Source organism: Haematobia irritans, chromosome 3, assembly GCF_050003625.1.
Source record: "Haematobia irritans isolate KBUSLIRL chromosome 3, ASM5000362v1, whole genome shotgun sequence".
NCBI lineage: Eukaryota > Metazoa > Arthropoda > Insecta > Diptera > Muscidae > Haematobia > Haematobia irritans.
The window spans coordinates 220,908,544-220,980,632 of NC_134399.1; the positions used below are offsets into that span (position 1 = coordinate 220,908,544).

Consider the following 72,089-nt stretch of genomic DNA (forward strand, 5'->3'; position numbering starts at 1 on the left):
CAGACAGACAGACAGACAGACAGACAGACAGACAGACAGACAGACAGACAGACAGACAGACAGACGGACAGACGGACATGCTTATATCGTCTTAGAATTTCTCCATGATCAAGAATATATATACTTTATATAGTCGGAAATCGATATTTCGATGCGTTACAAACGGAATGACAAACTTATTATACCCCGTCACCATTCTATGGTGGTGGGTATAAAAAAGTAATATCTTGGAATTATATGACAATGTCCAAAAATATTAACCCCCACACATAATTGTTATTGGGATTATATCCATTGGATTTATTGTCACTTTAACCCAATACAATCGCTATTGAATGACAGCCCACTACCATTTTTTATAGGATATACCACGTCTCATACATAAAACCCTTTCACAATATGACTTTACTTTGATATTGGAAAATTTATTTATGTAAACGTTTCGCAGAAAATGCCATGCCGATTAAATTTACTTCTCCATAGCGAAGAGTTTTTCCTGTTAGCAAAAATGTCAATTGGTCTACTGGTAGATGGTTTTCCGCCTTCTATTTTCTGAGAAAAAATTTTCATGTTGCATTATTTCAAAAGTGAATGGGAAAATATGTCCAGCATTCCATAGACCAACAGAAATCAGATTGAAGGGGCGTTCAAATGGAATGGAAATGACGCATTTACCAATGAAAAATATTTTGCATACTTTCATGTATTCATATAGGCTTGAAAAAAGTATATAAGACCGTAAGTTTGGCCAGGACGAATCATAAGCACCCACCACCATGCATCAAATGTAATATTTCCCTTAGAAAAACTTTCGTCGTAGGTTAGCTTAGGTTAAGTATAGTGATAGCATTCGTTCGAAATTGGGGTTGAACCCACGACTACTATGTATGCTAGGCGGGCATGCTAACCATTGCACCACGGTGGCTCCTAAGAAAAACTCAAGAATTTAATTGGGAGACCGGTGAATATGGGGCCAAGGCTAGGTTGGCAACAGTGGCAGACTCTTATTTTAGAGTAATTTTAGGCTATTCAGTCCATTTTGATACCATATCGTGAACTTCATGATCAAGGGATTTCTGAGGCCGAATTGCGTTCCACGTTACGGCGAAACCACTTAGTGAAGCTTTTATACCTTCAAATAATCCGTAATATACGTCTGATTTGCCTAGAATTGGAAATCTAAATTTTAGGCACGGTTACTACTCGAGCCAAAAATAATCTACCAAAATTTGGAGAAAAACGATTAAACACAAAATTTCGTCAACATTTTATTTTTAAAATTTTGTCAACATTTTATTTCTATAGAAAATGTTGTTCAAATTTTATTTCTATAGAAAATTTTGTAAAAATTTTACTTCTATAGAAAATTTTGTCAAAATTTTATTTCTATAGAGAATTTTGTCAAAATTTTATTTCTCTAGAAAATTTTGTCAAAATTTAATTTATTTAGAAAATTATGTCAAAGTTTTATTTTTCTAGAAAATTTTGCCAAAATTTTATTTTTCTCGAAAATTTTGTCACAATTTTATTCCTATAGAAAATTTTGTCAAAATTTTATTTCTATAGAAAATTTTGTCAAAATTTTATTTCTATAGATTTTTTTTTAAATTTTATTTCTATAGAAAATTTTGTCAAAATTTTATTTCTATAGAAAATTTTGTCAAAATTTTATTTCTATAGAAAATTTTGTCACAATTTTATTTCCATAGAAAATTTTGTCACAATTTTATTTCCATAGAAAATTTTGTCAAAATTTTATTTCTATAGAAAATTTTGTCAAAATCGTATTTCTATAGAAAATTTTGTCAAAATCGCATTTCTATAGAAAATTTTGTCAAAATTTTATTTATTTAGAAAATTATGTCAAAATTTTATTTCTTTAGAAAATTTTGTCAAAATTTTATTTCTCTAGAAAATTTTGTCAAAATTTTATTTCTATAGAAAATTTTGTTAAAATTTTATTTCTATAGAAAATTTTGTCAACATTTTATTTCTATAGAAAATATTGTCTAAATCTTATTTCTATAAAAAAATTTGTCAAAATTGTATTTCTATAGAAAATTTTGTCAAAATTTTATTTCTATAGAAAATTTTGTCAAAATTTTATTTCTATAGATTTTTTTTTTTAAATTTTATTTCTATAGAAAATTTTGTCAAAATTTTATTTGTATAGAAAATTTTGTCAAAATTTTATTTCTATAGAAAATTTTGTCACAATTTTATTTCCATAGAAAATTTTGTCACAATTTTATTTCCATAGAAATTTTTCTCGAACATATTATTTCTATAGAAAATTTTCTCGAAAATTTTATTTCTATAGAAAATTTTCTCGAAAATTTTATTTCTATAGAATATTTTGTCAAAATTTTATTTCTATAGAAAATTTTCTCGAAAATTTTATTTCTATAGAAAATTTTCTATTTTATTTCTATAGAAAATTTTGTCAAAATTTTATTTCTATAGAAAATTTTGTCAAAATTTTATTTCTATAGAATATTTTGTCAAAATTTTATTTCCATAGAAAATTTTGTCACAATTTTATTTCTATTGAAAATTTTATTTCTATAGACAATTTTGTCAAAATTTTATTTCTATAGAAAATTTTGTCAAAATTTTATTTCTATAGAAAATTTTGTCAAAATTTTATTTCTATAGAAAATTTTCTCGAAAATTTTATTTCTATAGAATATTTTGTCAAAATTTTATTCCTATAGAAAATTTGCTCGAAAATTGTATTTCTATAGAAAATGTTGTCACAATTTTATTTCCATAGAAAATTTTGTCACAATTTTATTTCCATAGAAAATTTTGTCAAAATTTTATTTCTATAGAAAATTTTATAAAAATCGTATTTCTATAGAACATTTTGGCAAAATCGTATTTCTATAGAAAATTTTGTCAAAATTTTATTTATTTAGAAAATTATGTCAAAATTTTATTTATTTAGAAAATTATGTCAAAATTTTATTTCTTTAGAAAATTTTGTCAAAATTTTATTTCTCTAGAAAATTTTGTCAAAATTTTATTTCTCTAGAAAATTTTGTCAAAATTTTATTTCTATAGAAAATTTTGTTAAAATTTTATTTCTATAGAAAATATTGTCCAAATCTTATTTCTATAGAAAAATTTGTCAAAATTGTATTTCTATAGAAAATTTTGTCAAAATTTTATTTCTATAGAAAATTTTGTCAAAATCGTATTTCTATAGAAAATGTTGCCAAAATATTATTTCTATAGAAAAATTTGTAAACATTTTATTTTTATGGTAAATTTTTTAAATTTTGTTTTTGTAGTAAATTTTGTCAACATTTTTATTCTATAGAAAATTTTGTCCAAATTTTATTGTGCCACAAGTTTTTGCCAAAATTTTATTTCTATAGAAAATTTTGTTAAAATTTCATTTCTATAGAAAATGTTGTCCAATATTTATTTCTATAGAAAATTTTGTCAAAATTAAATTTCTATAGGATATTTTGTCAAAATTTTATTTCTATAGAAAATTTTGTCAAAATTTAATTTCTATAGAAATTTTTGTCAAAATTTTTTTTTCTATAAAAAATTTTGTAAAAATTTTACTTCCTTAAAAAATTTTGTCAACATTTTATTTCTATAGAGAATTTTGTCAAAATTTTATTTCTCTAGAAATTTTTGTTTAAATTTTATTTCTCTAAAAAATTTTGTCAACATTTTATTTTTCTTAAAAATTTTTGTCAATTTTTTTTCCATAGAAAATTTTGTAAAAAATTTATTTCTATGGAAAAATTTGTCAAAATTTTATTTCTAAAGAAAATTTTGTCAAACTTTTATTTCTAAAGAAATTTTGTCAAAATTGTATTCCTATAGAAAATTGTATCTCTTAGTTGTAGAGGAACATTTAGCAAAATCTACCCAAACATTAAGAATTCTCCCAATCTACCAAACAGTGAAAAATCTACCATGTTTTGTAGAATTCTACCAACTATGCCAACCGTGATAGGTAACCACTATTCACAAATGTAAGGGTTGATATTCACCTTCTAAAGCTCGAGATCTGGTATTAAAAAAGAAGGCGATTATACCAGGTAGCATACAGGACAGATCTGAATAGGATTCATGAGGATACTGTAGCTGGAACGGTGAGAATATATAAGTTTAATTCATGGATGAAATCACAAAAAAATCTTACAACAACGACACCAAAAATTTGTACATTTATTAGACAAATTATTTTTTTTTAATTGTGAAACAAAATTTCAAACTACCAAGTGAAGGTTAGGTTAAGATAGGTTAACATATTCTGAATTATTTTGTGGGGAATAAGAATTTATTCTTTGGACCCTTTGGACCCTCTTTTTTAAGTGTAGAATTTCTCCCTGATCACGACTATATCAACTTCATATAGTCAGAATTCGATATTTCGATGTGTTACAAATGGAATGAAAAATTTATTATACCAATCCTATGGTGTTGGGTATGAAACATACTTTATGTTAAACAGTTTTAGAAATAGAATGTTGCCGTTTGTCTTAGCAAAACCAAATAGAAATACTGAAGTTCTAAGTAACTGAAACAAAGAACAAATTGTTGGGAATTTTTGTTGGAAATATTCTTGACACAAATTGACAACATTCCATGTGGTAGCAAACAATTGGCTAACAACAATTTAATAGATATACTTGTACAATGAATGTTTATAATTTTCACATATTGGTTTAAAATTAAAATAAAATTGTGTATAAAGTAACAAGTAACTTAACTAACATATAGAATTATTTTTGTAAAATATCTTTGAAAAATATTTCCTAAAAATCACCGGACATATTTGAACTAGTCAATAATTTGCGACAATTTTTTTCAATTTCGTTCAATAAAATATTCTAAGAATTGAATATCAAAATGGCTATTTTGTACTTTTATTTTGGTAACATTTCCTTATTGCGAATTGTCCATTTTGCTGAATAGTGGTTGAATGAAACTCATTGTGAATTGTTAATAAATCCTAACTGAGCAACGTAGGCTTAATGGATAAGTCTTTACATGAATTCTTTCACTCTTTCTCTACATCCATTACGGTGAACACGAAACATTTTGTTCTCTTCTCAATAAAACTGAATTTGAATATCATTTCCCACACTGATTTAATTTTTATTTTTTCTTTGTATTACTCTCTGCATTACTCATTCAGAGAGTACACCATTGCTGAGAGGAGTAATAATATGAATTAATTCGTCATACAGTCTACTAATACTCATAGGGAGTTCCAAATCTTCACGCCTAGCAAACTGTTTTTTTTTTCTCCATCTCCATTTCGATCACATCACACCCTGCTAACGTCGAATTGAAATAAACCACCCTTAGTCACAAAGTTAATAAAAATTTAGTGGGGAGAACTTTGCTATACTTTTTTCAGTACTTTAAAGTGCAACATTTCTTTATAACCCTAGATAATGGTATAGAAAACAAAAATCGTTATATACATCTAAACAAAAAATATAAAGAGATATGCCGTAATGCTAAAATCCAATACCAAATTAATCTAGAGAAAAAAATAGACTTCGTAAATGACTCAAAAGACTGGTGGAAGATTGTTAAAGAAATTCGAAATGAAGAAACGACGCAAAATATGCAGGTGTCAGCTTCCGCCTTTAAAGCTCACTTCCAACAACTTCTAAATCAGCCACAGCTATCTTCAGATTTTCTCTATGCACATATGAACATGTTTGATGAAGATTTAGATGCAGATATCACTCTATTTGAAGTAAGAGAGTTCCTATCAAAAGCAAAGTTAAATAAAGCACCCGGAGAAGACCGAATAACATATGAGTTTTTTAAATTTGCACCAGATAATCTACTACAGGTAATAACTAATTCCTGTAATGAGATTTTTGAGACCGGTGTTCTTGATCCAGAATTCCATAAAAGTATTATATACCCAATTTTTAAAAAAGGAGACAACTCACAGCCGGCTAACTACAGAGGTATATCTTTTATGAATTGCCTGCCAAAGATAATGATGGGAATAATCACCGAGCGACTAGCAAAATGGACAGAAAATCATGGGAAACTTAATGAATACCAAGCAGGTTTTCGTAAAAACTATTCTACATCGGATAATATATTTTCCCTCTGCTCAATTATTCACCTGAACTGGCACAAAAACTTAAAAACATATGCGTTCTTTGTCGATTTTAAATCTGCTTTTGATAGGGTATCACGTAATGCTATGATTTATAAGTTAAATAATCTTGGTGTTTCGACAAAGATGTTACGTTTTATTGAAAGGGTATACGAAAAAACTTCATTCGCAGTATGGACTGGAAAGGTACTCTCTGACGATTTCATTACTAAAACAGGGGTCAAACAAGGTTGTCTTCTCTCGCCCCTTTTATTTGCTCTATATTTGGATGATTTAAATGATTTTATTGGCGGTGGAACATACGTGGATAACATAAATATTCGATTATTACTTTACGCTGATGATATTGTACTCTTGGCAAATGAAATAAATGTCTTACAACAGATGATAAATAAACTTGAAAAATACTGCGAACTCTGGAATATGGAGGTCAACTTGGATAAGTCGAAAATAATGATTTTCAAGAGAGGTGGGCGAAATGCAAATGCCAAAAAATGGTTCTATAAAGGTGAACAAATTGATATTACATCCGAATATTGCTACCTAGGAATAATTCTCACACCGAAACTCTCTTTTAGTAAGCATATTCAGAAGAGAAATCAATCAGCAAAAAACAGCATTAATTCAACATGGAAAACTCTTCTTTCCAAGGCAAATGTGTCCCTTACGGTAAAATTGAAACTGTTTCTTGCTGTCTGTAGAGCAATCCAATCTTATGGGTCGCAAGTATGGGGGTTCTCACAGTTCGAAGAAGTGGACACCCTTACTTTATTCTTCTTAAAGAAAATATTAAAAATGCTATCCTTCACACCCTCTTATATACTCATGCTCGAAACTGGAGTTGAAAATGGACATATGTACACGTTGAAAACACACTTAAGATATCTGAACCGAGTACTTTTTGATTACAGCGAAGAAAGACTACCCCATATATTGGCAAAACAAGTTTTGAGCCAAAAGTTATTTTGGGCAAAAAACATAATGGACCTCATGACAGAGAATGATGTTGGCCCTCTTGAAATAGTCTCGAAAAATCATTGGATTGGGAAAACGGATTTGCTTTTGCAGAATTTACAATCGAAACATTTTAATTATCATATCGGAAATAACAATTTAACTCCAGACGAAATAATGTGGATATTAAAAGCAAGAAGCAGCATGATTAAATTAAATGAAAATCGCTTTCATCAAAATGGAAATCTCCTTTGTTCAATGTGCAACTTAAATGAAAATGAAAATTTGCAGCATTTCTTATGCAAATGCCCAGCATTAAATGAATTTCGATACCAATATTTCCAAAAGGTTTCGCTTAATGAGAATGAGCTAATACAAATTTTGAATGGTTTCGTGATAAATTGGAAAGTACTTGCAAGCTTTATAAAAACTTGTGTAAATTACAGAAAAGAATTGATGTACGAATTCAATTTTTAATCTTTAAAATTTTTCTAAGAAATAATGAAACATATAAAGGGACTGACGACCATAGGTCATAGTCTTCGGTTTATATCAATACAATTCTTATTTTCTATCTCACTAAACATATATTGCACTGTTTAAATTCAATCAAATAGTTTGTAAACAATTTTGGATAAAATAAAGAATTACTACTACTACTGTTACTAATGGTATAGACTAGAGGTCTGCACAATTCCATTTGTAAATGCAGAGTACACGTGTACTTGCTAAATGAGTACATCTATTTGAGAGAGTCGCAAAACAATTGGTACACATTTTAATGAACACCAAAAGCCACGAGTAACTTCTTGTTGCTACTCTGATCAGGGCTGCCAATAAAATTTCAAGAAAAATCGTCACTTTTTTCCGAAAAAATCGTCATAATCGTCACTTCCATTTTAAAAATCGTCAAAAATTCTGCAATGTAAATAATATTCAATCCAAACTAATTTTTTGGTTAAAAACATTGATTTCATATAAAGAAAGAACAGAAAATTAATATACCCCACTACGCATTTCAACAACAAAATCACAATGAATTCGACTTTGTATAAAAATAATTTAAAAAATGTATGCAATGCTATGCTATGCAATTAAAAAATTATATAAAAATTGTTTTTTATACCCTCCACCATAGGATGGGGGGTATATTAACTTTGTCATTCCGTTTGTAACACATCGAAATATTGATCTAAGACCCCATAAAGTATATATATTCTGGGTCGTGGTGAAATTCTGAGCCGTCCGTCCGTCTGTTGAAATCACGCTAACTTCCGAACGAAACAAGCTATCGACTTGAAACTTGGCACAAGTAGTTGTTATTGATTTGGTCGGATGGTATTGAAAATGGGCCATATCGGTCCACTTTTACGTATACAGTCGACTCCGCTTTAGCGCAATGCGCTTTACTGAAAAACCTCGGATAACTGAAATCGATCGCATTCCCCAGTTGTTTTTTCTGTCCATTTCATTTAAATTACTCCGCTTTAGTGAAACTCCGCTTAACTGAAAAAATCGGATTACTGAAAAGTTTTTTGTGTTCAAATGAGTTTCGTCACATAAGTATGACTTCGCTTTACTGAAAATGCCACATTCTCGCTATTGAGAGAGAGTACATTTTCTTCTCCGTATTGAGAACGCTTTATTTCAAGTGAAGATGGCACTTTCAAAACAGTTTAAATCACTCTGTAAATAAAATCAACTGAAAGGTAAAATTGTAGATGGCACACACACGGAATCAAACACCTTGTTTTTATTATTTTATGTACATAGCATTGGTCATAAGTTCGGTTAACAGAAATTGAGTGGATTTTTTTCCAGTTATACGGAGTCCGCTTTACTGAAACTTTTTCAGTTATCTAATTATACAATTATTTTTCGAGCTTTATGGACAGATATAGATTAAGGAACATGGTTAATAGAGCCATTGAAAAGAAAACGCCAGATACCAATCTATACACGCCTGGACTGTACATGTTTCGGTTCGGTTGTACAGTTTCGGTTGTACAGTCCAGGCGTGTATAGATTGGCATCTGGCGTTTTCTTTTCAATGGCTCTATTAACCATGTTCCTTAATCTATATCTGTCCATAAAGCTTGAAAAATAATTGTATAATTAGATATAATGCATTTGGACGTCAATTGCCTGTTTCGGTATCAGGCTAACATGTAATATAATTTTTCAGTTATCCGAAGTTCGCATTACTGGAAGTTTTTTTCAGTTATCCGTAGTCCGCTTTAGCAAAAACTTCGGATAACTGAAATTAAATGGCTGCATTTTTAACGTTTCAGTAAAGCGGAGTCGACTGTAGCCCCCATATAAACGGACCCCCAAATTTGACTTGCGATTGCTCTAAGAGAAGCAAATTTCATCCGATCCGGCTGAAATTTGGTACATGGTGTTAGTATATAGTCTCTAACAACCATACAAAAATTGGTCCATATCGGTCCACTTTTACGTATAGCCCCCATATAAACGGACCCCCAAATTTGGCTTGCGATTGCTCTAAAAGAAGCAAATTTCATCCGATCCGGCTGAAATTTGGTACATTGTGTTAGTATATGTTCTCTAACCACCATGCAAGAATTGGTCCACATCGGTCCATAATTATATATAGCCCCCATATAAACCGATCCCCCGATTTGTCTTGCAGAACCTCTAAGAAAAGCAAATTTCATCCGATCCGGCTAAAATTTGGTACATGGTGTTAGTATATGGTATCTTACAACCACGCAAAAATTGGTTCACATCGGTCCATAATTATATATAGTCCCCATATAAACCGATCCCCCGATTTGGCTAGCGGAGCCTCTAAGAGAAGCAAATTTCATCTGATCGGGCTGAAATTTGGTATATGGTGTTAGTATATGGTCTCTAACAACCATGCAAAAATTGGTCCTTATCGGTCCATAATTATATATAGCCCCCATATAAACCGATCACCAGATTTGACCTCCGGAGCCTCTTGGAAGACCAAAATTTATATGATTCAGTTGAAATTTGGTACGTTATGTTAATATATGGCCTCAAACACCCATGCAAAAATTGGTCGATATCGGTCCATAAATATATATAGGCCCCATATAAACCGATCCCCAGATTTGACCTCCGGAGCACCTTGGAAGAGCAAAATTCTTCCCATTCGGTTGAAATTTGGTACGTGATGTTAGTATAGGGTATCCAACAACCATGCAGGAATTGGTTCCTATCAGTCCATAATAATATATAACTCCCATATAAACCAATCCCCAGATTTGACCTCCGGTGCCTTTTGGAGAAGCAAAATTCATCCGATCTGGTTGAAATTTGGTACGTGGTGGTAGTATATGATATTTAACAACCATGTGAGTTGAAATTTGTGGATGACAGTCTTTCGTAGAAGTTGCTACGCATTCCATGGTGGAGGGTACATAAGATTCGGCCTGGCCGAACTTACGGCCGTATATACTTGTTTAATATATAGTTACTAATTCAGTAAGATTTTTATTTAAAAATTTTCAACAATTGGAACATAAATCGCCAATTAAGAGGCACAATATTCTATTGAAATAAAATGTTAACAAAATCTTCTATAGAAATAAAATGTGGACGAAATTTTCTTAGAAATAAAATTTTGCAGGAATTTACTATAGACAACAAATTGCCAAAAATGTTCTATAGAAATAACATTTTCAAGAACGTCCTATAAAAATATGCAAAAATTCTCTACAGATATAAAGTACAAAGAAATTTTTCTATAGAAATAAATTTTTTGACAAAATTTTATATATAAATATAATTTTGACGATATTTTCTATAAAACTAAAATTTTTACAAAATCTTCTATAGAACTAAAATTTTGACAAAATTTTATATAAAAATAAAATTTGACAAAATTTTCTATAGAAATATAATTTTGACATTTTCTATAAAACTAAAATTTTGACAAAATTTTATATAGAAATTTTCTATCAATTCAATATAAAACATTTCTTTCGAATAAAACATTTTTTTATATACTAACCACAAAAATTTGATCAACAACTTAAAAATATTTTTTCTTTTTGGTAGATTTTTGGTAAAAGTTTCTTCAAATTTTGGTGGAGTATTGTTGGCACAAGTGGCAACCGTGATACTAATACTGTAGGTGTAAAATGAGGTATAGCTCCAACATGTATGAAATCTCTAGCAAAAACTCCCAATTTCTCTATCTGGCAACTGTCAAATATATTCTCTCTTTTGCTGGCTCTAAGCGTGTAAACGAACAGCTTCTAGTCAAAAGTTTTGAACGCAGTTAATATCGTCATTGTTGGGGCAAAAATCGGAAAATCGGCATTTGCTTTGTTTTGAGTAAAAAATCGTCAAAATGCCGATAAATCGGCAAAATTGGCAGCCCTGACTCTGATGTCTTCACTATCAACAAACACATATTCCTCTTTCTCTCTTATTGAAGTGTACTCAGAGTGATCACGTCGAGTATGTTGCGAGAACAAAACTTCATAGAGTACTTCATGTACCACGTGCAGTTTCAGAAATACAAGAAAATAGTTACTCTCCATAATATATGTTTTGGTTTGTTATAAAGAACGGCAAACGTTAAGGTAAGTGTGTGACATACATAAATATATGAAATATGTGACATACATACATATCTATGATTAATAATAATGGAAAGTTTTGCTTCGCACATAACTGAGCAATACTTGTGTTACCACGTGAAGTGAAGAGAATCCATGTTGTACTTTTTTCAAGTACTTACATTTTTATTGTTCCTTTTTTTCGGAACATATATTGTTTCGGATAACTACTTGGTGGTATTTGACAAGCAAGCGTTCTCTTCACTTCACTACTTGCGCTCTGAGGGAAAAACAGTGTATGTACTATATTCGACAGCGAATTGCATACATGTAGTGAAAAGTTATTCGATTCAGACCTCTAGTATAGACAATGAATAACCGGCATACATGTTAGATGTACATCGATATTTCCAGTTACAAAATAAATACATTATCTTCGTTTAATTCAATGACTCAATATTTTTAAATATTAGGTTTATTAATTCCAAATACATTTTTTTTTAATCTAAAGGTAGATGGTTTACTTTATTTCTACCTTGATGTCAGTAAACAAATACGCATTCGATATCTCCCATCCTGTCAAGATATCATAAATTCCATTAACGCAAATCTTTATCCAAAATATCCACAGAAGAGCTAACAGTGAAGTTTTACAACAAACTTTCTTTACTCATGGTCACAATAGCAAATACAGAATACCATATGGGCCTATTGTATTTCCATTGAAGTTGATAATTGACTTTCTATTGCCTTTGAATAAATGCGCAAAATAAGGTCGCATCTGCACGCTATCCTTGTTTTCATTGTTTTTTAATTAAGTTCCAATCTAAGCAGAGAAGGCATATGTGTATTTTCATTATCTATGAGTTAATATTATAAGGAATTTTTATATTGTAAATAAGAGGGTATTAAGATAATTTAATATTTATTTGGAAATAAATAAATCGGCGCCTTCATGACTTCTTTGTTTTTAACTGAGAGACTTTTTGTTATAAAATATAACATTTATATTGCGAAGGTTATGAAATACAAGAAGAAATTTTACTTTTAGAATAAACGACTTTTTATCAGAAACAATCGTCTAAATGGATTTTTGGTTGTATTTAAATTCGACTGGTCGACTTTTAACATTTTTAAATTTCGAATTTTCATGTTGATCAAAGTCGAGCCACCGTGGTGCAATGGTTAGCATGCCCGCCTTGCATACACAAGGTCGTGGGTTCGATTCCTGCTTCGACCGAACACCAAAAAATTTTTCAGCGATGGATTATCCAACCTCAGTAATGCTGGTGACATTTCTGAGGGTTTCAAAGCTTCTATAAGTGGTTTCACTGCAATGTGGAACGCCGTTCGGACTCGGCTATAAAAAGGAGGTCCCTTGTCATTGAGCTTAACATGGAATCGGGCAGCACTCAGTGATAAGAGAGAAGTTCACCAATGTGGTATCACAATGCACTGAATAGTCTAAGTGAGCCTGTTACATCGGGCTGCCACCTAACCTAACCTAACCTAAGTCGACTATTCAAATTTTAACGACAACAAGTTCGGCCGAGCCGAATATTAAATACCCGCCACCATGAATGAAATAAATACCACCATGAATCAAATAAAAATGTTAAATTGCGCTAAAGCGTTTGTTTCGATAGTGCAATTGGTGGGGATTGAAGAGCCTCGAACACAGCAATGCTGACTCGTGCTTCTGGTTGAAGCTCTCGTGGGACTAAGAACTCCAAGTGTCTTTCAAAATGGAGCGCGAAGCCTAGTGCCTTACGAAATAAAAAAGCCACCACCTTATTATTGAGTTAAATTTATTGAAGAGTCAACTTGACCCGTTTACTTCAACTGCTCAAACTTAGCTAACCATTTCACTTACAAAATTCAATATTTAAATCCGTTAGAAATGAAACGGTTACTATATAATGGAAGAATGAAAATGAATGCAAAATAAAATACATACATAATTACAAAATCATACTGCATGTAAAATGTACAAATGAATAAGATGAAATTGGTGTAAAACAAAATAATAACATAACTTAAGAGAAGAAATTAAGAGATTTGGATCGAATCCGTGCTTGCTCTTCGTGAGCATCAATCATAAAAGTAAGTAGGGAAGTTCACCAATAGTAGCTTGTTGAACGCGCTTCAACAAATAGTTTCCTTTCAAAATTCTTCGTCGGTATACTTCCCGAAGATAAATTTAAAGATTCTACCTATGAAGACTAGATCAGATTCTGGATTTATAAGAACCAATTTCGTTTGAATTTTAGAGAAATATCGTGTAAATGATGAAAAAAGCCTTGATTTGAAATCTTAACTCTGTAGATTTTTACCGCCATTATTTAAATGATAACGAGGTGTAAAATATGGAAATTTTACTTTTGATTTCAAGCAATTTTTATGATAATTTTATGATATACCCCCAAGAAGTGAAATCGGTCTATCGATCAATGTCTTACATAATGGACGGGTAAAAATAAGACGGGTAGAAATAATAATGGACGGGTAGAAATACAAAATTTCGAGGGTCTAAAATACCAGTATATTTACATTTCCAGGCAAAATGGAGAGGTTAGGTTAGGTTATGTGGCAGCCCGATGTATCAGGCTCACGTAGACTATTCAGTCCATTGTGATACCACAGTGGTGAATTTCTCTCTTATCACTGAGTGCTGCCCGATTCCATGTTAAGCTCAATGACAAGGGACCTCCTTTTTATAGCCGAGGTCGAACGGCGCACAGAGGGTTGAAATCCATCAAAAGTGGCGATTAATTCAAAAGATGAACTTTAACTTTAATAACCGTATTTGGTACCGGGTGAAAGAAGATAAAATTCTACATCACTACTTGCCAAAATAAAAGTTCTTAATTGTTTACTTTATTTGCAGTGTGTCTTCAAAGTTCAATAATTATTATTATTTTTGCGCGCATTGCTTAAAAGTGAAAATTTGCATATTTCCAGTGATAATTTTTTTAATTAAGACTTCTAAAAGTGAAAATTTTATAATGGAGCCGTCTACTTCAGGTATTTGAGCATATGATAAATATTTGTTTGTTTAGATAAATGTTTTGGAAATATTGAAAAAATATATAAGAAAATTGCTCCAAAAATTAGGTATTTTTGATGTTTGTATTGGATTTCAACTGAATTATCGGTGAAACTTGGTAAAACTGCTTATATTTTCTTAAAATATGAAGTTTCAGCTTATAAATTCCAAAACATCTTTTTGCCTTTTTGTTGCATTTTTTGACTTATTAAAGAATTTGTAAAATAACTCCAGTCGCTAAAAATATATATGAAAAATAAAACAAACAAAAAATCACTTTGACCTTATTAGCTTTTGTCTTTATATTCCGTTTAGTATTTGTTATTGTAGCTACTGAGTGTGCAGTTTATTAGAGATGGGTGCGTGAGTAATTTTAAATCACGCGCACTCACGAAAAAATATTAATTAATTAATTCCAAATTACTTACAAAGCTTCGTAAGCTAACTGAAGAATCTCAGGAAGCCAGAAATAAGGACTTCAAACGCTATAGGGAGCACTTTTCCCGTAAATTCAGTCGGGAAAATACAAGATAGACGTCTTTAATAGATTTCTTCTAAGTTCAGATCCATTTATTTCGAGCAAGAGGAAGAGTTGCAAAATGAAAATGCAGCAAATGCCTCAGACTCCATTGGAGTTACTTATTCTTACCCAAAATGAAAATGATAATGGTGACGAAGATGATGAAGATAATGAAGATGAAGATTATGTTAACGAATTGTATGATGATTAAGAAGAAAATTATTATTATTAAGTAAATTAATTTTATAATGGTTGTGAAGTAAATGATGATTATGAATACTTTTAAAATTAATGAAATGAAGTAAATAAAAAAACCGTACAATTATATTTTTTTAATTATTTTTTTCCTTTAATGGTTGTTTGTTTTATTTTTATACTATGTTTTTTATGAATATTGATCAATAAGATATAATAATATTTTCTAATGTAATTTTTTGTAAATATGTGGAATTACGGAATTTGAAGAAAAAAATCGGATTTTAATTTAAAATTTTGGGTATATAAATACAGATTAAACATTTATTAATTTTTATTTTTTAAGAACATTTTTTTTTCTAAAAGCACATTAAGTATGCTCTAATTTTCAATTGTATTTCCTAATTTATCGTTTTTCTTTGAAAAGTTACAGCGAAAATTGTGATATAAGACCACTTTTTCCAAAATACAAAAAAGGCCATAAAAGATTAAAACAACAATTTTTATTTTTTTTTTGTTTCTAGTTATGCCTTTTTATGTATTTATGAATATCCTTCAATAAAAAATAACAATATTTTAAAATTACGGCTTTCCTGAATTAATCGCCACTTTGCCTACCGCTCAACCCACTGTGCGGCGTTCCACATTCCAGTGAAACCACTTAGAGAAGCTTATAAACCCTCAGAAATGTCACCAGCATTACTGTGGTGGGATAATCCACCGCTGAAAAACTTTTTGGTGTTCGGTCGTAGCAGGAATCGAACCCACGACCTTGTGTATGCAAGGCGGGCATGCTAACCATTGCACCACGGTGGCTCCCAGGCAAAATGGATAAAAACTATAGATTCTAGCAACCCAAGAAATAAATCGGGGAGGTAGGTCTATATGGGGGCTATACCAAAACATGGACCAATACTCAAAATTTTCGACACACCTCTTAATATTCCTCAAATACCATTAGAATTTCAATTTCAGACAAATTGGGAAGAAACTATGAATTCTAGAAGCCGAAGAAGTAAAATTGGGCGACCAGTCTATAAGGGGGTTATACCAAAACTTGGACTGATACGGACCATTTTCGACATACCTTTTTATGGTCCTAAAGTACCTCTAGATATCTAATTTCTGGCAAATCGGATAAAAACGACGGATTCTAGAAGCCCAAGAAGTAAATTTGCGAGATGGGGCTACACCGAAACATGGACCGATACACCCAATTTTCTGCACACCTATTTGTGGTCCTAAAGTACATCTAGATTTCCAATTTGAGGCAAATCGAATAAAAACTACGGTTTCTAGAAGCTCAAGACCCCAAATCGGGGGGATCGGTTTATATGGGAGCTATATCAAAACCTCGACCGATACTCCCCATTTTCGACTTCCCTATTTGTGGTCTTAAAATACCTCAAGATTTTCAATTTCAAGCAAATCGGATAGAAAATACAGCATCTAGACGCCTAAGAAGTAAAATCGGGAGATCGGTCTATATGGGGGCTATTCCAAAACATCGACTGATACATCCCATTTTGTGCACACTTATTTCTGCTCATAAAATACCTCTAGATTTCAAATTTCAGGCAAATCGGATAGTAAATACAGTTTTCAGAAGCCCAGGAAATAAAATCTGGGGGCTTTACCAAAACATGGACCGATACGGACCATTTTGTACATACCTCTTTATGGTCCCAAAATACCTCCAGATTTCCAATTTCTGGCAATTCGGGCTGTAAATACAGTTTCTACACGCCCAAGAAGTAAAATCAGGAAATCGGTCTATATGGGGGCTATACCAAAACAAGGACCGATAGGCACCATTTTCGGCACACTCTTCGATGGTCCTAAAACACCTCTAGATTTCCAATTTCTGGCAAATCGTAAATAAAGTTTCCAGAAGCCCAAGAATTAAAATCTGGAAATCGGTCTATATGAGGGCTGTACCAAAACATGGACCGATACGGACCATCTTGGACACACCTCTTTATGATCCCAAAATACCTCCAGATTTCCAATTTCTGACAATTCGGGTTGTAATACAGTTTCTAGACGCCCAAGAAGTAAAATCCGGAAATCGGTCTATATGGGGGCTATACAAAAACAAGGACCGATATGCACCATTTTCGGCACACGCTTCGATGGTCCTAAAACACCTCTAGATTTCCAATTTCGGGCAAATTGGATAAAAACTACGGTTTTTAAAAGCACAAAACCCCAAATCGGGAGGTCGGTTTGTATGGGGACTATATCAAAACTTGGACCGAACTTGACCTGCCTGCAAACAAAACACGAATCTGTGCCAAATTTCAGGACGATAGGACGATTATTGAAGGCTGTAGCGTGATTACAACAGACAGACAGACGGACATGCTTATATATTTATATACACGCTCACAAAAAATCGCTTCTGTAACATATACTCCCAAACATATTTTGCTTCAAGCATATATATTTTTGGGTATTGCCCAAACATTTATGTGTTTGATCTCTTCCAATATATAATATGTTTGAGCCACCGTGGTGCAATGGTTAGCATGCCCGCCTTGCATACACAAGGTCGTGGGTTCGATTCCTGCTACGACCGAACACCAAAAAGTTTTTCAGCGGTGGATTATCCCACCTCAGTAATGCTGGTGACATTTCTGAGGGTTTCAAAGCTTCTCTAAGTGGTTTCACTGCAATGTGGAACGCCGTTCGGACTCGGCTATAAAAAGGAGGTCCCTTGTCATTGAGCTTAACATGGAATCGGGCAGCACTCAGTGATAAGAGAGAAGTTCACCACTGTGGTATCACAATGGACTGAATAGTCTAAGTGAGCTTGATACATCGGGCTGCCACATAACCTAACCTAACCTAACCTTGAAAGCATATTGGTCTAAACAATATATGTTTGGGTAGTCTAAGTTCCAAACATTTTGTATTTTTGCATCCAAATTCAATAATGTTGTCTACCAAAAAACAATATGTTATAATGTGAACATATAATATGTTTGGAAGCATTTTGCACCCAAAAATATTATATGCTTAAAAAAAATTCTCCCAAACAATATTGTGCTCAAAATTTTATTTATTTATTTATATATTTACAATCATAATGAATTATGAAAATAAACAGGTAATATAGGTGCTAACAACATAGGTTTTCGACCTGAATGCTCAAAATTTTGTTTCTGCCCAATTGTATATTCCCCCACATCTTTCTCACTTCCACGAGATTTTTTAGTTCTTAGCACCTTTTTCTGTAATACAAACATTGTAGAAGAAATTATTCAATTGTATGATTTTTTTTATTTTAATTTTACCTTTTGCCGGACGGGGATTCGAACAGCGGACCACACAGTTTGTAAGGATCAAAGAAGTAGCTGATCAATTGCCCAAGGAAAAATAAAATGTTAATTTTGTAATAACAAGCAACAACCATCAACTTAATTCAATATCGCTCCCTGTTAAATAGCGCTCCAAGCTACTAAACACATATATGTTTATAGGCTATTTCTAAATTAATATATGTTTGCATTCAAGCATATTATATTTACAAACATTTTATGTCCCAAACATAATATGTTCTAACATATTAACATATATGTCCCAAACATGTTATGCTAGTTTATGAACATTATATGCTTGCACTCAAAAATATTGTGTTTAAAAATTTGTGTTCCAAACATATAATGTTTATAGTCAAACATATGAAAAACAGTCTTTTTCATCCGTGTACTTTATATAGTCGGAAATCGATATTTCGATGTGTTACAAACGGAATGACAAACTTATTATACCCCCATCACCATTCTATGGTGGTGGGTATAAAAATCGACTTTTGACTAAGAGGGGGATGTAAGGCATATTTCTCCGGTATATCTGACAGTATGAGTAGGTGATATGTGGTTGAACCATATTTTACGTTAGACCACATATCGACAAATCGGATACCCTGTATTTTCATAACCTTTACTCCCCGGATTCCCTGTAAATAAATCGCTATTTTCACTATTCTTTAAAAATAAAAGGCTGGTAAAAGGAGGGTCCTTGTTCCCGAAAAATCTGTTACCCTAATTTTTAATAGCTCTAATTTTTTTCAACTTCTCCGAATTTGCCTTTTTGCAATGAAATGTATTTTACTATGTCAACTTTCTAATATCATATGTGATACTTTTTCAACTACCCCATAATGAATGTGTGAATGTCTTTTGCAAGATAATGTTTAAGTCTCCAGAAATCTAATTTAATTCTTTTGTTTCTAAATATTAACCATAATCATATGTTTATTTATTTCCTTAGAGAATGTTTCCGAAGAGATTTTGTCTTAGAAAGTCATACACGTGTCTGCCACCTCCAAACCCTTTAGTAACTGTTTCTCCTCGTATATTATTAAGTCAGAGAAAATGTCACAAAAAATCCCTTTTCTTGTGTTGTTTTGTAATCAAATATGGCTTAGTGTAATTTAAATGTAATCATTTCAAAAAATTCTAAAGTTTATTCCCAAATTCCCTATTAGAATGTTTCGAAAGATGATAAAAATGTCCAAAATGATGGCGGTATGACATTTGCCATGGGATTTATTGGCCAACTGTAAGAAGCCTCTTCATTGCTAGTGTGTGTTGGTATTTTAAAGTTTTCGAAAATATTAGGATAGTAAAATGATTTATTGCCAATATTTGAAATGTATATAAAATTTTTATGGGAAATCTAAGCACTAAGCAGATAGAGGGAAGAAAAATCATTCGTTTAAAACATAGAATGTAGAAAGTATTAATATATATACTAGTTTAGTTTAAAACTAGTTATAAAAGCTTTCACTCTTCGTTGTAAAAGGTGATACGGTCAAAATTTGGTCAATATAAACTTGACGTATTTCTTTCAATTTTGCATTTAAAAAACCTGACCACCCCTCATTTTGAAGGTGTGTGTGTGTGTAGAATGTTGCTCCCATTTTGATTTTGGAATTCACTCTTCAGTTGTCAAAATGCCGTCCAAGCAAGAAGAGCAGCGTATCAAAATTTTGCTCGTGCATCGCGAAAAGCTACCGCGCAAAGCTGGCAAAATTGCTAAAAGTTGCCAAATCAACCGTTACAAATGTAACTAAAGTGTTTGGGGAACGTCTGTCGACAGCCAGGAAGTCAGGATCGGGGGGAAATCGAAAACCGGAAGCCGCTGAGACGACAAAGAGATTTGCCGGTAGTTTCAAGCGAAACCCTAACCTCTCTCTCCGAGATGCCGCAAATAAGCTGGGTGTATCGTCTACAACCGTGCATCGAGCCAAAAAACGAGCCGGACTATCGACTTACAAGAAGGAAGTGACTCCAAATCGCGATGATAAACAAAATACGACGGCCAAAGAGCGATCCCGGAGGCTGTACACGGCGATGCTGACCAAGTTTGACTGCGTGGTAATGGACGACGAAACCTACGTCAAAGCCGACTACAAGCAGATTCCGGGACAGGAGTTTTATACGGCAAAAGGAAGGGGAAAGGTAGCAGATATTTTTAAGCACATAAAACTGTCAAAGTTCGCAAAGAAATATCTGGTTTGAAAAGCCATCTGTACCTGTGGCTTGAAAAGCAGCATTTTCATAGCTTCTGGGACTGTCAACCAAGAAATTTACGTGAAAGCGTGTTTGAATAAACGACTGCTTTCTTTTCTGTCAAGCGTGAGTCCCGGCAATTCGAATTTGGAAAAGCGAAAGCCTAACTGAATATTTTTCCTGAATTTTATACTAATTGAACTTGAACAAGTATATACGGCCGTAAGTTCGGCCAGGCCGAATCTTATGTACCCTCCACCATGGATTGCGTAGGAACTTCTACTAAAGGCTGTCATCCACAATCGAATTACTTGGGTTGTGGTATCTTAAAACTTCTTATTCCTGCATGGTTGTTGGATACCATATACTAACATCACGTACCAAATTTCAAACGAATGGGAAGAATTTTGCTCTTCCAAGGGGCTCTGGAGGTCAATTCTGGGGATCGGTTTATATGGGGCCTATATATAATTATGGACCGATATCGACCAATTTTTGCATGGGAGTTTGAGGCCATATATTAACACCACGTACCAAATTTCAACTGAATCAGATGAATTTTGGTCTTCCAAGAGGTTCCGGAGGTCAAATCTGGTGATCGGTTTATATGGGGGCTATATATAATTATGAACCGATGTGGACTAATTTTTGCATGGTTGTTAGAGACCATATACTAACATTACGTACCAAATTTCAGCCGGATCGGATGAAATTTGCTTCTCCTAGAGGCCTCGCAAGCCAAGTCGCGGGATCGGTTTATATGGGGGCTATATATAATTATGGACCGATGTGGACCAATTTTTGCATGGTTGTTCGAGACCATATACTAACACCATGTACCAAATTTCAGCCGGATCGGATGAAATTTGCTTCTCTTAGAGGCCTCGCAAGCCAAATCGGGGGATATGTTTATATGGGGGCTATATATAATTATGGACCGATGTGGACCAATTTTTGCATGGTTGTTAGAGACCATATACTGACACCATGTACCAAATTTCAGCCGGATCGGATGAAATTTGCTTCTCTTAGGGGCCTCGCAAGCCAAATCGGGGGATCGGTTTATATGGGGGCTATATATAATTATGGACCGATGTGGACCAATTTTTGCATGGGTGTTAGAGACCATATACTAACACCATGTACCAAATTTCAGCCGGATCGGATGAAATTTGCTTCTCTTAGGGGCCTCGCAAGCCAAATCGGGGGATCGGTTTATATGGGGGCTATATATAATTATGGACCGATGTGGACCAATTTTTGCATGGTTGTTAGAGACCATATACTAACACCATATACCAAATTTCAGCCGGATCGGATGAAATTTGCTTCTCTTAGAGGCCTCGCAAGCCAAATTTTGGGGTCCGTTTATATGGGGGCTATACGTAAAAGTGGACCGATATGGCCCATTTGCAATACCATCCGACCTACATCAATAACAACTACTTGTGCCAAGTTTCAAGTCGATAGCTTGTTTCGTTCGGAAGTTAGCGTGATTTCAACAGACGGACGGACGGACGGACGGACGGACGGACGGACATGCTCAGATCGACTCAGAATTTCACCACGACCCAGAATATATATACTTTATGGGGTCTTAGAGCAATATTTCGATGTGTTACAAAGGGAATGACAAAGTTAATATACCCCCATCCTATGGTGGTGGGTATAAAAAAGGCCGATTAAATACGTATATAATTCAGTTTGATAAAATTTTCTATAGAAATAAAATTTTGACAAAATTTTCTATAGAAATAAAAACTTGACAAAATTTTCTATAGAAATAAAATGTTGACAAAATTTTCTATGGAAGTAAAATGTTGACAAAATTTTCTATAGCAATAAAATTTTGACAAAATTTTCTATAGAAATAAAATGTTGACAAAATTTTCTATAGAAATAAAATGTTGACAAAATTTTCTACAGAAATAAATTTTTTACAAAATTTTCTATAGAAATAAAATTTTGACAAAATTTTCTATGGAAATAAAATGTTGACAAACATTGCTATGGAAATAAACTTTTTACAAAACTTTCTATAGAAATGAAATTTTGACAAAACTTTCTATAGTAATAAAATTTGACAATTTTTACATGGCTGTTAGAGGCCATATACTAACGAAATGTACCAAATTTCAACCGCATCGGATGACTTTTGCTCCTCCAAGAGGCTCCGGAGGTCAAATCTGGGGATCGGTTTATATGGGAGCTATATATAATTATGGACCGATATGGACCAATTTTTGCATGGTTGTTAGAGACCATATACTAACACCACGTACTAAATTTCAATTGGATCGGATGAATTTGGTCATCCAAGAGGCTCCAGAGATCAAATCTGGGGATCGGTTTATATGGGAGCTATATATAATTATGGACCGATATGGACCAATTTTTGCATGCTTGTTAGAGACCGTATACTAACATCAGGTACCCAATTTCAAACGGATCGGATGAATTTTGCCCCTCCAAGAGGCTCCGGAGGTCAAATCTGGGGATCGGTTTATATGGGAGCTATATATAATTATGGACCGATATGGACCAGTTTTTCCATGGTTGTTAGAGACCATATACTAAAACAAAGTACCAAATTTCAATCGGGTAGGATGAAGTTTGCTCCTCCAAGAGGCTCCGGAGGTCAAATCTGGGGATCGGTTTATATGGGAGCTATATATATTTATGGACCGATATGGACCAATTTTTGCATGGTTGTTAGAGACCGTATACTAACATCAGGTACCAAATTTTAACCGGATCGGATGAATTTTGCCCCTCCAAGAGGCTCCGGAGGTCAAATCTGGGGATCGGTTTATATGGGGGCTATATATAATTATGGACCGATATGGACCAATTTTTGCATGTTTGTTAGAGGCCGTATACTTAGACCACGTACCAAATTTCAACCGGATCGGATGAATTTTGCTGCTCCGGAAGGCTCCGCAAGCCAAATTTGGGGATCGGTTTATATGGGGGCTATACGTAAACGTGGGCCGATATGGCCCATTTTCAATACCATCCGACCTACATCAATAACAACTACTTGTGCCAAGTTTCAAGTCGATAGCTAGTTTCGTTCGGAAGTTAGCGTGATTTCCACAGACGGACGGACAGCCGGACAGACGGACGGACGGACGGACATGCTTAGATCGACTCAGAATTTCACCACGACCAAGAATATATATACTTTATGGGGTCTTAGAGCAATATTTCGATGTGTTACAAACGGAATGACAAAGTTAATATACCCCCATCCTATGGTGGAGGGTATAAAAAGAAATTTAATATGATTTTTTAAATAAACGATTTCACCGATTTACACCCGTTTTCCCTTGACCAAATTTTGACCGTATCACCCTTTAGCGGTTTTTTGAAAATATATAGAATTTAAGGAGTTTTGATGGTAGTTGGCATAAAAAAATTGTAATAAAATTCCTTTCGATATAATTTTAGTAGTTCGTTTTTGAACGCCCGATATTCAATCTATTTGAAAAATTTTCAATCTAAGAAGATAATATTTTTGGTTCATATGGAAATCCACGCTCTGCTTTGCACACTGCCATCTGCTCTATTGGCCAGTTCATGAGGAATGGCACCACCATTCATTCATTGAGATTGTCCAAAAATATTCATTGTGGTTGTGCTCAGTGTTGTAAATAATTGTGGTCGTTTTGTGAAATGTTGCATATATCATTATAATCATTGAAATAAAACAAAAATATATATTTTACTACGATGTTTGTAAATTATGACAACATAACTTGAAATTTCGTGGTTAACACTATTTCGCATTCATATTCAAACGACGATGATACCTGGGAAATTTTAATTATCATTTGGTCAAATAATATGCCCCAATTAATTTTTTCAATAATTTACATAAATGCTCAGTTGAATTCGTAACCACACATATTGTACCTGACCTTTAATTATTATTTACATTTGACTAAATTTTACGGCTTCTATATATATTTCAAAAAGTTAATTCTTAGTTATTTCCCTGGAATATGGGTTGTAATCACGTTTGCCACCGTTTGGTAGATTGGCAGAATTCTTGATATTTTGGTAGATTTTACAAACTATTCCTCTTCAACTAAGAGGTACTTCAAAATTTTGTTAGAAATCAAATTTTGACAACATTTTCTATAGAAATTAAATTTTGACAAAATTTCTTTAAAGAAATAATATTTTGGTAAAATGCTCTATAGAAGTAAAATTTTGCAAAAAAAGATTTTTTTGTTTGGTAGTTTTTTGGTAAAATTTTCTCCAACTTTTGGTAGATTATTTTGGACTCGAGAGGCAATTGTGGTTGTAATTCAGCTCAGCTATATTGACCCAGCACTAAAAAGAACTTCCAAATAAGTAGTGCGGATTCCTGACTTGTGATACGGAAGTAGTGCAAATTTAGATCCAAATTTACATGGACTTGTTATAGAAATAACATTTTGACAAAATTTTGTCAAAATTTTATATCTATACGAAATTTTGTTAAAATGTCGTCGTTAGTATTAAATGCATATTATTTTTATATAGTAACAACCTTCAAATGATTCGTGTCAAAATTTGACGTCTGTAAGTCAATTAGTTTGTGAGATAGAGCGTCTTTTGTGAAGCAACTTTTGTTATTGTGAAAAAAATGGAAAAAAGGAATTTCGTCTTTTGATAAAATACTGTTTTCTGAAGGGAAAAAATACGGTGGAACCAAAAACTTGGCTTGATAATGAGTTTCCGGATTCTAAGAGCTCTCATATCTCCTATTAATTGTTGGTTCGCAAGAAGATTGCTGTTAAAGTCACCTGCTATCACAATTTCATCGAATTGTGTTGAAAAGATTTCCACTTGCCACATGAAATGGTCCATATCTGTTGGAAATAAAAGTAACTATTCTTGAGAGTAAATCTTCAAATTTATTTATTTTGTAAAATTAACTTCAAAATTAATAGTTTTCTCAATCTGATATTTTTTCCAACTGACGTTAAACTCAATAATTCAAATAAACTAATATTTTTTTTGTTCAATGGTATAGTGATGAATAAAGAAAATAGTAAAACAGGTATTTGTCGGCAACATTCTCCCCCTCGTTAAAACATCGTTTTAACCAATTGGAGCAGAGCGCTTAACATCCAGTTTCGCTAATTTGGCAACGGGTCGATGTATAATGCCACCTTCTGTTACTACTTCCGCACTTCGGATATTTCCATCTTTTGATTTATATACTGTCTGGACTATCCCTTTCGGCCAACTATTTCGTGGTAGATTGGCATCAACTACTATAACCACATCATTTATTTCAAGAGGTTTACATTTTTCAAACCATTTTGTCCGTCTAGTTATAGTAGGAAGATATTCGTTTACCCATTTTTTCCAAAACATGTCGGCAAAATACTGCATTTTTCTCCAGTTCTTACGAAGTAATGAGTCATCGTGTGAAAATTTGCCCAAGGGCTTACACCCATCCGACGAACCCAAAAGGAAATGGTTGGGAGTTAAAGCTTCATCACTTGATTGTTCTAAATCGACGTAGGTTAGAGGCCTTGAATTTATAACTCGCTCACATTCCAAAAATCCATTGTATAATGTTTCGTCTTTAAAGACAAAATGCGGCAAAATCTGATGAAGGACCTTTTTGACAGATTTTATCAAACGCTCCCAACTCCCCCCCATGTGTGGCGATGCTGGGGGATTAAAATGCCACGATGTTGAAGAAGTTGTAAATTTATCAGCGATATTTTCGTGATCTACGTGTTTTAATGCATTTCGCAACTCTTTCTCCGCTCCTTTTAAATTAGTTCCATTATCGCAATAAATTTCAATTGGTATGCCCCTACGAGCTGTGAAGTTCTGTATTACCATTATACAACTATCCGTTGTCATAGTATGAGCTACTTCAATATGTATCGCTCTTATTGTAAGGCATGTAAATATCACTCCCCACCGTTTCTCTTGGTGTCTACCGACTTTAACGTAGAAGGGTCCAAAATAGTCAACTCCGACAAACGAGAATGGTCGAGTAAATGCCGAAAGACGGGCTCTTGGTAGCGAGGACATTTCAGGTACAACAGGCAGGGCATTTTGATTTTTGCAATGCTGACATTCTCTCCGTACCTTTTTCAATTCTACCCGTAGCCTTGGAATATAAAAACGTTGTCGTAGCTCGTTCAAGCAGGTTTCATGATGAATGTGATGATATTTGGTGTGGAAATGTTTTATTATTAGCTGAGTACAGTAGTTACTCCTTGGTAATATGACAGGTCGTTTAGCATTTTCCGATGCAATAGGAGCTAAATCGATTCTTCCACCCAATCGAATTACCAAATTTTCATCCAAGAACGGCGAACATTTATACAGTACACTTGACTTAGGTATTTTTCCACATTGTTGTAAGATTGCATATTCTTCACTGAAATTTTCACGTTGAATTGACTGGTAAATATTATTTTCGGCCATGTAGTGCAATTTTGATAGCTCAGGGAGAATGTATTCAATGTTTCTTGATTTAAGCATCTTCATTTTTAACTTGTGTATGAATTTGGGCACATATACCACTGTTAAAGTGAGTCTTTTCCAAGTAGAAAATCTTTCAAATTCAATTATTTTATTATCTGCGACATTTATATGCATCAAATTGACGTGGGGTCGAAGTTCTTCCGAAGTATTCTTAAATTTATGTAATTTCGTAGGCCAACTGAGTTCATCCATATATAGAAAAGGTGGACCTCTAAACCAACGATGTTTCATGTCAAATTTGTAATTATTGCTCCATTTTGTTGCATCATCTGCAACATTATTTTTCGTAGGTATATATCTCCATTCAAACGGTTTAGAGTTTTCCAGTACTTCTCCAATACGGTGCATGACAAATTGTTTGTATTTTTTTGGATCTGCATTAAGCCAACTTAATACTGTGAGTGAGTCAGACCAGAAACAACGCATTTCGAGTTTCATGTTCGGCACATCACAGATAGAAATTGCGAGACGAACTCCCAACACTGCTGCCATTAGCTCCAAGCGTGGAATAGATAATGGCTGTTTAGGAGCAACTTTTACCTTCGCACTTACCAAGGAAACGGTAACTTTGTTTTGAGTTATCACACGATAATATGCCACCGCTGCATAAGCTTGCTCACTGGCATCCACGAAAACGTGTAACTGAACTGAACTTTGTGGCGTTATTGAGTGCCAACGAGGGATCTTGACATTTTCAATATCTGGAAGTGATTCGAGCCAACGTCTCCACTTGTTATATACCACATCGTTTACCTCATCCGTCCATCAGTAGTTCTCCATACCTCCATCAGTAGTTCTCCATACCTCCTGCAGCAATATTTTCAAAAAAACTACGTACGCTGAAAGGAACCCTAATGGATCAAATATGGACATTAATGTTCTTAACATATCCCTTTTGGTGGGTCGTTTAATCCCAGTTAGAATTGCTTGATTGACTCGGTTCATTTGCAAATTATATGTAAAACAATCATCCGATGTGGACCACCACATACCTAACACTTTTTCTATAGTCATTTCAACCATACTATTGGCGATTGGTACATCATGATTTTTTTCTTCTAATTCACCTAGATTTTCTAGAACAAACTTAGAGTTTGACTTCCAGTTTCTTATGAAAAAACCACCTTCTCCATGTATAAATGATACTTCCTTTGCCAGAGATATTGCTTCACTTTCGTTACTTGCACTATCCAATAGGTCGTCGACGTAGTTGTGGTTCAAAATAGAATCAACGGCTCTTGGGAAATGGACGCTGAAATCCATAGCATTCGTATTCTTAACATATTGGGCAGAACTTGGAGAACATGCCGCTCCGAAAGTCATAACTTGCATAACTATATATCAGGGTTCCTGTTTTCAGCATTTCGCCATAAAAATCTTTGAGCGCCTTGATCCTCTTTACGAATTAGAACCTGATGAAACATTTCTTTTATGTCTCCTGAAATTGCAATTTTTCCAATTCGAAAGCCATGCAGAACAGTTAATAAAGGAGTCACCAAATCAGGTCCTTTAAGTAACATAGAATTCAAAGAAGTATTGTTTACTTTTGCTGCTGCATCCCATACTAATCGAATTTTCCCTGGTTTATTCGGGTTAGTTACCGTAAATATTGGAAGGTACCATGTAACGCCTTCTAGAACCTCGGTTTTACCTACTTTCCGAGCGTACCCTTTTTTCACCAAATCATCTATCTGTTGAGTAATAATTTGTATATGTTCAAGACTTGCCTTTTTTTCGAGACACTGAAGTCGTTTCATTGCCATTGAAAAACTATCAGGAACAACAGGTATATTTTCTTTCCAAAGCAAGTCGGTTTCAAATTTACGACCTACAAGATGAGTGTTTTTTTCTAAAATTTGTATAGCACGCTTTTCTTCTTCGGAAACCAGTTCATATTTACAGCCGACATTTTCCAAAGACATGTATTCGGAAACCACTCTTTGTAATTTCTCAATTTCATCATCACAATGACAATATTCTTTATTGTGGAAACCAACTGTTTTTTCCATGCTTACCTCATTACCACCGTGAATAACCCATCCCAACCTTGTCTTTGTTACGCTTGGTTCATTTCTGTTTCCTTCAATCGTCTTCAAAGAGTTGCAAACATAGCTATTATTTAGGCCGATCAAGATTTTCGGAGACGCATTGCTATAAGTAGTTATAGGTATATTTCTTAAATAAGGGTAAGATTCCAGATCCTGTTTTAGTACATTCTGCATTGGTAAGGAGAGATTTTTAACGGTCCTTACATTAGACAGTTCATATTTTTTAGACATTTCTTTGCATCCCGATATGAAGACATCGACTTGTAGAGAATCTTCCTCTACACGGCTTGTTTCTGAAGTCCATTTTAAACATAAATTTTTGGCTTCGCCCTCTAAACCCAGTTGATCGCAAATATCTCTTTGTAGCAATGTTGCGTTGGAACCGTCATCTAAAAAGGCAAAAATCTTCACAGACGTGCCTTTATTGTGCAATATAACAGGTACAACAATCGAAAACAAGACTTACTTTAAAATTGTACCTGTTATATTGCACAATAAAGACACGTCTGTGAAGATTTTTGCCTTTTTAGATGACGGTTCCAACGCAACATTGCTACAAAGAGATATTTGCGATCAACTGGGTTTAGAGGGCGAAGCCAAAAATTTATGTTTAAAATGGACTTCAGAAACAAGCCGTGTAGAGGAAGATTCTCTACAAGTCGATGTCTTCATATCGGGATGCAAAGAAATGTCTAAAAAATATGAACTGTCTAATGTAAGGACCGTTAAAAATCTCTCCTTACCAATGCAGAATGTACTAAAACAGGATCTGGAATCTTACCCTTATTTAAGAAATATACCTATAACTACTTATAGCAATGCGTCTCCGAAAATCGAACAACCATTTCGAAAACTTAGATATATCGGCATTATCATGCGAGATATAAAGAGCCCAATTCAGTTTTATTTGCGAAGGCAACTTACCTACTAATTCTTGTAGTAACATGGGAATGTTTTTATGACTTTCTAGCCCAGATGCTTCAAGAGTGGAACAAAGATTTCGCACTGATATAGCGTAATTAATGAGACTATCTAAATTATCTGATTTTGGTGCACATTCCATACGAAGTTTTTGAAGAAGTGTATTCATTATTATTTCAGGGCGACCAAATAAAAGTTTCAATGTACGAATTACTTCAGGTACATTTTGCGGTAACATAATATGGGAACTTACTGGGTCGGTATACACTCCCAATCAGAACTGTCCGATCGAGAGAGCAAATGTCCAAGAAAATGTACTCTATTGATTCGATGCCGTCGGAAGTAAACCTAGGCTTGCAGTTTAAACCCTTCTTCATGTAAATAGCTACTCCCCCTGCAAAACCTTTACGATCTACTCTAAAAATCTCATAACCCATCACCGACACCATCATATCGGTAATTGAGTCATCAAACCAGGTCTCGGATATGCGGACTATATCAACTGGGGATCCCTCGAAGATATGTCTGAACTCATCCATTTTCCTATACAGGCTCTGTGCGTTAATATGACATATGTGGAGACCACTATGCTGACTGGATAATATTTTAATCATATTTGCAGTTCCATCTCTGGACCATGATTGAGTGTTATTGGGTACACTCAACATCAATTATAAATGCAGAGGTTATACAAGATTCAGAGCACAGTTCAACAAGACCAATAATTATGAAGAAAGTAAATAAATTAATTATAAGTAAATTACACTTTACATTAAAATTTGTGATATTAATATTAGAGAATTTAGTGCTTAGAATATAATACCAATTATTATTATTACGCTTTTCAAAAGATATAAATGTTAATTTGTATTTAATTTGAATTAGTTCCAGGAAAAAGTTTATTATGATCATCTTCACTTAGGATGCAGACAGGTTCATCTGAAGTATTGGTCATTACATACACCAGTCCGCGCAATGTGAAAGCAGCACTCAGACGTTTCTCTTTCTTCAATCCAATGGCATCTAGCAATAAATTGTAATTTGATTATTTCAGATTTGTTGATTCAATTTGTAAGAGGAAAATTCCCAAATGTTTTGTCCATAAGTTAGTATAAAGGGCCCAAAATTGAGGTATCTATCCCAGCCAGATCTATACTAAAGGCTGTGGAAAAGTTCATTCACCCGAACTGAAACATGTACAGTCTAGGATTTGTAACAGGCGTTTTCATTTCAATGGTTCTATTGATCAAGTTCCTTAATCTAATTTGTCCATAAAGCTCGAATAATAATTAATTGTAAATTAAGAAATTTGACAAAATTTTATACAGAAATGAAATTTTGACAAAATTTTCTATAAAAATAAAGTTTTGATAAAATTTTCTACAGAAATAAAATTTTGACAAAATTATCTACAGACATACAATTTTGATAAAATTTTCTATAGCAATAAACTTTTGACAAAATTTTCATTAGAAATAAAATTTTAACAATATTTTCTATAGAAATAAAATTTGACAAATTTTTCTTTAGAAATAAAAATTTGACCAAATTATCTATAGAAATAAAATGTTGACATAATTTTCTTTAGAAATAAAATTTTGACAAAATTATCTATAGACATAAAATTTTGATAAAATTTTCTATAGCAATAAACTTTTGACAAAATTTTCAATAGAAATAAAATTTTGACAATATTTTCAATAGAAATAAAATTTTGAAAATATTTTCTATAGAAATTAAATTTTGACAAAATCTCCTATAGAAATAAAATTTTTACAACATTTTCTATAGGAAACAAATTTGACAAAGTTTTCTATAGAAATAAAATTTAAATTCCAATGATTCCACCAGCGTACAAACCACACCAAACAGTGCATTTTTCGGGATGCATGGGCAGTTCTTGAACGGCTTCTGGTTGCTCTTCACTCCAAATGCGGCAATTTTGCTTATTTACGTAGCCATTCAACCAGAAATGAGCCTCATCGCTGAACAAAATTTGTCGATAAAAAAGCGGATTTTCTGCCAACTTTTCTAGGGCCCATTCACTGAAAATTCGACGTTGTGGCAGATCGTTCGGCTTCAGTTCTTGCACGAGCTGTATTTTATACGGTTTTACACCAAGATCTTTGCGTAAAATCTTCCATGTGGTCGAATAACACAAACCCAATTGCTGCGAACGGCGACGAATCGACATTTCACGGTCTTCAGCAACACTCTCAGAAACAGACGCAATATTCTCTTCTGTACGCACTGTACGCATTCGTGTGGTTGGTTTAATGTCCAATAAAGTAAACTGAGTGCGAAACTTGGTCACAATCGCATTAATTGTTTGCTCACTTGGTCGATTATGTAGACCATAAATCGGACGTAAAGCGCGAAACACATTTCGAACCGAACACTGATTTTGGTAATAAAATTCAATGATTTGCAAGCGTTGCTCGTTAGTAAGTCTATTCATGATGAAATGTCAAAGCATACTGAGCATCTTTCTCTTTGACACCATGTCTGAAATCCCACGTGATCTGTCAAATACTAATGCATGAAAATCCTAACCTCAAAAGAATCACCCTTTACAATACCATTTGAAATTATTAACTAAAAGTAATTAAGATTTACACTTATTTAAATTATTAAATGTGTAATACTGTGATATTTATGAAATGTAATTTCTATAAATCTATTGTAGACCCCTGAGGAAGCGATTCAATATCGTAATCGCGAAATATTGGGAATAATAAATAAAATATTTTAAAAAGACCTCGAGCTTGAAGAACCATTAATTTATAAGGAAAATAATTTGACAAAGTTTTCTATTGAAAAAAAAAATTGATAAAATTTTCTATAGAAATAAAATTTAGACAAAATTTTCTATTGAAATAAAATTTGAAATTTTCTTAGAAATACAATTTCGACAAAATTTTCTATAGAAATAAAATTTTTACAATATCTTCTATAGAAATAAAATTTGACAAATTTTCCTCTAGAAATAAAAATTTTCTTTAGAAATAAAAATTTGACCAAATTATCTATAGAAATAAAATTTTGACATAATTTTCTTTAGAAATAAAATTTTGACAAACTTATCTATAGACATTAAATTTTGATAAGATTTTGACAAAATTTTCAATAGAAATAAAATTTTGACAATATTTTCTATAGAAATGAAATTTTGACAAAATCTTCTATAGAAATATCATTTTGACACCATTTTCTATAGGAAACAAATTTGACAAAGTTTTCTATAGAAATAAAATGTTCTTTAGGAATCTAATTTGACAAAGTTGTCTATTGAAAAAAAAATTGATAAAATTTTCTATAGAAATAAAATTTAGACAAAATCTTCTATTGAAATAAAATTTGATTTTTTTTATAAATACAATTTCAACAAAATTTTCTATAGAAATAAAATTTTGACAAACTTTTCTATAGAAATAAAAAGTTGACAAACTTTTCTATAGAAATAAAATGTTGACAAAATTTTGTATAGAAATAAAATTGTGACAAACTTTTCTATAGAAATAAAATGTTGACAAAATTTTCTATAGAAGTAAAATTTTGACAACATTTTCTATAGATATAAAATTTTGACAAAATTTTCTTTAGAAATAAAATTTTGACAAAATTTTCAATACAAATAAAATTTTGACAAAATCTTCTATAGAAATAAAAATTCGACAATATTTTCTATAAAAATAAAATTTTGACAAAATCTTCTATAGAAATAAAATTTTGACAATATTTTCTATAGAAATAAAATTTGAAAAATTTTCTTTAGAAATAAAATTTTGACAACATTTTCTATAGAAATAAAATTTTGACAAAATTTTCTTTAGAAATAAAATTTTGACAAAATTATCTAAAGACATAAAATTTTGATAAAATTTTCTATACCAATAAACTTTTGACAAAATTTTCAATAGAAATAAAATTTCGACAATATTTTCTATAGAAATAAAATTTTGACAAAATCCTCTATAGAAATAAAATTTTGACAATATTTTCTATAGAAATAAAATTTGAAAAATTTTCTTAAGAAATAAAATTTTGACAACATTTTCTATAGAAATAAAATTTTGACAAAATTTTCTTTAGAAATAAAATTTTGACAAAATTATCTAAAGACATAAAATTTTGATAAAATATTCTATACCAATAAACTTTTGACTTTTTCAATAGAAATAAAATTTCGACAATATTTTCTATAGAAATAAAATTTTGACAAAAATTTTTATAGACATACAATTTTGACAAAAATTTTTATAGACATACAATTTTGACAAAATTTTCTAAAGAAATAAAATGGTCATATTTGACAAAATTTTCTGCAGAAAAAAAAATTTACAAAATAAGATTGTGTTTTGTAGTTTTTTTTGTAAAATTTTCTCCAAATTTTGTTAGATTAGGCTTATTTTGAATTTAACATAGTTTGTCATAGGATGGAAGTACTTTGTTTTCAGATGGGTATTTTTTTTTTTTGCCCGAAATATTACCTGGTTAGTTTCTTTTGGGAAAATAGTGCTTGGCTTAATGACAAATTAAGAGAATCCTCAGCACTGTCGGTAAAAGAGGGTGCTGCCATTGATCTGAAAAGCAGAGTTTTTTATGCTGTTGAATAAATGAATTATGGTGACTTAATGAAAATTGAATAATTTCAAATCTTTTATCCGTCTTTTATACCAATGAATTATATTGAAATAAGCAACACACTAGATAATGTTTATTTTTTACGATTTTTTTGTTCTTCATCTTACGTTCAAGCAACCTTTGAATTTTTTCTGCCCGTTAAAATGCATTGTTTTAGTTTGCTGTGACATCATTAAATGTACTTTCTGTAACGAGAAAATTAAGGTTACCATCATTTTCAGAGAATCAAACGAAATTTGCTAAAATTTTTCTTTATATAAATTAGCAAAAAACCTTTAAAACCTTTTTGAACACATAACAAGCTTTCATAAAAACAATATCCTGCGAACACTCTATTTAATCTAAATCACTACCTTTCATTATTCCCCCCTATTGAAATCTCGCACATGTATGACCTTGTTGCAGATACTTTTAAATGTAAATACTTAATGCTATTATGCCATTCTTTCTTTCATTTTCTTATCTGTCTTTATTTGTTAGCACGATTCAAGATTTAATACGTCATTGATATGTGTTGAAACACTCATCACGTTTATCAGCCAATTATTCTTGGAAAAATCGACAAATGGTATTTCATCGCATCGCAAATAGAGTTTCTTTCTTTTCTTATCTAGTTAAGATATTATTTTGGGGAAAACTTTGAAACCCAATGATGTGAAGACTATTAAAACATTAGAGAATTCTCATCAAATCGTATTAGAGTTAAATCAATACACAATTATTGGATTGTAATGAACGAAAAGATGTTAAAGAAAATTTACTTAAAACAACTAAGAATAATCTAAGGACCAGCGAGACCGATTTGAAGGCCAATTTTGGTCTTCAAATCCCAAATCGTTCAAGTTTTGTGGGATCTACATCTCACAAAAGAGGCCAGCAACAAAAAGAGCTGCCCAAAAAGTTGTTTGGATTCCCAAATTGTGATCCGGAAGTAGTGCGAATTTGGATCATCTCCAATGAACTTTACACGGGATTGTCATAGGACGGAAGTACTTCGTTTTCAGATTATTTACATTGCTTTAGAATTTGTGTCTTGCAAGTTCATTTGAATAAAGAAATTTAAAAAACAAAAACTAAAAACAATATTTTTACCAATTTTACTGTCACACACATGTTCAAATCCCTGCGAGCCTGAAATTTTTAAATTTATTTTCATTATTTTTTACTCTTTTTACAAATAGCATATTTTCAAAGGTTGATCCAAAAGAACTTCATCGGAAGAGAAAACAAAATTGATAGATGATGTCGGGATGCTCTTAAAAAAATGCTTATGAAACAACTTCAATTTTTTGCTGGGTAGTTATAAAAGGACTGTCATCTCGGGATGATGACAGTCGTAATATCATTAAACGGTTGGTCTATAGGTACATAATATATATTTTACCCTTAAACAAGCTCCATCTTCTTTTATTCATACAATACCACCTACAGTCACGGTTGCCACTCGAGCCAAACATAATCTACCAAAATTTGGAGAAAATTTTGCCCATAAACTAATACCAAACAAAAAATTTTATTTTTATAGCAAATTTTTTCAAAATTGTATTTCTATAGAAATTTGTTGTCAAAATTGTATTTCTATACAAAATTTTGTCAAAATTGTATTTCTATAGAAAATTTTGTCAAAATTGTATTTCTATAGACAACTTTGTCAAAATTGTATTTCAATAGAAAATTTTGTCAAAATTTTATTTCTATATAAAAATTTTGTCACAATTTTATTTCTATAGAAAATTTTGTCAAAATTTTATTTCTATTGAAAATTTTGTCAAAATTATATTTCTATAGATCATTTTGTCAAAATTTTATTTTTATTCCTTTTGTTTTGTTATTGTTGTTTTTTTTTCTTTTAATCATTGTTGTTATTTTTTGATTTCAGCTTAAAACCAAGCATTGACTAAACTACAAGTGTAGCTTAACCAACAGAGGAAAAGAATGTTTGTCAAATTTATTTGGGCAAACTCTATAGACTGCAAAATGGTTGGATGGGCGCACGTTTCGTAGTTACCACATTCCTCATCAGCATCCTCTACCTGCAGCAAAACTATCAACTAATTATCAGAATAAATTCGGCATAAGCCGTCTATCATGTAAAACCTTTTTTCGGAAGGTTCAAGTGTGGTTTACTTTTGGTCTTAGTGAACTGCTGCAGGTAGAGGATGCTGATGTGGAATGTGGTAATTCCGAAACGTGCGTCCATCCAACCATCTTGCAGTCTACAGGGTTTTGCCCAAATAAATTTGACAAACATTATTTTCCTCTGTTGGTTAAGCTACACTTGTAGTTTAGTCAATGCATGGTTTTAAGCTGAAATTAAAAAAAAAAATTTATTTTTATAGAAAATTTTGTCAACATTTTATTTCTGTAGAAAATTTTGTGAAAATTTTATTTCTATAGACAGATTTGTGGACATTTTTTTCCCCATAAAAAATGCTGTCAAGATTTTATTCCTAAAGAAAATGTTGGCTAAATTCCATTTCTATAAAAAATTTTGTCACAATTTTATTTCTTTCTATAGAAGTCACAATTTTATTTCTATAAAAAATTTTGTCAAAATTTTATTTCTGTAGAAAACTTTGTCAACATTTTATTCCTATAGAAAATTTTGTTAAAACTTTATTTCTATAGAAAATTTTGTCAAAATTTTATTCCTGTTGAAAAATTTGTCAACATTTTATTTCTATAGAAAATTTTGTTAAATTTTTTTTTTCTATAGGAAATTTTGTCAAAATTTTATTTCTATAGGAAATTTAGTCAAAATTTTATTTCTTTAGAAAATTTTGTCAAAATTTTATTTCTATAGAAAATTTTGTCAAAATTTTATTTCTATAGAAAATTTTGCCAATATTTTATTTCTATAGAAAATTTTGTCCAAATTTTATTTCTTTAGAAAATTTTGTCAAAATTTTATTTCTATAGAAAATTTTGTCAATATTTTATTTCTATAGAAAATTTTGTCAATATTTTATTTCTATAGAAAATTTTGTCCAAATTTTATTTCTTTTGAAAATTTTATTTCTACACACATTTTTTTTATTCCGATAAAAAATGCTGTCAAAATTTTATTCCTATAAAAATGTTGGCAAAATTCCATTTCTATAGACAATTTTGTCAGAATTTTATTTCTATAGAATTTTTTTTATTCTATAGAAAATTTTGTCAGAAGTGTATTTCTATAGAAAAATTTCCAAAATTGTATTTCTATACAAAATTTTGTCAAAATTTTATTTCTATAGAAAATTTTGTCAAAATTTTATTTCTGTTGAAAATTTTATTTCTACACACAATTTTTTTTATTCCGATAAAAAGTGCTGTCAAAATTTCATTCCTATAGGAAATGTTGGCAAAATTCCATTTCTATAGAAAATTTTGTTAAAATTACATTTCTATAAAAAATGTTGTCAAAATTTTATTTCTATAGCACATTTTGTCAAAATTTTATTTTTATAGAAAAGATTGTGAAAAGTTTATTTCTAAAGAAATATTGTTAAACGTTTATTTCTATGAAAATTTTTGTCATAATTTTAAGTCTATAGAAAATTTTGTCAAAAGTGTATTTCTATAGAAAAAATTTCAAAATTGTATTTCTATAGAAAATTTTGTCAACATTTTATTCTATAGAAAAATTTTCAAAATTGTATTTCTATAGAAAATTTTGTCAAAATTTTATTTCTATAGAAAATTTTGTCAAAATTTTATTTCTATAGAAAATTTTGTCAAAAGTTTATTTTTATAGAAAAGTTTGTCAAAAGTTTATTCCTCAAAAAATATTGTTATACGTTTATTTATATGGAAAATTTTGTCATAACTTTAATTCTATAGAAAATTTTGGCAAAAATGTATTTCTATAAAAAAATGTTCAAAATTTTATTTCAATAGAAAATTTTGTCAAAATTTTATTTCTATAGAAATTTTTTTCAGAATTTTTTTCCTATTTTTTTCAGAATTTTTTTCTATAAAAAATTTTGTCAAAATTTTAGTTCTATAGCAAATTTTGCCAAAATTTTATTTCTATATAAAATTTTGTCCAATTTTTTTTTTTCTATGGAAAATTTTGTCAAAGTTTTATTTCTGGAGGAGTTATGTTGAGTACCTCTTAGTTGGAGAGAAATATTTCGCAAATTCTATCAAAACAGCAAGAAGTCTACCAATCTACCAAATTCTACCAATAGCCTACAATATCAAACGATAATAGCCATTTTTATACCCACCACCATAAAATGGTGACGGGGGTATAATAAGTTTGTCATTCCGTTTGTAACACATCGAAATATCGATTTCCGACTATATAATTTATATATATTCTTGATCAGGGAGAAATTCTAAGACGATATAAGCATGTCCGTCTGTCTGTCTGTCTGTTGTAATCACGCTACAGCCTTCAATAATGGCGCTATCGTCCCGAAATTTGGCACAGATTCGTTTTTTGTTTGCAGGCAGGTCAAGTTCGAAGATGGGCTATATCGGTCCAAGTTTTGATATAGTCCCCATATAAACCGACCTCCCTTTTTGGGGTCTTGGGCTTATAAAAACAGTAGTTTTTATCAGATTTGCCTGAAAATGAAAATCTGGAGGTATTGGAGGACCATAAAATGGTATGCCGAAAACGGTGCCCATCGGTTCATGTTTTGGTATAGCCCGCATATAGACCGATCTCCCGATTTTGCTTCTAGATCTTCTAGAAACTATATTTACCATCCGATTTGCCTGAAATTGGAAATCTAGAGGTATTTGAGGACCATAGAAAGGTGTGCCGAAAATGATACTCATCGGTCCATGTTTTGGTATAGCCCCCATATAGTCTGATTTCCCGATTTTGCTTCTTGGGCTTTTAGAAACTATATTTACCATCCGATTTGCCTGAAATTCTTGAGCTTCTATATATTTTTAGCAGATTTGTTTGAAATTGAAAATCTGGAGGTATTTTAAGATCACAAATATGTGAGTACCAAATGATGCCTATCGGTCCATGTTTTGGTATAGCCCCAATATAGATCGATCTCCCGGCTTTATTTCTTGGGCTTCTAGAATCCGTAGTTTGTATACGATTTGCTGGAAATTAGTAATCTATAATGAAATTTTAAACAAACGAGATTTCCTTTTCTTATAAAGTATTTTCGTTTATTCAACGATTGTCTCTAAAATTTGTGTTAAAAAAAAAACTTTGCTTGTCTAAAATTACTTTTCTCAAAAAAGAAAACACTTCTTTCATGGTCATGAAAATTGCTTGAAACTGAAAGTAGAATTTCCAGATTTAACTTAACGTTTTTGTTTAAATAATGGCGGAAAAAATCTACAGATTTAAGATTTGAAATAAAGGCGTAATTTCATCATATACACGATATGTTTATAATTTCTCTAAAACCCAAACAAAATTGGTTCTCATAAATCCAGAATCTGATCTGGTCTTCATAGGTAGAATCATTAAGTTTGTCTTCGGGAACTGACTTGCTTGGGAGAAGGTTTGTCATCAAACCCCCTACAATTCTATATATTATCAAGTAACCCACTACGACGAAGAGTTTTCAAAGTAAACTATTATATTTGATTCATGGTGATGGCTATTATATTTGATTCATGGTGATGGGTATTTAAGATTCGGCCCGTCCGAATTTACTGCTGTATATACTTGTTTAATATACAAAAAAACACACACACACCCACACACACACATAAATTGAAATTTCCACAGAATCTTTCTATTGTAAATTAATTACAGTTTCTTCTTTCGATTTTCAAGTGAAAAAATCAAAATCTTAGCTTTGCACTAGCAGTGGAAAATCATTTACGCAATTTTCACATTAACTAAAATACAGTGTCAGTCGAATGGTAGTCACAGAAAAAAAGAAAAAAAAACTTAATTCCATGAAGGGTCGTGTCACACACAATTATTCTATTCAACCAGATTTCTTTTACTTTGAGCGTTTAAATGAATACAATAACAATGCTAATAAAAAAAATGAATTTTTTTGATACGTGTTCAACTAGCTGTGGAGGTGATTTTCAATGCAAATCCTACCGTAAATAACCCGCAATGACCTTGATGTGATTTCACTTTCACTTTTGATGTCTATAGGAGACCACCATTGCGTATCAATGATGCTTTATAATCGCAACGGATCCAGTAATGTCGGCCATACTTGAACGAGTGTCAGTGTGAGCGAAAAAAAATGGCTTTAAGTGTTACCATGCTGTGGCCCAAATGTGAATGTCTGACGTAAAGGTGCGAACGAAAAGCCAAACAACAAAAGCGTTTGTTTGATATTGGCATTACGGATGTTATGGACAGCTGCTCTTGGTGAATGTTTAACAACTCTGGTGGCCATAGTAATTAACTTACATTGTTAAATTGGTTGCTATGGCAAACAGCATGACCATTGTTTGATGAGGTGCTGCTTGGGCGGATATTAACTAAAAATTCAATCAACCAAATCTGGTTGGAATTTAAAGCAACTGTGTTGTTGTTTCTTTCTGTTATATCCACAGCCATAGGATGGTGATGTGTGGGCATTTTGTAACACATCGAAATATCAATTTCCGACTATATAAAGTATATCTATATATCTGCGTGATAAGGGAATGATACTAAATCGGAATACAATAATGATGCTATCGTTCAGAAATGTGGCTAAATGATATTTCACAACCCGAGCACTTGACCACTTATCTTGACGAGATCTAGCCAATATCCTTTTAAAATCGTCACTGCTAAGTAGCAAAAAATTGTAAAATGCCTCAAATTGTCCTATACCTTTAGTACATATGTATCGTGCGATTAACCATGAGGGCATTGTTGTGCAGTCGCATAAATATGACTCTAGCTTTATATTTCTCAAATTTGTTGAATTAACATTGTGTTTCGTCTCATGGCGTTAAGTTTGTAGAAGTATAAACAATGTTCTTTCTCGAAATCGTTTCAGATTTAAATATTTTAATATGAGAATATACAATTTAATACAGCTCCCAACAATTTTAAAGGTATTGAGATGGTTTCAAAAATTTTGGTCTACATAGTGATGATGGCTTCGCTTGTCCTTGGACTTTCCTTGTTTCGTTTTAAATTAATTTTTATTGTTTTCTGAGCAAAGGGTTCACAAGTTTGGCTCCAGTTACAAATTAATAGAAATGTTCGGCGACTTTATGATTTTAAATCAATATATATATTTTGTTTATTTTCCTATAAACAGTTTTGCAGTAATTGATAGGGATTTTGTGAGAAAATTGGGGGATTTTTTGTATAAAATCATTCCAATTTCGAGACAAAATCCAGAAAAATATTGGCAACACTGATGGTCATCAGGTATAATCACGGTTGCCAAAGTTGGTAGAATTCTACCAAAAATTTTAGATTTTTTACTGTTTGGTAGATTTTGCAAAATATTCCTCTGCAAATAAGAGGTTTTTAAATTTTCTATAGAAATAAAATTTTGAGAAAATTTTCTATAGAAATAAAATTGTGAGAAAATTTTCTTTAGAAATAAAGTCTTGATAAAATCTCTACAACAATAAATTTGTGAGAAAATTTTCTACATAAAGGGTGATACGGTCAAAATTTGGTCAAGGAAAAACGCGTGTAAATGGGTGAAATCGTTTATTTAAAAAATCTAATTAAATTTCTTTTTCAAGTTCAATTAGTATAAAATTCAGGAAAAATATTCAGTCAGGCTTTCTCTTTTCCAAATCCGAATTGCCGGGCCTCACGCTTGACACCAATCAGATTTTGTACAGCCACCTTGTCCACCTTCTTCGCCGCAGAAAGCCAGTTTGCCTTGAACTGCTGCTCGTCCTTAGCAGTTTTTTTGGTCTTCTTTAGGTTCCGCTTGACAATAGCACAGTATTTCTCAATTGGGCGGAGCTCTGGCGTGTTGGGAGGGTTCTTGTCCTTGGGAACCACCTGCACGTTGTTGGCGGCGTACCACTCCATGGCCTTTTTACCGTAATGGCAAGATGCCAAATCCGGCCAAAACAGTACGGAACAATCGTGTTTCTTCAGGAAAGGCAGCAGACGTTTATTCAAACACTCTTTCACGAAAATTTCTTGGTTGACAGTCCCGGAAGCTATGAAAATGCTGCTTTTCAAGCCACAGGTACAGATGGCTTGCCAAACCAGATATTTCTTTGCGAACTTTGACAGTTTTATGTGCTTGAAAATATCTGCTACCTTTCCCCTTCCTTTTGCCGTATAAAACTCCTGTCCCGGAAGCTGCTTGTAGTCGGCTTTGACGTAGGTTTCGTCGTCCATTACCACGCAGTCAAACTTCGTCAGCATCGTCGTGTACAGCCTCCGGGATCGCGCTTTGGCCGTCGTATTTTGTTTATCATCGCGATTTGGAGTCACTACCTTCTTGTAAGTCGATAGCCCGGCTCGTTTTTTGGCTCGATGCACGGTTTTAGACGATACACCCAGCTTATTTGCGGCATCTCGGAAAGAGAGGTTAGGGTTTCGCTTGAAACTACCGGCAACTCTCTTTGTCGTCTCAGCGGCTTCCGGTTTTTGATTTCCCCCCGATCCAGACTTCCTGGCTGTCGACAAACGTTCCCCAAACACTTTAATTACATTTGTAACGGTTGATTTGGCAACTTTTAGCGATTTTGCCAGCTTTGCGTGCGAGTAGCTCGGATTTTCGCGATGCGCGAGCAAAATTTTGATACGCTGCTCTTCTTGCTTGGACGGCATTTTGACAACTGAAGAGTGAATTCCAAAATCAAAATGGGAGCAACATTCTACACACACACACCTTCAAAATGAGGGGCGTTCAGGTTTTTTAAATGCAAAATTGAAAGAAATACGTCAAGTTTATATTGACCAAATTTTGACCGTATCACCCTTTAGAAATAAATTTGTAAGAAAATATTACAAATTTATTTATATAGAAATTTTTTCAAAATTTTACTTCTATAGAAAATTTTTTCAAAATTTTATTTCTATAGAAAATTTTCTCACAAACTTATTTCTATAGAAAATCTAAGTACCTCTTCGTTGCAGAGGAATATTTTTAAAATTCTGCCAAACCTTCAAGGATTTTTCCAAACTTTTATTTCTATAGAAAATATTGTCAAAGGTTTTACTTCTATAATTTTATCATAACTTTATTTTGAAATTAATTTAAATTATATCAAAACTTTATTTTTAAAGAAAACTTTCTCACAGTTTTATTTCTATAGAAAATTTTCTCAAAATTTCTTATAGGAGTATGGTTTTGACAAAATATTCTATAGATGTAATTGACAATATTTTCTATAAAAATAAAATTTTGGGAAGATTTTCATTAGAAATAAAAGTTTGGAAAATTTTCTTAAGAAATAAAATTTTGGTAGAATTCTTGAAGTTTGCTAGATTTTGCAAAATAATCCTCTGCAACTAAAAGTTTGTAACATTTGCTATGGAAAATTGTCTATGGAAATAAAATTTTGATAAAATTTCTAAAGTAATAAAATTGTGGGAAGATTTTCTATAGAATTGAAATTTTTATAAAAGTAAAATTTGAAGAAAATATTCTATAGAACTAAAAACTTCGACAACATTTTCTATAGAAATAAAATTTTGGGAAAATTTTCTATAGAAATAAAATTTTGGGAAAATGTTCTTTAGAAATAAAGTTTTGGTATAATTCTTGAAGTTTTGGTTGATTTTTCAAAATAATCCTCTGCAACTAAAAGGTTCTTAAATTTTCTATGGAAACAAAATTTTGACAAAATTTTTTATAGAAATAAAATTGTGAGAAAATTTTCTATAGAAATCAAATGTTGAAAAAATTTCTATAGAAATAAATTTGTGAGAAAATTTTGCTATAGGAGTAAAATGTGGAGAAAATATTCTATAGAAGTAAAACCTGTGACAAAATTTTCTATAGAAATAAAATTTTGACAAAATTTTTTATAGACGTAAGATTTGGAATATTCTGGAATATATAAAATGTTAGGAAAATTTTCTTTAGAAATATAATCTTGAGAAAATTTTCTATAGAAATAAAATTTCGAAAATATCTTCCATAGAAATACAATGTTGAGAAAATTTTCTATAGAAATAACATTTTGAGAAAATTTTCTATAGACTAACATATTGAGAAAAAATTTTGACAACATTTTTAATAGAAATAAAATTGTGGGAACATTTTCTATAGAAATAAAATGTTGACAAAATTTGTATAGAAATAATTGTGAGAAAATTTTGCTATAGAAGTAAAATTTGGAGAAAATATTCTTAAAACCTGTGACAAAATTTTCTATAGAAATATAATCTTGAAAAAATTTTCTATAGAAATAAAATTTCGAAAAAAAAAATCTTCCATAGAAATACAATGCTGAGAAAATTTTCTATAGACTAACATATTGAGAAAATGTTGTCTAAATAAAAGTAACATTTAGACAACATTTTCTATAGAAGTTAAATTCTGACAAAATTTTCTGTGTAAATAAAATTTTGAGAAATTTTCTACAGAAGTAAAAAAATTGATAAAATTTCCAATTCAAAGTATATTTATATACCCAAGAAATTGTCGCTGATAGGAGAGATCAAAATATATAATATTGCAAATACGGAAATAAACTTCTAAAATAAAATGGTAAAATATTTCTTTTGTACTAACCACAAAAATTTGATCAAAAGCTACAAAATATTTTTTTTTAATTTGGTAGATTTTTGGTTTTTTTTTTTATATTTCGGTAGAATATTGTTGGCACGAGTGGCAACCCTGGGTGTAATACCGGACAAGGTGGCGAATACGTTTCATTGAATTTGTGAAATGTATCGCACATACGCTCCCGGGGACAAATAAATTTAAAATTTTTAAAATCTTTGAAAACGAAAATTGTCGTTAGTTATGGGGAGCCACCGTGGTGCAATGATTATCATTCTCGCCTTGCATATATAGGGTCGTGGGTAGAGAATGAAGCCGCCGAGTCTCACCGTCGATTTTAGCCACCGCTTTATATGTCGACTCAAATTAAGTCACCAATTAATCAAAAATATTGATTTAAATCAGAAAAGTGTATTAATAAATGTTGTATTTTTTTGCCAAAGTTTTGAATTTTTCACAATCAATCAATATTAAGTTGTTAACGTAATATTGCAAAAATCTAACTGAGAAAATTTTAATTAAACCTAAAAGTGAGCCTAAGATATCCGACTTAATATAACCTACGGAAATTGTCGTGAATCACGAAAATTGTGGTGAATTAATAGAGTACACTGCGATTCTTTTTATACCCACCACCATAGAATGGTGACGGGGGTATAATAAGTTTGTCATTCCGTTTGCAACACATCCCACTATATAGAGTATATATATTCTTGATCAGGGAGGAATTCTAAGACGATATAACGATGTCCGTCTGTCTGTTGTAATCACGCTACAGTCTTCAATAATGAAGCAATCGTGCTGAAATTTTGCACATACTCGTCTTTTGTCTGCAGGCAGGTCAAGTTCGAAGATGGGCTATATCGGTCCAGGTTTCGATATAGTCCCCATATAAAAAGACCTCCCGATTTGGGGTCTTGGGCTTATAGAAATCGTAGTTTTTATCCAATTTGCCTGAAATTTGAAATCTAGAAGTATTTTATGACCATAAAGAGGTGTGCCAAAAATGGTGAGTATCGGTCCATGTTTTGGTATAGCCCTCATATAGACCGATCTCCCGATTTTACTTCCTGGGCTTATAGAAACCGCAGTTTTTATTCAATTAACGTGAAATTGGAAATCTAGAGGTATTGTAGGACCGCAAATACGTGTGCCAAAAATTGTGTGTATCGGTCCATATTTTGGTATAGCCCCCATATAGACCGATCTCCCGATTTTACTTCTTGGGCTTATAGAAACCGCAGTTTTTATTCAATTTACCTGAAATTGGAAATCTAGAGGTATTGTAGGACCACAAATACGTGTGCCAAAAATTGTGAGTATCGGTCCCCATATAAAACGACCTCCCGATTTGGGGTCTTGGGCTTATAGAAAACGTAGTTTTTATCCAATTTGTCTGAAATTGGAAATCTAGAGGTATTTTAGGACCATAAAGGGGTGTGCCGAAAATGGTGAGTATCGGTCCATATTTTGGTATAACCCCCATATAGACCGATTTCCCGATTTTACTTCTTGGGCTTATAGAAATCGTAGTTTTTATCCAATTTGCCTGAAATTTGAAATCTAGAAGTATTTTATGACCATAAAGAGGTGTGCCAAAAATGGTGAGTATCGGTCCATGTTTTGGTATAGCCCTCATATAGACCGATCTCCCGATTTTACTTCCTGGGCTTATAGAAACCGCAGTTTTTATTCAATTAACCTGAAATTGGAAATCTAGAGGTATTGTAGGACCGCAAATACGTGTGCCAAAAATTGTGTGTATCGGTCCATATTTTGGTATAGCCCCCATATAGACCGATCTCCCGATTTTACTTCTTGGGCTTATAGAAACCGCAGTTTTTATTCAATTTACCTGAAATTGGAAATCTAGAGGTATTGTAGGACCACAAATACGTGTGCCAAAAATTGTGAGTATCGGTCCCCATATAAAACGACCTCCCGATTTGGGGTCTTGGGCTTATAGAAAACGTAGTTTTTATCCAATTTGTCTGAAATTGGAAATCTAGAGGTATTTTAGGACCATAAAGGGGTGTGCCGAAAATGGTGAGTATCGGTCCATATTTTGGTATAACCCCCATATAGACCGATTTCCCGATTTTACTTCTTGGGCTTCTAGAATCCGAAGTTTTTATCCAATTTGCCTGAAATTGGAAATCTAGAGGTATTTTCGGATCATAAAGAGGTGTGCCGAAAACGGTGAGTATCGGTCCATATTTTAGTATAGCCCCCATAAGAACGATCTCCCGATTTAACTCCATGGGTTTCTAGAAACCGTAGTTTTTATCTGATTTGCCTGAAATTGTAAATATTCTGGTATTTTAGGCTCACAAAAACGTGTATCGGATTAAGTTTTTATCGGTCCATTTGGTAATGCCTCCATATAGACCGACTTCACTTCTTGAGGGTGTAGAAGGCGCACTGATCATGAAAATTGTTTGAAACTCAATGTAAAATTTCCGGATTTTACTTCCACAGATTGAAGATTTCAAATCAAGACGTTATTTTATAATTTTCTTGCACACTTACAAGAGATGTTAATAATTCCTCTAAAACTCAAACAAAAATGGTTCTTATAAATCCAGAATCTGATATAGTCCTCATAGGTGAAATCTTTAAATTTATCTTCGAGAAGTGTCCTCAAGTCCTCAAGCCTTCCTGAAATTTCAATGGAAACCCTAATATTTGGTTCATGGTGGTGGGTATTTAAGATTCGGCCCGGCCTAACTTAGTGCTTTATATACTTGTTATTATTATATTTTGTTATTTATTGTGTTAGATTTTGCTATAGCAAATCTGGAAATTTTACATTACAAGCAATTTTCATGATGAGAGTGCCTTATATACCCTCAAGAAGTGAAATCAGTTTAAATGGAAGTTCTAGAATCTAGATCCCAAATCGGGGGGCCAGTTTATATAGTGGCAATATCAAAATCTGTACCGATACACAATATATTCGGCACACCTATTTATAGTCCTAAAAAACCTCCAGATTTTAAATTTCATGCAGATTGGAAAAAGCTAAGTTTTCTAGAAGCCCAAGAAGGAAAGTCGGAAGATCGGTCTATATGGGAGCTATATCAAAAACTGTACCTATACACAATATATTCGCCCCACCTCCTTATGGTCCTAGAATACCTATAGAATTCCAATTTCAGGCAAATCGGGCAAAAACTACGGATTCTAGAAGCCCAAGAAGTAAAATCGGGAAATCGGTCTATATGCGGGCTATATCAAAACATGGACCGATAATCACCATTTTCGGCACATCGCTTTATTTTCCTAGAATATGTTAGGTATTCTAGGAAAATAAAGCGATGTGCCAAATTCAGGAAAATTGGATTAAAACTACGTATTCTAGAAGCCCAAGAAGTAAAATCGGGAGATCGGTCTTTATGGGGGCTATATCAAAACATGGGCCGATAATCACCATTCTCGGCTCATTTCTTTATTTTCCTAGAATACCACTAGATTTTCAATTTCAGGCAAATCAGATAGAAAATACACTTTCTATACGCCCAAGACCCAATATCGGGTAATCAGTCCATATGGGCGCTATACCAAAACATGGACCGATAGGCACCATTTTCCGTACACTTTTTGGTGGTCCTAAAATACCTCTAGATTTCCAATTTAAGACAAATTGGGTAAAAATTACGGATTCTAGAAGACCAAGAAATAAAATCGGGAGACCCGTCTATATGGTGGCTATATCAAAACATGGACCGGTACTCACCATTTTCGGTACACGTCTTTAGGGTCCTAGAGAACCTCTAGATTTCAAATTTCAGGTAAATTGGATGAAAACTACGGATTATAGAAGCCCAAGAAGTAAAATCGGGAGGTCGGTCTTTATGGGGGCTATATCAAAACATGGGCCGATAATCACCATTCTCGGCTCATTTCTTTATTTTCCTAGAATACCTCTAGATTTTCAATTTCAGGCAAATCAGATAGAAAATACACTTTCTATACGCCCATGACGCAATATCGGGTAATCAGTCCATATGGGCGCTATACCAAAACATGGAGCGATAGGCACCATTTTCCGTACACTTTTTGGTGGTCCTAAAATACCTCTAGATTTCCAATTTAAGATAAATTGGGTAAAAATTACGGATTCTAGAAGACCAAGAAATGAAATCGGGAGACCCGTCTATATGGTGGCTATATCAAAACATGGACCGGTACTCACCATTTTCGGTACACGTCTTTAGGGTCCTAGAGAACCTCTAGATTTCAAATTTCAGGTAAATTGGATGAAAACTACGGATTATAGAAGCCCAAGAAGTAAAATCGGGAGATCGGTTTATATGGGGGCTATTTCAAAACATGGTCCGATAATCACAATTTTCGGCACATCTCTTTATATGCCTAGAATACCTCTAGATTTCCAATTTCAGGCAAATTGGGTAAAAACTACGGATTCTAGAAGCCCAAGAAATAAAATCGGGAGACCGGTCTATGTGGGAACTCTACCAAAACATGGACCGATATCCCCCATTTTCGACACACCAATTTGTGGTCTTAAAATATTTTCATATTAAATATTAAAAGATTTTCAATATCAGGCAAATCGGATAGAAAATACACTTTCTAGACGCCCAAGAAGTAAAATCGGGAAATCGGTTTATATAGGGCTATATCAAAACATGAACCGATAATCACCATTTTCGGTACATTTTGTGATGGTCCTAAAATACCTCTAGATTTCCAATTTCTGCCAAATTGGATAAAAACTAATGTTATAAAAACAAAACCCAAAATCCCAAATGGGGAGGTCGGTTTATATGGCGACTATATCAAAACTTGGACCGATATAGCCCATCTTCGAACTTGACCTGCCTGCAAACAAAAGACGAAGCTGTGCAAAATTTCAGGAGCATAGCGCCATTATTGAAGTCTGTAGCGTGATTACAACAGACAGACAGACGGACATGGTTATATCGTCTTAGAATTTCTCCCTGATCAAGGGAGGAATTTTATATAGCCGAAAATCGATATTTCGATGTGTTACAAACGGAATGACAATCTTATTATACCCCCGTCACCATTCTACACACAAAAAAAATCACGAACATTTTTCCAACTATAATTTTAATTGAGTTTTAAAACATATTCAATTAAAAATTTAATTAATTCAACAAATTTTTTAATTGAAACAAAAATCAATCACAAAAATAAAAGTATCAATTAATTTTTTAATTGGATCAATTAACTTTTTAATTGACCTTCAATTAATTTTTTAATTGATACTATCATTTCTGTGATTGGAGACATTTCAATTAAAAATTAATTGGATCAATTAATTTCGTGATTGAATCAGAAAAAAAATTTTGTGTGTATGGTGGCACCTAAAGTACCTCTAAATTTCAGACAAATTGGGTAAAAACTACGATTTCTATAAGCCCAAGAAGTAAACTTGGGAGATCTGTCTATTTGGGGGCTATATCAAAACATTCACCGATACACGACATTTTCGACACACCTCTTTTGGTCCTAAGATACTTTAAATTTTCAGTTAAATTTGGTTAAAAACTACGGTTTCTATAAACCCAAGACCCCAAATCGGAAGGTCGGTGTATATGGGGACTATATCAAAACTTGGACCGATAATGGGCTATCTTCGAACTTGACTTGTCTGCAGACAAAAGACGAGTTTATGCAAAAATGCTGGAAGCTTTCATTATGGAAGTCTGTAGCGTGATTACAACAGACAGACGAACACGGTTATATCGTCTTTGGAATTCTCCCTGATCAAGAATATATATGCTTTATATAATCGGAAATCGATATTTCGATTTATCACAAACGGGTATTAACCCTCTGTATCATAGTGTAGACTGTAGGCAACATACCGTTCGAATGCCTCAAAATTAATAGAAATAACTTCTTTAGCTCAATCACGCACTGTATCCCGTGGTTTACATACTGAGCTAATAAACTTGTAAAAATAGAACAATTAGGTGGCACTACTTACATTTCTTTATGGTATTTACCAGGGCTGTGGAGCCGGAGCCGGAGTCTTGGAGTCGGAGTCTTGGTGTCGGAGTCTGAAGATTTGCTGGAGTCGGAGTCGTAAAAATTTTTCACTTCACATTTTTTGTAACTAAGCAAGTTTTTACGCAAATTAGTTTCCATTGCGTTATTCATTCCATCAATGTACAGTATGAGTGTAAATGAAAATCAACTTCCAATTACGGCTATCTTTTTATGTTTCCTAGAATGTTAGACTAGAAGATGGGCTGGATCATATCATATCATCATATCAATTTATTTGAAATATTTCGAACAATCGAAATATTTTTTTTTAATTTTATTTTAAGGCCATATACATATGTGGAATATTGACAGAAAATTTTTTAAAAGTTGTTTTTTATAGAAAATTTTGTCAAAATATTATTTCTATAAAAAGTTTTGTCAAAATTTTATTTCTATAGCAAATTTTGTCAAAATTTTATTTCTATAAATAATTTATTCAAAATTTTATTACTATAGAAATATTTTTTTCTATAGAAAATTTAGTCAAAATTTTATTTCTATAGAAAATTTTGCCAAATTTTATAGTAATAGATTTTTTTATCAGAAAATTTGGTCAAAATTTTATTTCTATAGAAAATTTTGCCAAAATTTTATAGTAATAGATTTTTTTATTAGAAAATTTGGTCAAAATTTGATTTCTATAGAAAATTTTGTCAACATTTTATTTCTATAGAAAATTTAGTCAAAATTTTGTTTCTGTAAAATATTTTGCAGGATTTTATTTATTAAACAAAAATTTTTCTAAAATTGCATATTTATTGATAATTTTTTCAAAATTTTATTTCTATAAGAAAAAATTGTCAAATTTTATTTTTGTAGCAAATTTTCTCAAAATTTTGGCAAAATTGGCCCGACTCCACAGCCCTGGTATTTACGAAAAAGTGCCGGTTTGTGTGACTTCAAAAAAATAATAAAAAATTGTTGTGCTTGTGTTTTATGTGTAATCTTGATAAATTGGAGAGGTAAGTATTTGAGCTTTATTGTAGAATGTTCTTTTTGAACAATTTTTACGTTTTTTGGTTTTGGTGGCAAATAATGTTTGTCAACACACCCAATTAGTGGGAGTTTCTCTTCAAATAATAAAAATAAATGATTAAACAAGTATATACGGCCGTAAGTTCGGCCAGGCAGAAGCTTATGTACCCTCCACCATGGATTGCGTAGAAACTTCTACTGAAGACTGTCATCCACAATCGAATTACTTGGGTTGCGGTAACACTTGCCGATGGCAAGGTATCTTAAAACTTTCTAACACCGTAATATATACCACATAGTCCATACGTGGTATACATTAAACTAAAAAAGGCCGATTAAATACGTATATATTTAAGTTTAAATTTTCTATAAAAATAAAATTTTGACAAAATAAAATTTTGACAAAATGTTCTATAGAAATAAAATTTTGACAAAATTTTCTGTAGAAATAACATTTTGACAACGTTTTCTATAAAAATAAAATTTTGTTAGATTATTTTTGGCTCGAGTGGCAACCATGATTATGAACCGATAAGGACCAATTTTTGTGTGATTGGGGATCGCCTATATATAACTATAGACTGAAAATCTGGGGATCGATTTATATGGGGGTTATATATAATTATGGACCGATATGGACCAATTCTTGCATGGTTGTAAGATACCATATACTAACACCACGTACCCAATTTCAACCGGATCGGATGAATTTTTCTCCTCTAAGAGGCTCCGGAGGTCAAATCTGGGGATCGGCTTATATGGGAGCTATATATGTAATTATGGACCGATATGGACCAATGTTGGCATGGTTGTTAGAGACAATATACTAACAATACGGACCAAATTTCAATCGGATCGGATGACTTTTGCTCCTCTAAGAGGCTCCGGAGGTCAAATCTGGGGATCGGTTTATATGGGGGCTATATATAATTATGGGCCGATGTGGACCAATTTTGGCATGGTCATTAGAGACCATATACTAACACCATGTACCAAATTTCAGCCGGATCGGATGAAATTTGGTTCTCTTAGAGACTCCGCAGGCCAAATCGGGGGATCGGTTTATATGGGGGCTATATGTAATTATGGACCGATGTGGACCAATTTTTGCATGGTTGTTAGAGACCATATAGCAACACCATGTACCAAATTTCAGATGAAATTTGCTTTTCTTAGAGGTTCTGCAAGACAAATCGGGGGATCGGTTTATATGGGGGCTATATATAATTATGGACCGATGTGGACCAATTCTTGCATGGTTGTTAGAGAACATATACTAACACAATGTACCAAATTTCAGCCGGATCGGATGAAATTTGCTTCTTTTAGAGCAATCGCAAGCCAAATTTGGGGGTCCGTTTATATGGGGCTATACGTAAAAGTGGACCGATATGGCCCATTTTCAATACCATCCGACCAAATCAATAACAACTACTTGTGCCAAGTTTCAAGTCGATAGCTTGTTTCGTTCGGAAGTTAGCGTGATTTCAACAGACGGACGGACGTACGGACGGACATGCTCAGATCGACTCAGAATTTCACCACGACCCAGAATATATATACTTTATGGGGTCTTAGAGCAATATTTCGATGTGTTACAAACGGAATGATAAAGTTAATATACCCCCCATCCTATGGTGGAGGGTATAAAAATACGTATATTTTATTATACCCACCACCATAGAATGGTGACGGGGGTATAATAAGTTTGTCATTCCGTTTGTAACACATCGAAATATCGATTTCCGACTATATAAAGTATATATATTCTTGATCAGGGAGGAATTCTAAGACGATATAACGATGTCCGTCTGTCTGTCTGTCTGTCTGTCTGTTGTAATCACGCTACAGTCTTCAATAATGAAGCAATCGTGCTGAAATTTTGCACAAACTCGTCTTTTGTCTGCAGGCAGGTCAAGTTCGAAGATGGGCTATATCGGTCCAGGTTTTGATATAGTCCCCATATAAACCGACCTCCCGATTTGGGGTCTTGGGCTTATAGAAATCGTAGTTTTTATCCAATTTGCCTGAAATTTGAAATCTAGAAGTATTTTATGACCATACAGAGGTGTGCCAAAAATGGTGAGTATCAGTCCATGTTTTGGTATAGCCCCCATATAGACCGATCTCCCGATTTTACTTCTTGGGCTTATAGAAACCGCAGTTTTTATTCAATTTATCTGAAATTGGAAATCTAGAGGTATTGTAGGACCACAAATACGTGTGCCAAAAATTGTGAGTATCGGTCCATATTTTTGAATAGCCCCCATATAGACCAATCTCCCGATTTTACTTCTTGGGCTTATAGAAACCGCAGTTTTTATTCAATTTATCTGAAATTGGAAATCTAGAGGTATTGTAGGACCACAAAAACGTGTGCCAACAATTGTGAGTATCGGTCCATATTTTGGTATAGCCCCTATATAGACCGATCTCCCGATTTTACTTCTTGGGCTTATAGAAACCGCAGTTTTTATTCAATTTACCTGAAATTGGACATCTAGAGGTATTGTAGGACCACAAATACGTGTGCCAAAAATTGTGAGTATCCATGTTTTGGTATGGTCCCCATATAAAACGACCTCCCGATGTGGGGTCTTGGGCTTATAGAAACCGTAGTTTTTATCCAATTTGTCTGAAATTGGAAATCTAGAGGTATTTTAGGACCATAAAGAGGTGTGCCCGAAATGGTGAGTATCGGTCCATATTTTGGTATAGCCCCCATATAGACCGATTTCCCGATTTTTCTTCTTGGGCTTCTAGAATCCGAAGTTTTTATCCAATTTGCCTGAAATTGGAAATCTAGAGGTATTTTCGGGTCATAAAGAGGTGTGCCGAAAACGGTGAGTATCGGTCCATATTTTAGTATATTTGCCTGTATCGGTCCATATTTTATCTGATTTGCCTGAAATTGTAAATATTCTGGTATTTTAGGCTCACAAAATCGTGTATCGGATTAAGTTTTTATCGGTCCATTTGGTAATGCCTCCATATAGACCGACTTCACTTCTTGAGGGTTAGAAGGAGCACTGATCATGAAAATTGCTTGAAATTCAATGTAAAATTTCCAGATTTTACTTCTACAGATTTAAGATTTCAAATCAATAACGTCTTGATTTATAATTTTCTTGCACACTTACAAGAGATGTTAATGATTCCTCTAAAACTCAAACAAAAATGGTTCTTATAAATCCTGAATTTGATATAGTCCTCATAGGTGAAATCTTTAAATTTATCTTCGGGAAGTGTCCTCAAGCCCTCCTAAAATTTCAAAGGAAACCCAAATATTTGGTTCATGGTGGTGGGTATTTAAGATTCGGCCTGGCCGAACTTACTGCTGTATATACTTGTTTTTTTGTTATCATCTTTAATACAAAATCCTACAAATCGGAGTTCATGAGTGATAGAGGGTTAAACCAGATTTTCAGCATTTTGTATTAGTTTAAATTTTGTGTTTTATGAAATGAACGAAAGAAAGAAAACAAAATTAAAGGCAAATTAAAAATCACTACTTTGCAGACGAAAAAGTGCCATCTACGGTGTGCTAGACTAACTACAGTACTGTGAATGGACTTGAGACGTCTATATCTCTCTTGGTCTATGATATCATTCATTTGCACAAGTTACAAAATACCAGGTGATCCAAAGCAACACATTTTTATTGCACTAAATATAAATTGTATTTTCAAACATCCATTTAAACTTTGACTGTCATAATCTAAAAGGTCAACTTTTCGACTGAATTTGTCTGACAAGAAAACTAAATTGATACTGATAAACTTCATAGTTTTTTTTCTCAATGGTTCGCATTTAAGATTATCTTATAACCCAAATTCATTCTACACACTCTACTCAAATGAAATTTAAACAAAATTTAAATATTTTGTTTTCTTTCTCCTTTGACAATTACTCACACCATCCAAATGCCATTGAGCACTTTGTGAGAACAGTCCTTTAAGAACTTTCCATTCCATTTATATCAAAACTTTTTTACTTATCAAAAGAAACGTTTCTCGTTTTATTTCTTTTTTTGTTGTTGTGCAACAGAAAAACATACAAAGTTTTTGACATTCGTTAGTGGGGTGATGATATGAGCCACAATTCATAAAGTAAAGAGAAAGTAAAAATTTTGCAAACTTTTCAATACTCATCACAAATGTATGCTCAGAATTGATAAATGTGTTACCACCGGTGTTGTTTTCTTGATTGTTTGTTTACTCATTTTTTTTTTTTTTGGTGGACTATGAAGCTGTCATCAGCATAGAATGAGGACAATGTGAATGTTCATATGAGGCAAGCGAAGGTCCTGTTATATATGAAAGTTATGAATAAGCATTTGATGTGTGATTTTAGTCAAGTGAAACACTTATAATTATTTAAAATGTTGGGATAACTACACTGAAAGATTCCCTAAGATTTTCACAATTTTGGTATTGATTCTTAGTCAAAAAGCGGAGAATTGAATTAAGAACACATTTATGTAAAAATTCTTTTCTTTTTTATACCCTTCACCACTACTGTGGTACAGGGTATAATAAGTTTGTGCATTTGTATGTAACGCCAAGAAGGAAAGGTCTGAGACCCATCGTTTAGTATACCGATCGTCTTAGAATTGAATTCTGAGTCGATTTGGCGATGTGTGTCTGTCTGTCCGTCTGTTCATGTATTCTTGTGTGCAAAGTACAGGTAGCAGTTTAAGTCCGATCGTTCTCAAATTTGGCATAGGGTCGTTTTGTGGGACAGAGACAATCGCTATTGATTTTGGAAAAAATCGGTTCAGATTTAGATATAACTGCCATATATATTTATCCCCGATCTGGTAATAATTGGCGTGTTTATCAACCGATGTTCTTCAAATTCCGTACAACCGAATATTTTATAAGCCTCGCAAAGCTTGCCAAATATCAGCCAAATCGCTTCAGATTTAGATATAGCTCCCGTATATATCTTTCGTTTGATTTAGACTCATATGACCACAGAGGCCAAAGTTTACCACCGATTTTCGTGCAATTTTGCACATAGAGTAGAATTGACATTCTACCAATACTTGGTAAATTTGATTGAAATCGGTTCAGATTTAGATGTAGCTCCCATATATATCTTTCGCCCGATTTGGGCTTATAAGGCCTCCAAAGGCAGAGTTTTTCCGTGATTTGCTTCAAATTTTGCACAAAGGGTACCTTTAATTGTATCGTTATGTGTGCCAAATCGGTTCAGATTTAGATATAGCTCCCATATATATCTTTCGCCCGATTTGCGCTTATATTGCCTCAAATGCCAGAGTTTTGCCGTAATTTGCTTAAAATTTTGCAAGAGAGGTACGTTTAATGATATAGTTATATGTCCCAAATTTGGCTAATATCGGTTGAAATTTAGATATAGCTCCCATATATATCTTTCGCCGATTTGGACTTATATGGCCTCAAAAGCCATGTCTTGCTTCAAATTTTGCACAAGGAGTACGCTTAACAGTGTCGGTAAGCGTGCCAAATTTGGTTGAAATGGGTTCAGTTTTAGATATAGCTCCCATATATATCTTTCGTCCGATTTGAGCTTATATAATCACGGGGGCCAAAGTTATACTCCCATTTATTTAACTCGAATACATAAGTATCGCCTGATAAATCATAAATGCTCTTTTGTACAATTATAGACCGATCTCCCGATTTTGTTTCTTGGGCTTCTAGAATCCGTAGTTTTTATCCAATTTGCCTGAAATTTGAAATTTAGAGGTATTCTAGGACCATAAAGACGTGTGTCGAAAATAGTGAGCACCGGTCCATGTTTTTATATAGCCTCCACATAGACCGATCTCCCGATTTTACTTCTTGGGCTTCTAGAATCCGTAGTTTTTATCCAATTTGCCTGAAATTTGAAATCTAGAGGTATTTTAGGACCATTGAAACGTGTGTCGAAAACGGTGAGTACCGGTCCATTGTTTGATATAGCCCCCATATATACCGATCTCGCGATTTTACTTCTTGGGCTTCTAGAATCCATAGTTTTTACCCAATTTGCCTGAAATTGGAAACCTAGAGGTATTCTAGGACCATAAAGGGGTGTGCCGAATATATTGAGTATCGGTACAGTTTTTGATATAGCCCCATTATAAACAGGCCCTCCGATTTGGGGTCTAGATTCTAGAACTACAATTAGATGTGCTGAATACTGTGTGTATCCTTCCATGTTTTGGTATAGCCCCCATTACACCGAACTCCCGATTTAACTCCTAGGGTTTCTAGAATTTTTAGTTTTTATCCGATTTGCCACAAATTGAAAATATACTGGCATTTTAGACCCCTAACAAAGTGCATATGATATAGTTTTATCGGTCCATTTAGTAAGGCCTCCATATAGACCGATTTCACTTATTGAAATTGAATGCAAAATTTCCAGATTTTACTTCTCTTAATCATATAAATAATTGGGATGATTTTAGGGGAGATTTTAGATTTCAAATGAAGGCGTTATTTCATCATTTTCTTGCACACTTACAAGAGATTACTCTAAAACTCAAACAAAAAATGGTTCTTATAAATTCAGAATCTGATCTAGTCTTCATAGGTAAAATCTTTACATTTATCTGTGGGAAGCGTACTGGTTGAACTGATCTTCTTGGGAAAATATCTGTCATCAAACCCCACTGAAATTTTCAAATGAAACCATTATATTTGGTTCATGGTGGTGGGTATTTAACATTCGGCCCGGCCGAACTCACTACTGTATATACTTAACTTTGTCATTCCGTTTGTAACACATCGAAATAATGCTCTAAGACCCCATGAAGTATGTATATACTGAGTCGTGGTGAAATTCTGAGTCGATCTGCGCATGTCCGTCCATCCGTTTGTTGAAATCACGCTAACTTCCCAACGAAACAAGCTATCGACTTGAAACGTGGCACAAGTAGTTGTTATTGATTTAGGTCGGATGGTATTGCAAATGGGCCATATCGGTCCACTTTTACGTATAGCCCCCATATCGACGGACCCCAAAATTTGGCTTGCAGACCCTCTAAGAGAAGCAAATTTCATCCGATCCGGCTGAAATTTGGTACATGGTGTTAGTATATGGTCTCTAATAGCCACGCAAAAATTGGTCCACATCGGTCCATAACTATATAGCCCCCATATAAACGGACCCCCAAATTTGGCTTGCAAACCCTCTAAGAGAAGCAAATTTCATCCGATCCGGCTGAAATTTGGTACATGATGTTAGTATATGGTCCCTAACAGCCATGCAAAAATTGGTCCACATCGGTCCATAATTATATATAGCCCCCATATAAACTGATGCCGCGATTTGGCTTTCGGAGCCTCTAAGAGAAGCAAATTTCATCCGATCAGGCTGAAATTTGGTACATGGTGTTAGTATATGGTCTTTAATAACCATGCATAAATTGGTTCACATCGGTCCATAATTATATATAGCCCCCATATAAACCGATCCCCCGATTTGGCTTGCGGAGCCTCTAAGAGAAAAAAATTCATCCGATCGTGTTGAAATTCGGGACATGGTGTCAGTATATGGTCTCTAGCACTATGCAAAAATTGGTCCACATCGGTTCATAATTATATATAGCCCCCATATAAACCGATCCCCAGATTTGGCTTGCGGAGCCACTAGGAGAAGCAAGCCGATCCGGTTGAAATTTGGGACAGATTTTAACCTCCGGAGCCTATTAGAGAAGCAAAATTTATCCGATCCGGTTCAAATTTGGAACGTGGTATTAGTATATGGCCACTAACAACCATACCAAAATTGGTCGAGCAAAACTAATCTACCAACATTTTATTTCTATATAAAATTTTGTCAAAATTTTATTTCTACAGACAATTTTGTCAAAATTTTATTTCTATAGAACATTTTTCAAAATTTTATTTCTATGGGAAATTTTGTTAACATTTTATTTCTATAGAAAATTATGTTAATTTAATATATACCACGTATGGACGTTACAATTTAGAAGACGGTGTTAGGAGGTTTTAAGATACCTTGTACTCGGCAAGCGTTACCGAACTTACGGCCGTATATACTTGTTTTTATACCCTGCGCCACACTGTGGAACAGGGTATTATAAGTTAGTGCATATGTTTGTAACACCCAGAAGGAGACGAGATAGACACAGGGTGTCTTTGGCAATAATGCTCAGGGTGGATCCCTGAGTCGATATAACCATGTCCGTCTGTCCGTCCGTCCGTCCGTCCGTCTGTCTGTGAACACATTTTTGTGATCAAAGTCTAGGTCGCAATTTAAGTCTAATCGCCTTCAAATTTGGCACATATTCCTAATTTGGGTCAGAAGAGAACCTTATTGATTTTGGAAGAAATCGGTTCAGATTTAGATATAGCTCCCATATATATCTTTCGCCCGATATGGCCCCAGAAGCCAGATTTTTGGCCGAATTTGGTTGAAATTTTGCACTAGAAGTACAATTAGTAGTATAGTCAAGTGTGCAAAATTTGATTGAAATCGGTTCAGATTTAGATATAGCTCCCATATATATCTTTCGCCCGATATGGACTAATATGGTCCTAAAAGCCAGAGTTTTGGCCCAATTGGTTGAAATTTTGCACTGGAGTAGATTTAGCATTGTAGCTATGTGTGCCAAATTTAGTTGAAATCGATTCAGATTTATATATAGCTCCCATATATATCTTTCGCCCGATATGCACTTATATGGCCCCAGAAGCCAGAGTTTTGGCCCAATTTGGTTGAAATTTTGCACTAGGAGTACAATTAGTAATATAGTCATGTGTGCCAAATTTGATTGAAATCGGTTCAGATTTAGATATAGCTCCCATATATATGTTTTTCTGATTTCGACAAAAATGCCAACATTTTCCTTGTAAAAGCGCCACTGCTTAGTCGAAAAGTTGTAAAAATGACTCTAATTTTCTTAACTTCTAATACATATATATCGAGCGATAAATCATAAATAAACTTTTGCGAAGTTTCCTTAATATTGCTTCAGATTTAAATGTTTCCCATATTAGTGCATTAGCCAACTTAAATTTTGAGTCTATAGATTTTGTAAAAGTCTATCAAATTCTGTCCAAATCGAGTGATATTTAAATGTATGCATTTGGGACAATGATAGGTACAAATACGTCGGATATACATATGTAAAACGGGTCGTTTTAAAAAATGTCGGGGAGAGGGTGAACCCTGTCCTCCAAATTTTTTAAATAATGTTCTGTATTCAAGTAGTTGGACAATCTTCTATATTTCTTGGGAATTTTAAGTGTGGCTTGTCAAGGAAAGGTATCCTTCTCCTCAACATATCTGAAAATTAAGCACCATATTATAATAACATACAAAGAATTACTGTTTCCCATCCAATAAATCGGAAAAAGCAAAAGTAGTAAAAAATTGTGCCCCATTAACATTTGCTAAAATGTTGGAAAATGATGCACCATCTACGTTGGCTGCCAATTTCATGTAAATTTAAGTTCTTTACTAAAAAGAAGTCTGCCAGAAGCCTGTGCAAAAATCATAAAATTATGTACCGAGTTCCCATTTACGGACAACCCTCTACTTTCATTTTAAGAACAAAAAACGGACAAAAGGGAACCCTCTCCGCACTTTCGCTCTACTCCGACTTGATATCGGACTATCACGTACCCTATATTAATTTCACAAACTACTTAATGGTTCCTATAAATTCTATCGAACTAAATCGACAAAGTTTATTTCACTTTTCCCTTCCCCAACCAGATATCGAAAAATCATATATTAATTTAAAAATCATGTATAAATTTCATCACCTCCTCCCACGTTCCCTGTAAATTTCAAGTAGATCGGAGATGTTTAATTTTTGCTCTATTGTTTTAAAGGGACGTCACTTTCCCCGATACAATATCGACAAACACCGTAGTTTTAGAGGAGGACCAAACATCGAAAAGTGATTTAGCGTATCTTTTGTAAACGTCCCAGAAAATGTCAAGCAAATTATAAGCCTAAAGGGGCGGCCTCTCTTCCGTCCAAATATCACAAACTCAGGTATCAACTGTTAATATCGTAACCCCTCCCCAGTCTTCTGTAAATTTCAAGTAACTCGGTAAAGTTTAATTGTTTCTCTGTAAATATGTACTTAAGAGAAGCGGATGTCTCCCTATGCCCATTTATTTTTATTAAAAAATTAGGAACCTGATATACATTTCATAAGCTCACCCATTTTTTCCGTAAAATTTCAGTCGGGGGAGTTTAGTTTTGTTTTCACTGTACTTTAAAAAAGTCGGGCAAAGGGGTGGTCCTCCTCCCCGACCAAATATCGAAAAATAATGTAGCGGATTTTTGTCTAGATGCCAACCCCAACATTTAATGAAAATTTCAAGCAAATCGCATAATTTTGTTCCAAGTTTCAAAAAGTAGGGCCCTCCCCGTCCACATATGAAATCATCAGGTACCCCATATTAATTCCATAACCTCACCGAATGTTCTCTGTAAATATCAGATATTTTAGAGAATTTTAGTTTTTTCAGTGTCCTTTAAAAAAAAGTCGAACGAAGGGGAGGTCCCCTTCCGCCACCAAATATCGAAATATAAAGTAGCGGATCTTTGTCTAGATGCCAACCCCAACCTTCAATGAAAATTTCAAGCAAATCGGTCAACTTTGGTCCAATTTTCAAAAAGTCCGACAAAGGGGAGGTCCCCCTCCGCGACCAGGTGTAAAAAAATGAGGTAGCCTATTTTCACTACATGAACGCTCCCTACGATCTCTGAAAGTTTCAAGTAAATCGGTTCAGCCGTTTCGAAGCCAACTCGGAACATACACACAGAGAACAATTTGGTTGGAAATCGGTTCTGATAATGAAAATTCTACATTTAGAATTATATATTAGGTGTGTCAACCTATTTTCTTTAATGCAATCATCTTTTCATGCTTACTATCATTTGGCAATCATTTCAATAGAATTTCGTTTGTGATACAAGACAAATGGTTGAAGCAACAAAATCTATATATTTTGAAGCATTTGTTTCGAATTCTGTTGGCACAACCAACTTTAAATAAATTTCGTAACTGCCATTTAGCAATCAGAACTGACATACAGTATTCACAACCGAATCCTATTTGAAATATTTTTAAATGTCGCTTCAATTTTTGTTAATTACTTGGTTCTCAAAGAAGATATTTTTTTGTTTGTTTTTCAATTAAACGTAACTAATGACGATTTTTAAAGCGCTACAAAGTGGCATCCACAATGTTGTTCAAAGCATTATTTTGAGGACGTAAGTAAAAGATACGTAACGATATAGGAGTGGATCATTTATGTTGGATATATTATAGGGCATAAAAATCATACGTACCCCAATCGGATTTAATGACATATCTCCAGCATGCTTTGTGTACTTGGAACCTCACAGAGATGTCATTGTGAATAAATTGGTAGGTTCTGAACTGTTTATATAAACATGAGTGCACCAAAATTTAACTAATCTTATTTGATTTATTTTTAAACAATAATCCTATATGTCAACGTTGTACAACAGACCCAAGTGGATACAAAGGGCCATGGGCCAGATTATTTTTCATAATGCCTAACACACTATCGGGACGCACTCAGCAATAAGAAGAAGTTCATCACTTGTGGTTTCAAAATTGGCTTGCTTGTCCAAACGTGTCTGTAGGCACAGACCAAAATAACTTGTAGCGACCAAAAATAACTTATATGCAAAAACTAGTAATACGGATCCATTTTTATGCATTTTAATATATAAAAAGTCGACTTTCAACTGAAGGTCATAATGGGATGTGTATTAAATTTTGTTTGCCCAACCGCCAAAACATTTTAAGGACATTAATTGTTATCATACATTGTATTTAGCTATACATCTTTAATACAAATATTTAAACGTATTTAAACCAAATAAAAAAATAAAATTTAAATGAAATTAATTTGTAATTGGGGATGGGTGACACAACCAAATGAAGGGAACAACGAAAAATTCCATCGTCTGATACAACCAACTCCATATATAGTATTAGTTAGAGTTCCCATAATTCGATTGAGTCGACCGAATTTGTCGGGTGACACAACTGCCAACTGATAGTTGGTGCAACTGCCAAAAGGAGGTTGGCAATAAATTCGGTTATCACAACCAATCTGTATTCTCTGTGTACAAACAAACAAATAAACAAACAAATATTGAATTTTATATTTATAGATTTCGGCATAAGCCGGCTATCAATGTAGGGTTCAAGTGTGGTTTATTGTTGGGTTTAATGAACTGCCTGAATTTATTGTGATAATTGGTTGATAGTTTTGCTGCAAGTAGAGGATGCTGATGAGGAATGTGGTAATTCCGAAACGTGCGTCCATCCAACCATCTTGCAGCCTATAGGGCTTTGCCCAAATAAATTTGACAAACATTCTTTTCCTCTGTTGGTTAAGCTACACTTGTAGTTTAGTCAATGTATGGTTTTAAGCTGCAAATAAAATACAACAACAATGTTATTATATATTTTACCAAAATTGATTTATTTATTGGTTAATTATCTTAATCTTGCAAAGTTGTATTTTTACTGAATATTTTTAACAGATAATTTTTTAGCTGAATAAATGTTATTCAGAATCATTAACATGGACCGCTCATGAAGTAGTCAAACCAAAAAAAAAAAAAAAAAAAAAAATAAACCCAAAAAAATGTTTAGCACATCGTAGAACTACACTGTTAGAAAAATATGTTTTTCATATGTTCCGATATAAACAAAATGTGTTTCGGGCACGATTTTAAACCACAATATATTTAAGTGCGAACATGTAATTTTCCTAAACTAACACTTAATGTTTGGGACGTCTATGTTAATATGTTAGAATATATTATGTTTGGGGCATGAATGTTTCATAAAAATCATATGTGTGAATACAAACATATATAAATTTACAAATTTCAACTAAACATACATATGTTGTGATATTTTATTCAAAGCGACAGAGAGAGTATAGAGAGAAATAGAGATGGAAACCGGGAGAGTTGACGAAAGATATCAATATAACATAGCAAAAGAGTCAAAAGAGAACAATTTCTGTGAAACCGCTTGTATGTTGTTTCGGAAAACTGTTTTATGATAAGGCCAAAAATTTGATATGTTTAAGTCTAAATATTATTTAATTTGAATAAAGAGAATATACATTCTGAACCAAGAGAATAGACATTTGAAAAACAAAACAGCTTATGTTTTCGCCTTGAGAGCAGCATTTTATGTATGTGTGGACATGTGTTTTGTTTATCATTTTGGCATTATTTTTTTCTTGGTTCGTTAAAAGAAATCAGGGGTCTTCATAAAAATAACGAAGGGCACTATACTCTTTTTAGAGTTGGGACGGTAAAATGAAATAAGGAGGAAATAGTGAAAAATTACACAGTAAAATGTAAAAAAACAAAGTTTAGTTTCTCTTTATTAAAAAGTAGTCCACGAGGAGTTGACGGACACCATCAAATATAAAAGCGGGTATTAAGTTCGACTTTTACAGCTAAAACAATTTAAAAAGTTTATTTTCTTTAAAATGAATTATTAAAGAAAAATAAAAGGAATTTTAGAGCGATGGTGTTAAATGCTAGTAAAAAACTGTTCACTCCTAAATAAATTTATGTTTATATTATAAAATTATGTATGTATGTTTATACTCGACTCCACGTTCTTCTTTTGTTAGAGTGTTTGAATTCCTTCCAAATTTTAAAGTTTTGTACAAAAACAGTTTTTTATTACAAGATTGTTATTTTTGCAATAAAAAATAATATTTTATCCAAAAATCATTCAATTTCGTTTATATCAAGCACTGTTACTGACTATAAATCTTTAATAACGCACATTTCGATGTTTCATTTAAAAAAATAATATAGTATAAATATAAATGTGTAAATTAAAAAAAAAAAAAAAAACAAAAAAAATGTTCGGTCGGAGCAGGGATTGAACCCACGACCCTTTGCATGCAAGGCAGACATGCTAACCACTGCTCCACGTGGCAAACAAATGTATGTTTCTGTTAAATAATGTTATGTTTGCATGGGCTCGTGGGCGCTGCAAACTATGCTATATAAATGTAACTTAAAACGATAATTATCTACTGGTGACTATAACAGCTACGTAGCCCAATGGATAGTGTGTTGGCTTACAAACTGTATGGTCCTCGGTTCGATTCTCCGTGCAGGCGAAAGGTAAAATTTAAAAAATTTATAAAAGTGAATAATTTCTTCAACATTATTTGTATTACAGAGAAAGGTGCCAATAACTAAAAAATTTCGTGGAAGTGAAAATTACGAGTATGTTAGGGAATGAGCACAATCGTGTTTGGGAAAAATTCTTCCAAGCATATAATATTTTTGGCTCAAAATGCTTCCAAACATATAATATGTTCACATAAAACAAACATATTAATGTTTCGGCAGTATGCAATAATATATGTGCTTCCTGCAAAATATGTTTGGAACATATGTTAAAGAAGCGATTTTTTTTGAGGGTGTAAAGTGAAATTTTCAAAAAGTCAGGCAATTATTATGTTGCTTTCGTCCCCAAATTTGTCGTATTAAATGCATGCGTCCTCTGTAAATTGGGGGAAGTTTAGTTTTTCACTGTACTTAAAGAAAGTGGGAAGAAATTGGGGCCTCCTCCTCGTCCAATTATAGAAAAATAAAGTAGGGATTATTGGTCTAAGCCCATTTGAACAAATTCTTATACCAGCTATATTACTCAAATGTACTTTAAACCACCAAACTAATATGGTTTGTATAGCGGCATTTCATCAAAAGTTTCTTAAAGTTTTAGTTCTTTCTCACTTATTGTAAAGTTTACCAAATATTCACTAGCATACCTTGTAGAACTTTAAAGCAATGATTTCTCTCGAAAGGTTTAACTTTTCTAAATTTTTTAAATTTTTTTCTTTTTGTCTGCAGGCAATATGGAATTTCCTTATAATTCGCAGAAAGTGAATATGTCATGATAACGTTGAACATATTTTTCTCTTCCACAATACATGGAAAAACTTGGGTGAGTTGCATTATTTTTTGTTGGATTTTGTAAAAGGAAGTAGATCGCATTGAGTCTTGTATGACAGAAAAACTAAAGGAAACTTTTGTTAAAAGCATGACATAAGAAATGCTTTTGTTTTTCCTCCTTGGTATTATAGTGAATGTAAAGGAGGTTGGCGGATGTGTTTTTTTTTTAACTTTGTTTAGTTCTTTCTTTTTCTACGGAAAGCCATTAAAATTTGAAACCTGTGAATATGGAAAAATGTAAATGTAAATTTTTTTAATGTTGAATTTTAAATAATTAAATTTAAAATAAAATTTTAAATTTTCCAATATGCTTTAAATAACATGATGAGGAATATGCTTTGAATCCTTACAAGTAGAATGCACAATTATTCATAAGAAAGGTGGCACTGAAGCGAATTTAACTTTATTTAGTTATTACCTTAAATCATAGATAATAAATGCATTTGGAAATGTCAGAACAGCCAGGAAGCAGGATACGGTCATTGAATGTCGTTGGCAAATCTCGCTATAATTCACTTCATTCAAAAGGAATGTTCGTATAATTCCCAAAAAAATTAAGAATGAACTACTGTATGGCTAAAATGGTCATGAATTGGCGCCAATGTTTTTTTTTTTTTATTTTAGTTCATTTTTATACCCTGCGCCACACTGTGGGCCGGGGTATTATCAGTAAGTGCATATGTTTGCAACACCTAGAAGGAGACGAGATAAATACATGATGTCTTTGGCAATAATGACCAGGCCGGCTCCTGAGCACGGTTTGCCACAGTTGGTAGAATTCTATTAATAATGGTATATTTTTTTACCGTTTGGCAGATTGGTAGAATTCTTGATGTTTTGGTATATTTAGCAAAACATTCCTTTCCAATTAAGAGGCACTTAACAAATCTCCTCAAGAAATACAATTTTGACCAAATTTTCTATAGAAATAAATATTTGACGAAATTCTCTATAGAAAAAAAATTGTAACAAAATTGTGTATAGAAATAAAATGGTGACAAAAATTAAATTAGATTTTAAAATTTTGACAATAATTTCTATTGAAATAAAAATTTGATAAAATTTTCTATCGAAATAACATTTTGAATAAAGTTTTGAGAATATTTTATAGAGAAATAACATTTTGACAACAAATTCTATAGAAACAAAAATTTCTATAACAAGTAAGGAAAGTCTAAAGTCGGGCGGGGCCGGATTCTAGAAGCCCAAGAAGTAAAATCGGGAAATCGGTCTATATGGGGGCTATACCAAAATATAGACCGATACTCACCATTTTCGGCACACCTCTTTATGGTCCTAAAATACCTCTAGATTTCCAATTTCAGACAAATTAGATAAAAACTTCGGTTTCTGTAACCCCAAGACCCCAAATCGGGAGGTCGTTTTATATGGGGACCGATACTCACAATTTTTGGCACACGTATTTGTGGTCCTACAATACCTCTAGATTTCCAATTTCAGGTAAATTGAATAAAAACTGCGGTTTCTATAAGCCCAAGAAATAAAATCGGGAGATCGGTCTATATGGGGGCTATACCAAAATAGGGACCGATACTCACAATTTTTTGCACACGTATTTGTGGTCCTACAATACCTCTAGATTTCCAATTTCAGGTAAATTGAATAAAAACTGCGGTTTCTATAAGCCCAAGAAATAAAATCGGGAGATCTGTCTATATGGGGGCTAAACCAAAACATGGACCGACACTCACCATTTTTGACACACCTCTTTATGGTCATAAAATACCTCTAGGTTTCAAATTTCAGGCAAATTGGATAACAACTTCGATTTCTATAAGCCCAAGACCCCAAATCGGGAGGTCGGTTTATCAAAACATGAACCGATATAGCCCATCTTCGAACTTGACCTGCCTGCAGACAAAAGACGAGTTTGTGCAAAATTTCAGCACGATTGCTTCATTATTGAAGACTGTAGCGTGATTACAACAGACAGACAGACAGACGGATAGACGGACGTCGTTATATCGTCTTAGAATTTCTCCCTGATCAAGAATATATATACTTTATATAGTTGGAAATCGATATTTCGATGTGTTACAAACGGAATGACAAACTAATTATGCACCCGTCACCATTCTATGGTGGTGGGTATAAAAATATGGGAACCATTTAAATCTGAAGTAATTTTAAGGAAACTTCGCAAAAGTTTATTTATGATTTATCGCTCGATATATATTTATTAGAAGTTTAGGAAAATTAGAGTCATTTTTACAACTTTTCGACTAAGCAGTGGCGATTTTACAAGGAAAATGTTGGTATTTTTTCGTCGAAATCAGAAAACCATATTTGTCGAAATCAGAAAAACATGTATATGGGAGCTATATCTAAATCTGAACCGATTTCAACCACATTTGGCACGCATAGCTACAATGCTAATTCTACTCCCTGTGCAAAATTTCAACTAAATCGGAGTTAAAAATTGGCCTCTGTGGTCATTTGAGTGTAAATCAGGCGAAAGCTATATATGGGAGATATATCTAGATCTGAACCGATTTCAACCAAATTTGGCACGCATAGCTACAATGCTAATTCTACTCCCTGTGCAAAATTTCAACTAAATCGGAGTTAAAAATTGGCCTCTGTGGTCATATGAGTGTAAATCAGGCGAAAGCTATATATGGGAGATATATCTAGATCTGAACCGATTTCAACCAAATTTGGCACGGATAGCTACAATGCTAATTCTACTCCCTGTGCAAAATTTCAAATAAACCGGAATAAAAGATTGGCCACTGTGGTCATATGACTGTAAATCGGGCGAACGATATATATGGGAGCTATATCTAAATCTGAACCGATTTCAATAAAATTTTGCACACTTGACTAAACTAATAATTGTACTCCTAGTGCAAAATTTCAACCAAATTGGGGTAAAACTCTGGCTTTTGGGACCGTATTAGTCCATATCGGTCGAAAGATATATATGGGAGCTATATCTAAATCTGAACCGATTTCTTCCAAAATCAATGGGGTTCTATTCTGAGCCAAAACACATACTTGTGCCAAATTTGAAATCGATTGGACTAAAACTGCGACCTAGACTTTGATTGCAAAAATGTGTTCACGGACATGGCTATATCGACTCAGGAGCCCACCCTGAGTATTTTTGCCAAAGACACCATGTGTCTATCTCGTCTCCTTCTGGGTGTTGCAAACATATGCACTAACTTTTGACAAAATTTTCTATAGCAGTAAAATTTTGACCACAAGTTCTATAGAAACAGAAATTTTGGCAAAAATTTCTATAAAAATAAAATTTTCTATAAAAATAAAATTTTCACAAAATTTTTTATAAAAAATAAAATGTTCACAAAATTTTCTATAGAAATACAATTTTGACAGAATTTTCTATAGAAATAATTTTTTGACAAAATTCACTATAGAAAACAAACTGTAACAAAATTTTGTATAGAAATAAAATTGTGACAAAAATTACTATAGAAATAAAATTTTGACAATAATTGCTATTAAAAATAAAATTTTGAAACAATTTTCTATGGAAAAAAATTTTGATAAAATTTTCCATAAAATTAAAATTGTGACAAACTTTTCTATGGAATAAATATAGACAAATAAAGTTTTGATAATATTTTAGATATAAGATTTTGACAAAATTTTCTGTATAAATAAAATGTTGACAAAATTTTCTATAGAAATAAAATTTTGACCACAAATTCTATAGAAACAAACATTTTGACAAAAATTTCTATAAAAATAAAATTTTAATAAAATTCTCTACATAAAAATGAAATTTTATTGTAATAAATTTTTTACAAAATTCTCTATAGAAAAAAAAATTAACAAAATTTTGTTTCGAAATAAAACTGTGAAAATTGTGATTAGTATAGAAATAAAATGTTGACAATAATTTCTATTGAAATAAAATTTTGATACAATTTTCTATAGAAATAAAATGTTGATGACATTTTCTTTAGGATTAAAATTTTGGCAATAGAATAAATGAAGACAAATAAAGTTTTGATAATATTTTATATATAAATAAAATTTTGATAAAATTTTCTATAGAAATTAAATGTTGACAAAATTTTCTATAGAAATAAAATTTTGACAAAATGTTCTATAGACATACAATTTTGACAAAATTTTCTATAGAAGTAACAATTTGACGAATTTTTCTATAGAAATAAAATTTTGACAGAATAAATGAAGACAAATAAAGTTTTGATAATATTTTATATATAAATAAAATTTTGATAAAATTTTCTATAGAAATTAAATGTTGACAAAATTTTCTATAGAAATAAAATTTTGACCACAAATTCTATAGAAACAAAAATTTTGACAAAATGTTCTATAGACATACAATTTTGACAAAATTTTCTATAGAAGTAACAATTTGACAAATTTTTCTATAGAAATAAAATTTTGACAAAATTTTCTATAGAAAAAAAATGTTGACGAAATTTTCTAATAAAAAAATTTTGACAA

At 32.7% G+C, this 72,089-nt stretch overlaps 2 protein-coding genes across 2 annotated transcripts; both read right to left on the bottom strand.

Annotated features, from left to right (window-relative positions):
* Positions 1–25,996: 25,996 nt before the first annotated feature.
* LOC142231449 (uncharacterized) lies at positions 25,997–28,732 on the bottom strand. Its single transcript, XM_075302057.1, has 3 exons — positions 28,402–28,732; positions 28,192–28,260; positions 25,997–28,110 (listed from the first exon to the last, which is right to left on the bottom strand). Exons 1-3 carry the CDS (start codon positions 28,730–28,732, stop codon positions 25,997–25,999), a joined length of 2,514 nt encoding a protein of 837 aa, XP_075158172.1.
* Positions 28,733–28,743: 11 nt separating this feature from the next.
* Positions 28,744–31,046, bottom strand: LOC142231450 (uncharacterized). The gene is made up of 3 exons (XM_075302058.1): positions 30,632–31,046; positions 30,382–30,498; positions 28,744–29,876 (listed from the first exon to the last, which is right to left on the bottom strand). Exons 1-3 carry the CDS (start codon positions 31,044–31,046, stop codon positions 28,744–28,746), a joined length of 1,665 nt encoding a protein of 554 aa, XP_075158173.1.
* Between the last annotated feature and the right edge of the window lie 41,043 nt (positions 31,047–72,089).

Coding starts and splice junctions, on each gene's coding strand:
- LOC142231450 (XM_075302058.1), bottom strand. CDS start 31,046: ATGTTGAGTGTACCCAATAACACTCAATCATGGTCCAGAGATGGAACT. Junction 30,499..30,631: donor TGGGAGTGTATACCGACCCA/GTAAGTTCCCAT, acceptor CACCAAAATCAG/ATAATTTAGATAGTCTCATT. Junction 29,877..30,381: donor GTTACTACAAGAATTAGTAG/GTAAGTTGCCTT, acceptor TGCACAATAAAG/GCACGTCTGTGAAGATTTTT.
- LOC142231449 (XM_075302057.1), bottom strand. CDS start 28,732: ATGACTTTCGGAGCGGCATGTTCTCCAAGTTCTGCCCAATATGTTAAG. Junction 28,261..28,401: donor GACTATAGAAAAAGTGTTAG/GTATGTGGTGGT, acceptor TTGATCCATTAG/GGTTCCTTTCAGCGTACGTA. Junction 28,111..28,191: donor ATGGAGAACTACTGATGGAG/GTATGGAGAACT, acceptor AATCACTTCCAG/ATATTGAAAATGTCAAGATC.